Source organism: Theropithecus gelada, chromosome 5, assembly GCF_003255815.1.
Source record: "Theropithecus gelada isolate Dixy chromosome 5, Tgel_1.0, whole genome shotgun sequence".
Classification (NCBI taxonomy): Eukaryota; Metazoa; Chordata; class Mammalia; order Primates; family Cercopithecidae; genus Theropithecus; species Theropithecus gelada.
Window position 1 is genome coordinate 143,076,317 of NC_037672.1, and position 72,089 is coordinate 143,148,405.

General features: G+C 40.7%; 1 long non-coding RNA gene across 2 annotated transcripts; it reads right to left on the reverse strand.

The window, feature by feature from the left end:
* Positions 1-17,584: 17,584 nt before the first annotated feature.
* On the reverse strand, positions 17,585-30,805 carry LOC112625101. 2 transcript variants are annotated; one of them, XR_003119522.1, is made up of 6 exons: positions 30,638-30,805; positions 22,971-23,144; positions 22,340-22,454; positions 20,035-20,184; positions 19,746-19,907; positions 17,585-17,997 (listed from the first exon to the last, which is right to left on the reverse strand). It is a non-coding gene; the product is annotated as an uncharacterized LOC112625101 (long non-coding RNA). The 2 variants fall into 2 exon arrangements; XR_003119521.1 differs by having other exon boundaries at positions 22,340-23,144.
* Positions 30,806-72,089: the final 41,284 nt, after the last annotated feature.

Below are 72,089 nucleotides of genomic sequence, written 5' to 3' on the forward strand. Positions count from 1 at the left end.
GCAGATGGCTGCCAACAGAGGTCTAGCTCAATGGTAGTGTCCTGTCCCAAGTCTGTACTCAGATTTTCAGGTCTAGAATTGGTTCTGTTTGCACATCCAAATTTGACTGGGCTGAGAGATAACAGCAAATAACCAAACTTACTAAGCATTGATGTAAAAAACGGTATTCTAATTCCCTAGTTACAGTGGTAAATATTACTATATCATGAACAGACTACTTATACCCCCGGGGACTTCTCTTTTAAAGAATCTTGGTTTTTGGGAAGTTGAATTTCACAAAGATGCTTGCTCTATCAGCCATGGTGAAACAGCACTGTGACAGAGAAAACCCATATAGTAATTCAAACAGGGAATGTTTCTATAAAAAAGAGAAAAATCAATCAAAAGAGAAAAATCAATCAAAAAAGAGAGAAAAACCACACAGTAATTCAAACAGGGAATGTTTAATATAAAGAATTATTAACTATAATAGAGAATTCGGATAATAATGGATTGACTAGTAAGAAATATAAATTACTCTACAGAATACAAGGATAGCAGATACAAGGAATAGCCGTTACTCCTAGGGCTGAGATAAAAGCGCCTCAGGAAGAAACAGAGAGTGCAACTGTGGTTCAAGGATGGCTGACAAGTCACTGAAATGCCTCACCAGTAGAACTTGCTAGAAACACACCTTCTTGGGTGTCAAGGAAGCTATTCACAGGGTGGTGCCATATTTTGGAATTTACTCCAGTGTCAAGCAGGAGATGACGGAGGAAGCTGCTGGCCACTGGGTGCTGGTGACTGCCACTTGCTGCAGGAACCTGGCAGTGGAGAAGCCCCACACATAGAAGGAACCTAAAGAAGAAAACAGACCAGAATCAGAAAGAGAAACCCCTTCCTCCTCTTCTATCTTTCTTGCACGCTCCACTGACATACATAGCATCATGCCAGCTACCAACGGAGAAATATTTACAGGGTCCAGCTCCATCCTCACAGAGTAGGTAATAAAGGGTGGGTTTGAAGCTGAGAGGCAAGAAATTGGTAACTGGTACAGTTGCTAAGTCAGCAGGACATTCATTCAAAGAAAAGTAGACAGTGTTGAAAAACATGTCATTTGAGCCAAGGAAAATGTAATGAATCTCCTTGTCCGAAAACACAGCATACTTCTTTGTTTAAGGAAAATGTCTATAGGCTCCAGACCCATAACCCTTGGCTAGTTCTGGATAAACATAAATTCTTGGCCTGTTTTCAAAGTTCTGCTACAACCAACTTATTGCTGTTTGGGTATGGTATTATATAATCAACGTGATTTTAATTTTCTTAGATTTTTAAAATCACTTTCATAGCCTATCTCCCTCACATTATAAACCTTACTGCTTTGCTGAATCTTGAAAGTTTCCTTTTGTCTTCAGCCATGTAGTACAATTTTGAGTGACAGCTACAGGTGGCTAATTCTTCGAGGCTGGAGATGACCTTCATTCCAAGTTACAAAATATCTCTCATGATAGCCTCTATCATGGCTATAGAGAGCTCTAATTCTCTCCAACATGACCTCAGAGAGGCAAGATCCATTTAACTTTTTAAGCCAATAGTGTTTGATTTCACGAATTGCTAAAAAACTTAGTAACAACCTTTTTTTATTACCCAGAAATAAGATTTGCAAAAGGGAGTTAATAAAGTAAAAGGAATATTTATTCAGAGAGTATTTACTATCTGTGTAACTTGAGACATGCTTTGTCCCTTATTTTTGTACAAATGCAAAATGTGTGTACTAATAGCAACAATTTTGATAGGCCATTGTGAAAATCAATTCAGTTAATAGATGTTAAAGTGCTTAAGTCAGCACCTGGTACATACTTAATACTCGTAAGTGATACATATGATCTGACATGGAAAACTAAGAAATTTCTTAGATTTCTGGCAGAAATTTATCCAACTTGAGAGAAAAAGATCAGCAAGAATGAAGAATTTTAATACATTTTTGAAATAAGAAAAAGTATTGTACCCTTTGGTAGTAGACAAAATCTACTTCCATTGACTATAGTCAGATATACTCTATTTATTAAGCATAGTGGGAACTTGTGAAAATGTAGAAGATCTGTCCATTTAGGGCCCAAAAACCTTCAGGAAACAGTCTCCAATGGGTTTATGACGGATTGGGATGCAAATTTAGTGTCACTAGATGGCGCTGTAGAGCAATTAAGCTTGGTTGCTTGTAAAGGTGATTTTAAACACTATTCTAAAATTAGGTTATTTTCATATGAACATTTTGCACAAGCATAGGTAGTTACGTGAACCAAAAATAGTGTGCCTATGTTCACCAGGGTTTTTACCCTCAAACAGTTGGTGTGGCAAGTATGAGAGACCTTGAGAACAAGTGACCAGGAGGAATAGTAGACTTACGAGAAGATAACTGAACACAAACCAAGCTCAGATTCAGTAGCTGATTGGGATCACTAAATGGTGACAGAGAAACTGTGGTCCGAGGTCATTTTGTCAAAGCTGAGGCTAGCATCGGTAAAATGAAATTGTGAGCTAAATACTGCAAAAATAGAACATTAAAAGACTATAGTTTGAGATCCTTATTTATATCTGAGGTTGTGATAGCATACCTGATTTGTACTGTCTAGTTCACAAAAACAAGACTAAGTTGAAATTATATTTTTTCAAGTCTTAGTTTGGATTAGTATTTTCACTTTCTAAAGGGCATGTTTTAAGGGATCCACACTATCATATAAAAAAAATTGTATTTGGGATTTGGTAGAGAATTTTTTTGGAAATAGTGAGGAGAGAGGCATGGAGCAAAGAAAGAAGTTGGTTTTATATACACATGTTAAGGAAGGTTATAAAAAACGAAAAGAAGGTGCGGGCCACATTTAGACATTTGACTCACATTATAGTGCAGTAAAACTAGTCGATTCAGCTCATTGCCTTCAATCTCCTCAATCAGTACAGCCTTGCCAATTTTTAAACCAGCCAGCAGAGAGCAAGAATGACTGGACGGCTGTGCTGCGATCCATTTATTGTACTACACAGAGCTATAGCTAGATTCCTACCAAGCCATAACATCAAGAAGGAACAGATTGCACTTGACCTGTAGATGAATGGCTCTTGATGGGGACTTAGATGGAGATAAAGGCAGTCAGCTGCTATGGCTCTAGCATTAGAAATGGTGGGATATATAATACAATAGTGTAGAATGGTGGGAAAAGGAAACACTCTAACAACCTTGGAATAAAGAAGAAATGGAGATAAGAGATTTGCAGGGTTAAGAAATAAAGAGGAAATATAAAGGAACGTAAAAGGAAATTATTCCTTGGATTCAGGAAATTAACTACTGATTCTTTCCTTGTAAGTTGGAGCCTTACAGAGATGTCTGTGGTGTGTGGAGAGGAATGTCTGTCTTATTGTGTGGTAACTCACGACACTTGGCGTTCAAAGGTATAACATTTCAGAATCTGGACCTTGGAATCTCCATTGGTTTTAGTGTTGTAATCTTCAGTCTCTACAAAGTTGACCTCAACTGAGTCACTGATACTTCATTAATGATTTTTCATTATCTTTAGATTATTAGACTTTAAGTTTGAGTTATAAAATTCCTATTTCAGGCATCTTCTTAAAATTAACTAAGGGCAAATGTGTATAATTCTTAGGTATTGCCTCTACAGTCAAGGTTCAGGTGATAATTCAGTTAAAAAGTCAGTTCCTGAGTGTAATGATACAGAGAAAAATGTTATTTCTGTTGCAGCTGGTATGAGAATCCCATCTGAGGAAGGTTTTGCTAAGCCCATGAGACACTTACGAAAAATCAGGCTACACCCTGAGGAAGAAGTGGACCACAAATACCAGTGCCTCACCATGGTGACAAGGGATTGGGGGTGGGAGTTGGGGGTGCTTCGGGAAGCTGCTAGACGGAGAGAATGAAATGCTGGTGAGAGGGTAGAAAGGTACCCCTCCTGGGGCCGGTCAGATCTATACACATGATTCTCAACACATGATAGGCTTAGTGTGAGTAGATTCTTTGGGAAAACCCTGAAGGGGCTGAGTTTTGAGCCCAGCCAGCATGTTTGAATTTAGGGAGAAAGGCCACCATAAGAAATACGATGTTGGCCGGGCGCGGTGTCTCAAGCCTGTAATCCCAGCACTTTGGGAGGCCGAGACGGGCGGATCACAAGGTCAGGAGATCGAGATCATCCTGGCTAACCCGGTGAAACCCCGTCTCTACTAAAAAATACAAAAAACTAGCCGGGCGAGGTGGCGGGCGCCTGTAGTCCCAGCTACTCGGGAGGCTGAGGCAGGAGAATGGCGTAAACCCGGGAGGTGGAGCTTGCAGTGAGCTGAGATCCGGCCACTGCACTCCAGCCTGGGACAACAGCGCGAGACTCCGTCTCAAAAAAAAAAAAAAAAAATAGATGTTGGTAATTTTAACATTTATTTAGTGCAGTCATTTAAAGCTGACAACAGGTCACCTAGCTGGAGAGTGGCAGATTCGCCACCCCACACTCACCCCAGCAGAGTGGAAAAGTAACTCTTGAACAATGAAATGAGTGAATGTGGAGATGAGTGAGGCCTCCCCGCCTCCACAACTCACCTTCTGTGTCTATATGCCCCCCACGCCGATGGCCTCTTATAGCTGGGCTCTTCCTGCCTCCGAAGGGTTAGATGAACTAAGTAACTGATAAATTGCCCCCTCAGTTGCCTTCTCTGGGAGATGAGGAACTAATAGGATCTTTCCCGTGAGGTGGGGTGGTAATTCACATAAAGCCCTTAAACTATTACTGGTCATATATGGTGGAATATAGAATATATGTTAGTTCTTATCATTAAAAAATGACCTATTCTAATACTGTGTGCAGTAGTAACAGCTGAAGGAAACATGACTCTCAGTTTTTAAATTTTCCTCAGCCTGTGCTTCATGACTGTGCAAAAGCACCAAGTCTTGGTACCCTAATGTAGAGAGAGGCCCAGAGGTCCTACTGCTGTGCAGTCCACCCTCCAGCAACAGGAACTCTGGCCAAATGCCAGGGATTAAAATCTTCCAGGGAAGGCAAAGACTAGAGTCAAAGCAGAAAGAAATCAAGAGAAGAAAAATAATCCCTTGAGTGACACACAGTTATAATTAAATAACACGAACTAAAACCAAGCATTTTTTGTTACGCCCTCTATGAGTAATATTTGTGCTTTGAAACTTTTAAAATATTTAAGACAAGAAGAAATGAAATGCATGGCAACCAGTTAAGGTCATACATTTAGGACAAAAATAATAAAATATTAAAATGAAAGAAATAAATGTTCTAACTGAAATACTGAGATTCTGTGGAGATGAATTATTCAAAGTAGGAAACACACGTGACCTGCAATCTGTTCTCTAACAGTGGGGAAATGGTGGTGAAGTTCAAGTGCAGAGCACTGCCAAGAGATGAGAAAATGACGGCAGGTAATGCTTAACAATATTCTAACATTATGCTTAGATTTAAGGAAAGGGACTTCAAAGAAAGAAGAGGCAAGTTTGGCTAGTGTAAAATGGAGTCTGGGGGCTTGAAAATGGTATTTTTCAGTCAGAACACCTAAGTAGGACAGACTAAGTTATGCTGTAGTAACAAACAACTCTAAGCCTCAGTGGCTTCAAACAGCGCAGTTTGAATTCTTGCTCACAATAAATGTCTATTATGAGTTAGTAAAGATCTCTGTTCATCAGTCACTTAGGGGTAGGAGTTCTGATGGTACAGCCACATCTTGAACTTTGCCAGTCTCTGTTCTAGAGGGAAGTGTGAGCCCAGGGTTTCAGATCATATAAAACACTAATGTCCAGAAATGACTCACGTTACTTTTGCTCAAACTCCCTGTCCAGAACTTCTTCAAGGGGGCCAAAAAGTACAATTTTACCCTGCAGGCAGAAGTGGGGAAGGAACAAGAAGAAGAAAAATATTTGGAGAATAACTCCAGTGGTTCCCATGCGGCTCCACATGGCACTCCTTTGAAGGAAAACCTGTTTGTATGGCTGGGGGCTTTACGTACTTCGTTCATGAGAAAATCAGCTCCTGACCCCAGCACTTAACATGAACAGTATTTTTGTGGATAAGACGTTCATAAACTTAGGGTGACTTTGAGGAAAGGATTGTAGCTTTATTTTTAGTATTAATTGCCATGCATGTAACAGAAATCCAGTAGGCTATGGGAACAGGCAAGGACCTTTACAATTGTCCAGCCTCAGGGTCTTGAATCCAAATGCCTACAAGAGCCAAGGCAGGAAATGTGCATGAATGGGGGAGTCCAGGAGGTGTGCAAGAGGGAGTTGTCATGAGAGGATGCACTGAGGGTATGAGTCCTCCTGAATGGAGTGACTGCTTCTCAGCACCAGCAAAGGGCCAGCGTGAGGGATTATGAGATGAATGTGGCCAGATTTTCTGACTTTTTAAGAGAAGCCAGAGAGATGCAGTTGGTTGGTTTTTGGTTTCTTTTCTAATTTTAGATATGAAATCTGGTTTTTTTCAAATTATAAAAAATGTAAAACACCATTTTGAACCAGTGATACCTGGCCGTAGCCTACCAGTTTGTGACAATTATGCAGTGTTTTTTAATCCTCTTTTCTCCCTCTTTCTCCCACCCTTATTCCTCCAGCAGCAGAAGAACCCTTTATTTGGTCAAAGTCCAACTCAGAAACTTTATTTGGTCAAAGTCCAACTCAGAAACTTTATTTGGTCAAAGTCCAACTCAGAAACTCAATATGTAGAGTGGATATATGTGGGGAACTGCTCTGACTGAAGCAAAGTGAGGGCCTGGACCCTAAAATTCAGCTGTTTCCCCTCTTCTCCCAGAACTCAAGAAGCACAGTTCGAAAACCAAAGAACGAGTGGAATGCAGGCCTCTCCTTCTTCAGGTGAGGATTCAGACCAGGATACAGAACCAATCAGAGGCCTGACTGTCAGTCCAGAAGTCCTTCCAGAGCACCAGCAGTCCTGTGCTGGAGGTTTAGAAACCAAAAACCACTGTGCTGACCACAGCGCCTACTAGAGCTCCCCCTGTAGTCAGAGATTCACTGGAGCCTCTGTTAGACATCATCATGAAATGTACCCTGAAAAGACTCTTGCGCAGGACACCCTGCTGGCAACGTGTGGGGTGAAGGGCGCAGAGGTTGCCTTCTCCAAGGAATCATTTTCTAAGATGTACATTTCCGTCTTGGCAAGCTCAGAGACAAACACCCAGGTACTGTGTTCTGAAGCAGCTGAATTAGTGAACTAAGAGGAATAACATCTTGGGGAGCATTAGCGCAGGTGCTGTTTGTGCAGGGGGACATGGAAAGTGTGAGCAGCAGGACAGACCCTCAGCAGGGATGAGAAGGAGCTACCTGGACTTCTGGGTGTGTGGGAGTTTTAGCAACTTAATAGCTCAGCATTGCCTAGCAAATATTCTATGTATCTGCACCCAAACCTTTTAGGTCTAGAAATAGATATACAATATACAAAGTATATATGTATACTAGATAGATAGATAGATAAATGTATTATATGTAAAGTATATACACATATATGTAAGTTTTCCTGTGAGTTTTATTTTATTTTATAATTTCAACTTTTATTTTAGATTAAGGGGTATATGTGCAGGTTTTACCTGGGTATACTGCATGATGCTGAGGTTTGGGCTACAATTGATGCCATCACCCAGATACTGAGCATAGTGTCCAGTAGTTAGTTTTTCAACCCTGGCCCACCTCACTCCCCATTCTAGTAGTCCCCAGTGTCTATTGTTGCCATCTTTATGTCCATAAGTATCCAATATTTAGGTCCCACATATAAATGAGAACATGCAGTATTTAGTTTTCTGTTCCTGCATTAATTCACTTAGGATAATGGTCTATGGCTACGTCCATGTTGCTTCAAAGGACATGGCTTTTTTTCTTTTTTGTGGCTGTGTAGTATTTCATTGTGTACATGTACCACATTTCCTTTATCCAATCCACCACCGATGAACATCTAGACTGATTTCATCTGTTTGTTGTTATGAATAGTGTTGCAATGAACACATGAGTGCGTGTGTCCTTTTGGTAGAATGATTTATTCTCTTTTGGATATATACCCAGTAATGGGATTCCCAAGTTGAATGGCAGTTCTGTTTTAAGTTCTTTGAGAAATCTCCAAACTGCTTTCCACAGTGGCTGAACTAATTTACATTCCCACCAACAGTGCATAAGCGGTCCCCTTCCTCTGCAGTCTCACCAGGATCTGTTGTTTTTTGACTTCTTAGTAGTAGCCATTCTGACTGGTGTGAGATGGTATAACCTTGTGGTTTTGATTTGCATTTCCCTGATGATTGGTGATATTGAGCATTTTTAAGATATGTTTGTATGCCTTCTTTTGAGAAGTGTGTGTATGTTTTTTGCCCATTTTTTAATGGAGTTATTTGCTTTTTGCTTGTTGAATTAAGTTCCTTGTAGATTCTGGATGTTAGACCCTTGTCAGATGCACAATTTGTGAATATTTTCTCCCATTCTGTATCTGCTTACTCTGTTGATTGTTTTTGTTGCTGAGCAGAAGCTCTTTAGTTTAATTAGGTCCCATTTGACAATTTTTACGTTGGTTGCAATTGCTTTTGAGGACTTAGTCAGAAATTTCTTCCCTCAGGCCCATGTCCAGAGTGGTGTTTCCTAGGTTTTCTTCTAGGATTCTTGTAATTTGAGGTCTTACGTTTAAATCTTTAATCCATCTTGAGTTCACTTTTGTATATGGTGAAAGGTAAGAGTCCAGTTCCATTCTTCTTCTTATGGTTAGCCTGTTACTCCATCACCATTTATCGAACAGAAAGTCCTTTCTCCATTGCTAATTTTTCTCTACTTTGTCAAAGATCAGATGGTTGTATACGTGCAGCTTTATCTTTGGGTTCTCCGTTCTGTTCCATTGTTCTGTTTGTCTGTTTTTGTACCAGTATCATGCTGTTTTGGTTACTATAGACTTACAGTATAGTTTGAAGTTTGGGAATGTGATGCCTCCAACTTTGTCCTTTTTGCTTAGGATTGCTTTGGTGATTTTGGTTTTTTGGTTCCATATGAATTTTAAAATATTTTTTCTAGTTCTGTGAAAAATGACATTGGTAGATTGATAGGAATAGCATTGAATCTGTAGAGTGCTTTGATCTGTATGACTATTTTAACAATATTGATTCTTCCAATCCATAAACATGGAATGTTTTTCCATTTGTTTGTGTTATCTGTGATTTCTTTCAGCAGTATTTTGTAGTTCTGCTTATAGAGACCTTTCACCTCCTTGGTTGGATGTATTCCTAGGTATTTAATTTTTTTGCAGCTATTGTAAATAGGTTTGCATTTTTAATTTGGCTCTCAGCTTGAATGTCATTGGTGTTTAGAAAGGCTGAGTTTTATTTTAAAATAAAGGATACACATTACTTAGTTTTAAAATTTAAATATGAGTAAGTACACAGAAAAAAACAAAACAAACAAACAAAAAAACACCTTACTCTTAATTATCTAATCTGGAAGGTCAGCAAATTATGGCCTGTTGGCCAAATTCAGCCCACAACCTGTCTTTGTCTTTAAAGTTTTATTGGAATGCAATCGTGCCCATTCACTTATGTGATGCCCATGGCTACTTTCTTGCTAAAATGGTAGATGGAGTAGCTGTGAGACAGACTGCAAGGCTCACAAAGTCTAAAATGCTTATGAGATGGGTGCTGTGGCTCATGCCTGTAATCCCAGCACTTAGGGAGGCCAAAATGGGAGGATCTTTTGAGCCCAGGAGTTAGAAACCATCCTGGGCAACACAGTGAGACCCTTGTTTCTACAAAAAAATAAAAATAAAAATAAACTAGCTGGGTGTAGTGGTATATGCCTGTGTTTCCAGCCACTCAGGAGGCTGAGGGAGGGGGATTGCTTAAGCCTGGGAGGTCAAGGCTGAAGTGAGCTGTGATTATGCTACTGTATTCCAGCTTGGGTGACAGAGCAAGACTTTGTCTCAAAACAAATAAATAAAATAAAATAAAACAAAATACTATTAGTCATTTTATAGAAAAGGTGCCTACCTCTCATCCAATCCCACCAATTAAAGATCATCATTATTATTTGGCATATTTTCTTCTAATGTTTTTTCTATGTGTATACATATATTGGAAAAAAATGAAATCATATTCTATTTAGTGACCACAATTCTGCAAATGATGGAAATATTATACATCTGCACTGTCCAATATAACTATTGAGTACTTGAAATGTGCCTTGTGTCACTGAGAAACTAAATATTTAATTTTATTTAATTATAATCAATTAAAATTTAAATAACCACATGTGAGTAGTGAATGCCGTTATGAACAGAACTTTCTTGAAATAATTGCTTAATATTTCAGGATCATTTCTTCAAATCATTAAATATTCCTTATGAAACCCTTTTTATAACTGTATAATATTATAATGTATGGATGAGTCATCATTTACTGAGCCAAGCGCCTATCACTGACACTTCGGTCTCAGTTTTTCACTATTATAATCCAATTCCATGATGAACATTTCTGTGCATGCAAATATTTGCACATGCCTACGATTATTGACTTAGGATAAATTTCTAGATGCAGTTCCATTTGATCAGAGAACATAAATATTGCTCAGAGTTTTAAAATATATCATCACATTGCTAGAGAGAGCCTTCCATTCTGCCTACTTGACAGCAATACAAGAGAGTGCCTATTCCCCGTACTATTCTGCGTATATTTTTAAGAATTGTCTTGAAAAGAGTCTCTCCCTTATCTGTTCCATCTGGACTGTCAAAGGGATGATTGAGTAGGATACTTTATGAAGATTCATCAGTGAGTTGAGAAAGATAGGGACTGAGATCAGAACGGAGCATTTTCTGCTGACATTGTCTACACAATCAAGGCTTTGGGCCACTTGATTATTTGCATGATCACTTCTAAATGTGGTGCTGTGGGCAAAGTCCTTATGCTGTGGCAGGTTTTGACATTGAAATATTCTCGCTTGGGGGCAACGAAGACTTAAATGGACATGTGTGCAAAAATGAAATAGAAATGTAAATGGCGGTTGGGAGGTAGAGGTGAGGGGGGTGGGAGTGGGGATGGCAGTAGCTGCTTTTCACTCTCTCTACCTCCCATCCCCCGGGATGGAAGATTTAAGAAACAGGCAACAGGCCGGGCACAGTGGCTCACACCTGTAATCCCAGCACTTTGGGAGGCCGAGGAGGGTGGATCACGAGGTCAGGAGATCGAGACCATCCTGGCTAACACGGGGAAACCCTGTCTCTACTAAAAAATACAAAAAGTTAGCCAGCCGTGGTGGTAGGCACCTGTAGTCCCAGCTACTCAGGAGGCTGAGGCAGGAGAATGGAGCTTGCAGTGAGCCAAGATCACACCACTGCACTCCAGCCTGGGCTACAGAGTGAGACTCCATCTCAAAAAAAAAAAGTGAACAGGCAACCTACAGAATGGGAGAAAATTTTTGCAATCTACTCATCTGACAAAGGGCTAATATCCAGAACCTACAAAGAACTCAAACAAATTTACAAGAAAAAAACAAACAACCCCATCAAACAGTGGGCAAAGGATATGAATAGACATTTCTCAAAAGAAGATGTTCATACAGCCAACAGACACATGGAAAAATGCTCATCATCACTGGCCATCAGAGAAATGCAAATCAAGACCACAGTGAGATACCAACTCACACCAGTTAGAATGGCGATCATTAAAAAGTCAGGAAACAACAGGTGCTGGAGAGGATGTGGAGAAATAGGAACACTTTTACACTGTTGGTGGGATTGTAAACTAGTTCAACCATTGTGGAAAACAGTATGGCGATTCCTCAAGGATCTAGAACTAGAAATACCATATGACCCAGCCATCACATTACTGGGTATATACCCAAAGGATTATAAATCATGCTGCTATAAAGACACATGCACACGTATGTTTATTGCAGCACTATTCACAATAGCAAAGACTTGGAATCAACCTAAATGTCCATCAGTGACAGACTGGATTAAGAATCTGTGGCACATATACACCATGGAATACTATACAGCCATAAAAAAGGATGAGTCCGTGTCCTTTGTAGGGACATGGATGCAGCTGCAAACCATCATTCTCAGCAAACTATCACAAGAACAGAAAACCAAACACTGCATGTTCTCACTCATAGGTGGGAATTGAACAATGAGATCACTTGGACATGGGAAGGGGAACATCACACACGGAGGGATGGCATTGGGAGTTATACCTGATGTAAATGACGAGTTGATGGGTGCTGACGAGTTGATGGGTGCAGCACACCAGCATGGCACATGTATACGTACGTAACAAACCTGCACGTTGTGCACATGTACCCTAGAACTTAAAGTATAATTTTAAAAACTGAAAAAAAAAAAAAAGAAAAGAAAAGAAAGAAAGAAACAGAGAACAGAGAAATAAAGGAATGGAGGAAAAAGGCCACGGGAAGTGAATAAGCTCAGGTACTAACGACGAGTGGTGTTAAAAACCATAAAATGTGGGGAATAAAAGCAGGGTCTTATGGTGAGAAAAACATGGAATTGAATTTTACTCTGCTGACTCATCATGTACCCTGAGTAAGTGGCTTTATCTCTCTGGGCCTCAGTTTTCTGAGTAATAGTTCCTTATGTCTAAGGATTATTAAAAATAATCAATATGAAAAATTCAGCACAGGGCTTGGCTCATATAGCACTACAAGTGAGGGCCACTGATGGGGTTGGGACTATCATTCTCTCAGGCTGAAAACCAGAGGGCTGCCTCCTCCTGGGTGCTGGTCCACGCACCCTCCTCATGGAAAGCATCCCCACCACCAACAGGTAGGTCCGCTTGGCCTGGCACACAGCCCAGCTATAGCGTATGTATTGCTCAAAGAGGACGGCACTTCTTGTAATGTGCTTTACCCAGGCGTTCTTGAAAGTCAGTGACCTACCATTCAGGATGGCCTGGGCTACATGGCGCCTTCAGGATTTGGGGGTAAAGGTGACTATCTTCTCCCCTGCCTTAATAATTACTCTCTTCCCAATAACTGTTAGAATGGGTCAGATCAGACCTGCCCAAGGCTGCCTATGCCTGCAGACATTTTCCCACCCATGCTTGTTCTTTGTCTCTAAAATGTACCAGTTTTGACTTTTTTTTTTTTTTTTTTTTTTTGGTAATTTAGAAACTCTGATCTCTACCATTCAATGCAGGGGCAGCGCTGTTGTATATCTGTTGTATAACAGAGAGAGAGAGAGAGAACACATCAGTCAATTTACAGGCAACTATATTCCTCTCCTCCTCTTGTGGCTGTTTCTCTGCTTACTTTAAAATAAACAAAGGCCAAAAGTGACTTTGGAAAATTCCCAAAGGGAAGAATAAAGCCAACATGAACGACCGTCAAAGGCAGGTTTACCTGATTTATAAAAGCAGGGAACCCTCCTACCCTGTCTTTATCCGCACCCACCCCCTACTCCATACACACACTTCTTTTTTAGCCAATGCCTCAGTTAGCACAATACTAACATTTCACGGAAGGCTTGGGTGATTTTTCTTTAGGAAACAATGGTCAACACTATTCAAAAACCAGACAAGCTAAAGCTGTTTCTTGAATTGGTGATATATTTGCAAAGATGAAATCACACAATCCAGACGTGCTAGTTATGAACACAGAAAATCTTCTACTACTCTGTTCAAGGGTCAGAAAATGAAGAGGTCATTTAGATATTTACCAACTTCACAGTGGTTGCTGAAAGCACCAGCCACATTTTTGAAACAAAAAAAGAGATGGCCATGCAGCTCACAGGAAAAGCAACTGCAACCCAATTGAAGTATTTCAACAGCTGGTTTCATTACCAACAGGAGAAAGCTGACTCTTCTGTGGAGTTCAGAAAGTGATTGGAAAGGTTACATTTTCATAAAGATGTGCATGGGCAGAGCATGCAAAACCAGTCCTTGCTTGCTTCAGAAGAGACAGAAGTCTTGAGCATGGACATACTTTCAAGTTCCAGCACGTAGATCCATGGTCATGATCAGGTGGCCCCAAACTGCCTGCCTTAATGAAGACGCTCCCAGGCCTACACGTGGAACAACCATGAACCTTCAAGGGGGTTATTTTGTTGTCCTTATCCACCACATTTGCATTCAATTTACCTAATAAATTTCCTAACAAAACAATTAATACATTCACATATGAAACTAATTATGACAGAACTACAGCTTTGCCTGCTTTTTCTACAATTGAATTACTGAGACTCAGCCTGAATTCTAAAACTCTCTTCTTGAGTCACTAGGGGAGGAAAATGAACCACATGTGTTGTGAAGCTTGCACATCATGGGCTTCCTGTGTTGTCACCAGTGCAGGGAGTGACACACTCCTGGAGCAGTGGGTGGACTTTCGAGTTGGAACCTTAACTAAACCTTTAAAATAGCCCCTATGGGCCAGGCACGGTGGCTCATGTCTGCAATCCCAGCACTTTGGAGGCCGAGGTGGGTGGATCACAAGGCCAGGAGTTTGAGACCAACCTGGCCAGCATGGTAAAACCCCGTCTCTACTAAAAATACAAAAATTAGCTTGGCGTGGTAGTGGGCGCCTGGAGTCCCAGCTACTCGGGAGGCTGAGGCAGAAGAATCACTTGAACCCAAAAGGCAGAGGTTGCAGTGAGCCGAGATCTCGCCACTGCACTCCAGCCTGGGTGACAGAGCAAAACTCTGTCTCGAAAAAAAAAAAAAAAAAAAAAGCTCCTATGAAACACAGAACTCAAGATACTGACACCATTGGTCTTGTAGCTAAGATGCCTGGAAAGTCTGTCTATGTTGAGTGTTTACCTTTTTCAGGTATGACTTTTCTGCGAAACTGTAATGTATGTCATGTCTTGGACATTCTGGGCCCTCCAAATCATAAAATAGGATGTCCAGATTATTCTGAATGGCTGTATTTACATCATCCATTTCAACTGGTATGTCAACATACATGTTGCTGAAGAGGTAGCTTTGGGAACTACTGCTCTGAACATAAATTAATGATAGAAGGTACTGACTCAAAGCATCATGTGGTAGAAAACCCCAAATGCTTTTTTCAAGAACTATATATGAACTGTGTTTGTGCACGCACAGTTGTGTTTGTATGCTCGGAAACGTTAATAAATTGGTATTGGGCAACGCAGTTAACCTTCATTTCATTGGAGGCCCACATTATGCTAGGATAATGATGTTTCAGAGCAGGATGTTTTGGTCCAAAATGCATCGAACCATGCAACAATGAAATTCTATTTCTTTCCAGTAGTATGTTAAAGGCACCATGGGGGACACAAAGTCATTAACCCCAAACCCCACCCTCAGGTTATTTACAGCCTATTAAGAAAAGCCATGTTTTTTCCCAATAACAGAGAATTCAAATACAGCTAGCCCCTGTGTTTGTTGTCGAAAGGAGAAAGAAAACCATACTGTGCCGGAACACATCATTATTAGTGTAAAAATATATAAACAGATGTCAACATAATACACTTAATTTAAAGTATCATGGCATTAGAGATCCCTTGTTTGAAGAATAAACTCAGTCAAAGAAAGTCTGAATGACTTGCCCAGGGTCACATGGTACTGATGATATCAGAACCCAGCTTTTTGACTTCCAGGTGGAGAATTACAGGTAAACTGAGAGTCCCTGACTGGGTTTGGTCAGGTCGTTCGTGACTCTATAATGCTATGACTCTCTGAGAACTCTGTGACCATGCTGCCACTCCCCTGACATTCTTTTAATTAATAAAATCACTCAGCTGCACAAAAATAATGGTTTCATTAAGATGCAGAAAATGCCACATTTAATCACTAAAAATGGCATAGTGTATCATTCACCTTAGAGAAATTCTTATATTTAAATATGCAATATAGAGATATTTTAGATAATTAGCAACAAGGAAAGGCAACTAACCTATTATTGCATAATATTTGATTACCTATTAACTTCAACCATGTAATTGAACACACAGCCAACGACTATCACTTCCTGGCACTAAAGCCCAGGTAGATACTGCTCTGTTTTCATTCTGTCATTCTAGTCATTTCTAGGACGAATTTCCTTTGGAAGGTGGTTTTAAACCAAGCATTCGATGTCACATTGTTACCCACTGAAAAGTGCTCTCTGTAAGTGCTTCCTGAAGAAGGCAAGGTTGAAGTGAACCCTTTCAAACCAATGTATGGCACTTTGTTAGCGTTTGCTGAGTGTCCAGTCCTAAGCTAGACTTGTGAGGTAAGAAAAGAAAGTTTGTGCCTGTTTTTATTACATGGGGCCAATTACCTTTGCCTGCCTTCCAGGCCCAGGTTGCTAAACCCTGGGAAGTCTGTAATTATATTAGAAGATGGGATTATTAGTGATAAATGTGGTGTTTTTATAGATAGTGCTCTGAAACTTGGTTTCAATGGCCTTTCCCACACAGTGTCTCAATAACCCTAAGGTAGGCAGGAAAAAAAAAAATGTTGCTGAGGCTCAGAAAATTTAAATGGACTTCCTGAAATGTGACAGAAGGCAGACCCAGGACTAAAACGGAGGTCCGTGGAAGCCTGGCCCAGGGCTGTTCCTTCCTTACAAGGAAGGACTTGTAAAGAGCTTGCTCAATTCAAGGTTCCTTTGGCCTGGGAAATCCTTTTGCTTCTGCTCACTTGATGCCTCCAAGACTGGATCTCTGGGTATCCCTTTTTACCTGACATGCATCCTGGCCACATCTTAGCCTGTAGTGCTCATGTACCTTCTTAGTCTCTAATCTGTCTATTGGTGCTTTGATATGTTAACCATGGGCTATCTTACTCCCTCAATTTTATTTTTGGATAAATTGGAGAAAACAGTTTTAAAACGATGAACTATAAGACTTTGATGCTGATTCTTCATTCTCAGTACCAAGCTTTGCCTATACTTCAAAACAGATCTCAATGGACAAGGAAAAATAATATCAGTATTTCACTGGGCATCTAAAGTGCTAGGCATTATGCTAAAAACATTGCATGTTTTTAACATTGTATCAAGATGGGGACTGAAGGGCTTTAAACCTGGGCAGTCTGACTCCAGAACCCAAATGTCAGCTGTGACACTGTGGTTGTCTCCCGCAATGCCATACTTGCAAGTTTTGTGTAACATAGCATTTAGACATCTCTTTACAATTACGAAATTCTGGGTTTTCTTCCCCTGCTGTGGCCCAAACACAAACTAAGAACATACCTAATGAACAGCTGCAATTGATATTTTCATCTTAATTAGGGATTAAATATAAAATAAATCATTCTATTTAACATGAATTATGATGTCCTAACTTTTCCAGTAGTTCATTTCAAATAGATTGTTTAATAGTAGGAGAAAACAGTAGCTTTTAAAAGTATATGTGGGAAATTAACTAAAATATTAAAAAGATCACTCACCCACTGTTAGCCTTTATTTTTTACCCCAAAACAACATGAGAAAATAAGTTTTTTCTTTTACCTTTGCTGTACTTTCCTCCTTGAAAATAAGCCCATTAATAAGGAGATGTAAAAGGAAAATGTAAGTATCTCAAGACAAATTATACTAAAACTTTTTTAAAAGAAACAGTTCTATCAAAACAAGTTTGCAAATAAAAATAATTACCAAATGAAGATATTAGGGGAGTATCGCCATTAGGCATGTTTTTATTATGCAATAATTTATCCATGAACAGTTTATATTTCATATCCATATTACAGTGTTTTTTTTTCCCAGTCACTGGGAGTACTCAAGCAGAGCTGATGAAAATTCATCATTCTGGAAAGTTCCAGAAGGGATTTTGCAGTGAGTAGAAAGGTGAAATCTTGGACGATAAGGTCTCTTCCAATTTGAAGATTCTATAATTTTCAACTTAGGCAACTGGCATAAGGTGAGTATCCTCATGGACTCTGTAGTGATGGTGGAAAGCAGTGGTGGGCTATCGTGAGCTCTGGAGCCAGCCTGCCTGGTTTTGCTGTTGGACTTGACCACTTAATTGCTGTGTGAACTTGAGCAAGTTATGTCTCCCATCTGTACCTCAGTTTTCTCATCTGTAAAATGTTGATACTAATAGTATTAACCTCATAAAGTTGTTGTGAAGATTAAATGAGTTAATGTAAGTAAAGTGCTTGAAATGGTCCTTGTCACATGGTAAATATTCTATATCGTAGCTATGCTAGTATTTTCCAATAATAATATTGGGAAAATATTAGACAATATTGGAATAATATTCCTACCTTATTGGAATAATATTGGAAATTATAGTCCAAAAGTATTCAACTATTATCTGATCCATCTTATGGTCTCCAATACGAAACAAACGGTAGCCCATTGTGAGGTTAATTATGGTGAGGTAAGGGCTCATATTTTGTCTGAAGCAAAGGAAATAAAAGAAGAAGAGAGGTAAAATGAGGAATTTTATTTAAAGGGAGCAGAGAGATGTCTAATGTTCAGGGAGGAAAATGAACACTCCATAGGCCTAGTGATATCAGGAGTGAAAGTATGCTAGGAGAGAAAAAGCCAGTGGTATACAGTCTCTTCACACACACACACACACACACACTCCTCAGCGAACACATTTGGGAATTACTGGTCTATCTGCATCCTGAAGTTTTCTTTTTTTTTTTTTTTTTTGAGACGGAGTTTTGCTCTGTAGCCCGGGCTGGAGTGCAGTGGCCGGATCTCAGCTCACTGCAAGCTCCGCCTCCCGGGTTTACGCCATTCTCCTGCCTCAGCCTCCCGAGTAGCTGGGACTACAGGCACCCGCCACCTCGCCCGGCTAGTTTTTTGTATTTTTAGTAGAGACGGGGTTTCACCGTGTTAGCCAGGATGGTCTCGATCTCCTGACCTCGTGATCCACCCGTCTCAGCCTCCCAAAGTGCTGGGATTACAGGCTTGAGCCACCGCGCCCGGCCTGAAGTTTTCACTTTAGCACTGGGGTTTAGTTATAATATTGACCTATGGCTTCCATTTGGCAGTTCAAGTCCACACATTTGCCCTGAGCCCCTGCTAAGCAGCAAGTGTTGTGGAAGCAAAGAATGCTGCCTGAGGCTGCAGTCTAGGAGGAAGGGGCCGACAGGACTGTGCCCACAGTCTTCACTGTGGGGTAAGTCCGTGATCAGCTTCTGTGCTGGATGCTATGGGTGCTGGATGCTATGGGGGCTGGGAGAAGGCCACCTGACTTAGCCTACAGGGATGGGGAAGACTTCCAGGCAGAGGTGAAAGCTTCACTTAGATGTGAAGCAGGTATTAGGCTGATGAAGAAAGTAAGCCAAACAAAACAAAACAAAGCAAAACAAAACCCCAAGAAAATTAGACTAAGAAATGTTTTAATTCCTTCCATAAACTTTGAAAATAGGCAGGCCTAGGCTTGAATCCTGGTTCTGCTCTTCACTAGCGATGTGACTTTGGGCAAGTTACTTAAACTCTCTGAACTTCAATGTAGTCATCTCTGGGACAGGGTCCCTATCTTATTGTGTTGTTCTGAGAATTAAAGAAACAATGTATGATCACCTCATAATCCAGTGTCTCCCAGATGCTTATTTTGAATATCTGTGGTATTAAATCACTCATACTAAAACATAATAAAAGAGGAAGTAATGATTTGTTGAATTTAGAGGAAGAAATAATGACAAGGAAAGCCAAAAGTATCACAACAAGCTCTGTATTTAGGCTCATATGTCCATTCTTGCCAGAGCCACTAATTCAGAGCTAGGGTAGAGAACAACTGGCCAAAGTCCATTACATTCCATCTAATGACATGTCTGTTGTGGGTGTGGGGAGGCTATTGGCAACTCACCTTTTCCAATACCCTCTTGTTATTATACAAAGCTCCAGCCCAAACTGAAAATTTAAAGAACAATCAGCCAGATCACCTTCTCAATGACTATGATGTTTAAAGCATTCACAAAAGTGAATTCAAATTATTGGTATGTTTTATTAGCACCATCTGTAATTTCACCTTAACACAAAGATGAAGCAAAACAGGAGCAGGAAAGGCAGTCTATAATAAAAACTCCCATTTATCACAGGCCTCCTATGGGTTCGGTACTCTTTATTCGCTATTTCTAATGCATATTGCAACTTACAAGGCAGTTCTGTTCTCCTTCACAAATGAAGCATCCACAGCACAATTGGTGACTTCACAAAGGTCCCATGGCTCCTAGGTGGGAAGCCACCGGAAGGCAGATCTGATTCGAAAGCTGCTGTCTGCATGCCAGGCTAGTACAACTCTCAATCTGGGATCAGGGAAGAGAGGTACCACATGTGGTCAAGGAGCTCCCACATCCCCAGGAGTCCAAGGGTTGCCGTTCTTCCTCCTTCTGTCTCCATGATGTCGCCACTACAATGTTGTCATATTGTGAACTGTTCTGGTAAGTTACAAATTTTTCCACAGAAAAGAAGAGAAAGGGCTACCAAAAAAATGGGAGAGGAAAAAACTAATCATAAGTCTTCAGAGGTAAGTGAAGTTAAGAACCTGACCTTGGATGGGAGTGTCCTAACCCAATGGTGGCCTTAGTCATGTTATACTTCTGCTTTGCAACTGATCCCAGACACAGACACAGTCTAATTGTAAAGAGAAGGAGTTATCTGGTGTATTAACTTGTTAGGTGAAGTAGAATGCTTTAAAAAAAAGGTGAATTTTAAAAATCACATACCTTATGCCGTGCGCGGTGGCTCAAGCCTGTAATCCCAGCACTTTGGGAGGCCGAGACGGGCGGATCACAAGGTCAGGAGATCGAGACCATCTTGGCGAACCCGGTGAAACCCCGTCTCTACTAAAAAATACAAAAAACTAGCCGGGCGAGGTGGCGGGCGCCTGTAGTCCCAGCTACTCGGGAGGCTGAGGCAGGAGAATGGCGTGAACCCGGGAGGCGGAGCTTGCAGTGAGCCGAGATCCGGTCACTGCACTCCAGCCTGGGTGACAGAGCGAGACCCCGTCTCAAAAAAAAAAAAAAAAAAAAAAAAATCACATACCTTGATTCAAATGTAGTCTTGGCCACTTAATAACTGTGTGATTAAGCCTCATCTACTTATCTTCTAAATGAAATTAATAGTATTTACTTCACTTTTCTCATCTGTAAAATGGTGATAATACCACCTATCCTCGTAGGATGATGGTAAAGATGAAACAAGAATAAAAGCTAGCATCTAGAAAATAATAACCGAAGTTACCTATTGATATTTTTCTGTGATTATTTTAATTAGCTACAGTATAGCATTCTTACATGAAGTACCTGGATGTGGTAAATAATCAATAAACAGCAGCTATTATTATTAGCAGGGCACAGTTTTGTATTGGTGCAGGTCTACTGGTGGAAATAAATGAAAGGAGGAGAAATCCTGTATGTGACAGTAAACAAATTCAAACATAAAACCAAAAACAACAATAAGAAAGCAGAAGTGGAAGAAAAAGAATCCTAGCTTGAGTCAACCAACTTGTTACCAGAATTTACTTATTAAAAATCTCTACAGTGTAAATTTAGCCTTTAGAGATTTAATTTTTTTTTAACTTTTTCTTTTGTTTTTACCAAAGTCCACTTTGAAGAGTCCAGTCTTCACTGGACCAAGGAAGAAAGGAAAATAAATTTAAATGTTTATGTATTTAGTTAGTTTTGCTTTGTAAAAGAGAAGAATCCAGGTCAGGTTCTTAACTCCACTCACCTCTGAAGAATTCCGAGTCATATTTCCCTCTCCCTTTTTGGGTGATGCTTTGTCTATGTCTATGGTAGAGGTGAAATGGGGAAGAGACACTGCAGGGGTGGTGATCCTTCTCCTTGGAATGGTTTGTGAAGTGTTCCTTCTCCTTGGAATGGTTTGTCCCTAAAAGCTACTCTGTCTGCTTCTTTCCTGTCAGGGATGTTAGCAGAGCTCAAATCCTTATGAACCCAAACTCCCAAGCCACTGGATCCGGTGAGATGGCTGGAGCCCAGCAGGGTCAGCATGAGGAACACCATGAGGACTCCTGAAACACCACATTCCCATGGCTGCAGCAGGGCAGCGGGGTAGCTGGAAGGCACAGTGTCCCTGAAACTGTCGTCCTCGGCAAGGAGTGTGGCTGCATGGTGGGTCGCCTGACCTGTAAGCAGATCTTGGAGGCAGATGTGGGAAGTAGGAGTGCTGTGGCAACACAATGTGGAAATCGGGAGTTCTCTTCAGGTGTGATGCTCACAATTCATGTAAATCTATTGATCTATGTATTTACCTACCTACCTCTATGTGTGTGTTTGTCTGGGAGTGGAGTGGAGCAGTGTAAGGTGGGTTCAGGAACTGTGTTCGTCAGGGCTGTCTGGGGACACAGAACCAATAGGAGCTATATCTATACTGATATCGGTATCTCTACAGATACAGATAGATGAGAGGGGATGTATTAGGGGAATTGGCTCACATGACCTTGGTGGCTGAGAAGTCCCACCACAGTCCATCTGCAAGCTGGAGACCCTGGGATGCGGGCAGTGTGGCTTCAGGGCAAGTTCAAGGACCTCAGAATCAAGGGAGCATATCTGCCCTGAGGATGAGATTGGGAAAAAGCCTGCAGGCATGTGTTTGAAAGGAGGTGAGAGAGGAAGATCAAGAAGGGTTTTCTCAAATTGCGGTTGCAATGCAAGAAAGGGAAAGGTGAGAAAAGGGACCTGAGCCCAGGCCTTGGGAGGAAGAGGAGGAGGAAGAAGGGCAGACCAGGGCTGAGGTCAGAGCTGGTCGCCAGAGGAGGACGCCTGGGCCCCTGGCCCCTGCCTGAGCAGAGGTGGCCGAGGTCCAGGAGCCAGAGGAGAAGAAACGGACGCTTGCACCGCTGCTCCTGGATTGCCCAGAGGGAGAAGGGTGATGGGGCTGTTCCCGTGCACCCAGGACCATGGCTCTTGAACTTTATGTGTCGGGAAGGAGGCAAGGGCTGAACTGGAGAGCCGGGCCCTTCATTTAGTGCCAGCATCTCAGGAAATGCTCTTTTCCCTGCGGGAGCCTCCGCCTATGGCTGTAATGATCTTGGACTGGAAGGTCAAATTCCAAAGACTTAAAACCGCACCTGCAGCAGGACTGGCCACATACATTGTAGAGTATCTTTAAAATAAAATGCTGCACTGTCCTGCAACTGTCAGTCTGAGACAGAAGTCCTGAGTGCCCAGGGGCGGCTGGTGTAAGTCCTGGAGTTTGAAGGTCATAGAGCCTGGAGTCCGAGGGTGGGAGGAGAAGAGTGTCCCTGCTCCAGGAGAGAGAGAGAGAGAATCTTTTTGTGTTTGTGCTGTTGTTGCCTTTTTTGTTCTTACCTGTGCCCCCAGCCATTTGGATGATGCCCCCACATTGAGGACAGGTCTTCCCCAGTCAGTTTACTGACACACCTGCCAGTCTCCTCTGGAAACCATCTCACACACACACCCAGAAAGAATGCTTTACTAGTTCTCTAAGTATTCCTTAATACAGTCAAGTTGGCACCTAAAATTAACCACCCTAGGGACACTGGTATTTTTAAATCTACCTAGAATTTGCACCTCTGACTCTAGCGATTGAGACAGAATTCATTTTCAGGGAGACTATCCTTTCGATTGGAAAAACACTGATATAAGCTCTTTAGTTAAACAATGATAGGGCCATGCTTCTATTCTGGAAGAAACAGATTAAGATGGAGCAAAGCTAAGCTGCTCATTAGAGATTTTTTTTTTCTCTAATAGATTTTATGGCTTCCTCAGAAAAGAAGCAGGCCAGGGAAGAGTGGAGATGGGCAGAGTGGTGATAAAACAGGGGGCTCATGGAGAGGAGGAGAAAAGGACTTTAGCACCATAGTGGCAGGCAGGAGGTTAAGAGCAGAGTTTAATTGCAAGGGATTCCTTTGATGGGGTTATGACCAATCTGCTTTAGGAGCAATGATACAGAATTTTGTATTTCCCTTTTGGTGGTGCTGTGGTTTGGATGTTTGTACCCCAAAAAACCTCATGTTGAAATTCGGGCCCAGTGTTAGAGGTGGGACTTCATGAGAGGTGTTTGGGTCATGGGGGAAGATCCCATATGAACTGATTAATACTCTCCCTCAGGGGTAAGCGAGTTCTCATCTCATTGGTTCCCGATCCAGCTGGTTGTTACAAAGAGCCCAGCACCCTCATCTCTCTCTTCCTTCCTCCCCATATGATCTCTGCATGCACCAGCTTCCTTCCTGTGGTGCTGTGAGTGGAAGGAGCCCAGGGTCCTAATGGCAGATGCCTAATCTTGAACCTTCCAGCCCATCAGAATAGTAACCCAAATAAATCTTTTTTCTCTATAAGTTACCCAGTCTCAGGCATTTCTTGATAACAATGCAAAATGGACTAAGGCACGTGGTATGACTCCTCATGTTATTCTCAAACTCTCAGTAAAGTTTTGTCACTCTCGCATAAACCCGGGAGGTGGAGCTTGCAGTGAGCTGAGATCCGGCCACTGCACTCCAGCCTGGGCGACAGAGCCAGACTCCGTCTCAAAAAAAAAAAAAAAAAAAGTTTTGTCACTCTCTATGGCTGGTCTCAAAAAAAAAAAAAAGTTTTGTCACTCTCTATGGCTGGTGTCAGCAATGTTGTTGGAATAAAGAGAGCACTTGGTGTCCACATGGGGCAACCGATTAACAAAGAGGTAAGGTCAGGAGATGACAAGAGGAAGCACGGAGCTGGTATAAGCATTCCCTGACAAATCCTCGAAAATTCTTGCGAAAGAAGACTACGTGTTTCTTGGTCACACAGGATGGGATTCACATTATTTGAGGCAGGGATATTGTCATAGACATTGGGGATACCTGGCAGCACATGAATCCACTTTTTATGTTTAGGGGTGTCCTCACTGTATGAGTCTCCATGAGGGTTAGAGACCTCCACTATGTTGGTCAAATAGGCCAGAGACTTGTATTTCCAGCCTCCTGCCCTGGAGAGGGGGCATGTGACGTAGGGTTGGCCAATTAGGCACCTCCCCAGGACTTTGCATTGGAAGTTAGTGAATCGATGAAGAGGAGTGGTGGAGAGTCTATTCTGAGGAGTGGGGTGTTGGGGTGGAAGGCAGCTAAATCCTCCAGTTTCCTGGGGCAGGAGAGAGAGTAGGGTTGGTAGCATTATTTAGTTGAGAACATCCAAGAAGCAGATGCCAAGATGGGATTCGAGGTTTATTAGGGAAAGAAATTCATTAGGGAAAATGGCTCTGGAGGATAAAGAGGAAGGGAGTGGGAATTGGTGGAGAGAGACATTAGATTGGGAGACAGGTCTAACAACTGTAAAAGGAGAAAGAGAAGCAAAGAATGGTGGGAAGAGCCTCAGACTGCAGCAGAATTCTGAGACAATCTTGGCTTGGCCAATGGAGAATCTCCAGGCAAAAGCTGCTGTGTTCATTTTTCTATCGCTGCTGTAACAGATTACCCAACACTTTGAAGCTGAAAACAACACAATGACCATATTGTACTATATATCTGTAATTTGCTAAGAGGGTAGATCCCAAGGGTCTTCACCATACCAAAAAAATAAAAATAAGAAATAAAAAAGAATGGTAACTATGTGAGGTGATGGAAATGTTCATTAGCTTGATTGTGGTGAGGAACACAAATCTATTATCTTACAATTCTGGAGGTCAGAAGTCTGACATGAATCTTAGTGCTAAAATCAAGGAAGTGACAGGATTGGTTCCTCTAAGAGCTTCAGGAGAGCTGGGGCCTGCCCTTTTCAGCTTCTAGTGACTGCCGGCATTCCTTGGCCTGTGGCTGCATCACTTCAATTTCTGCTTCTGTCATCACCTCTCCTACTTCCCCCTCTGATCGCCTGCATACCTCTTATAAGGACCTTTGTGGTTACACTGGGCCCTAAGTAATCCGGGATACTCTTCCAAGATTACATGTGCAAAGTCCCCTTTGCCCTATAAAGTAACATTCACCTGTTTCCTATGCTGGTGGCAAGTATAAGCTCTGATGTCCAGTGTCTAGTGCTATCAGCAGCAGTGCCCATTGCTCACGTTCTTGTGGCATGATTTGTACTTGGGTTCTAGATTCCTAGAGTCTCTCTTCTTCTACCTGTTTTCTGAACCTTCTCAAAACTTCCTGGCGTCTCTGTGAGCCGCTTGGCCATCTTTTAATAAACTTATTTTCTACTTAACTCAGTCAGAGTCAGTGTGGCTGATCATTGTTAGGTTTGGTGAAAGCAGGAGGCTCTGTTACTAAAAGGAAAAGAGGAAATAATTGCTGTAATTTTAGAGACTAAATTTTCCAACCTTCCTTGTGGCCAGGCATGGCCATGTGACTAAATTCTCATCAGGGAAATGTGAGCAGAAGTGATGTGTCTAATCTCCAAATCACTTATTCAAAAGGAACTCCCTTGCACACTCCTTCCTCTTTTCTCCCCTCTTCTGGGCTCAGTATGTATATGGTACTGGGGAGTCAGCTTGCTTCAGTGAATAAGAGCAACATTTGAGGAGATTACAGGCACCTAGAAAGATGGAACAAGGCTCTCTGGATGGTTTTATGGAGCAGAACCACCTTTCTATGTTTGCAAGTCTGTGTTCTTGTGGGTTGTTATGTGAGAGAGAAATAAGCCTATATTGGTTGAACCACTGTATTTGGGGGTCTCTTTTGAAAGCCACACGCCTATTCTAGGTTTAGTATAACCTAATGAAAACAATCAATTTATGTCTAATATTCCTGACTAGTTCAGAAATAAGAACCAGGAAAGATTCCAACATCTCAGGGAAGGGGGAGAAGGAGGGATTCTGGGAGTAATTGTTGGGAAATTTGGGGATGAGGGCAGTAAAATTTCAGTAGTAGTATTTAAGAATGAGAATTTGTTAGTCTATGACATACAGGGGTAAGACAATGGCGTTTTCGGGTTCTGAGTAGCCACTGCCACTGAATAGCATAGGTGGAAAGAGTTACACAAGAAGGCTATGGGGTGAAGTAATTAATACTCACAGTCAGGAGTAGCTTAAATAAAGAAAATAACAAACTCAAATCACTAAATTCTCAGCCCAAGGCACAGTTAGAAAAAAAGGGAATCATATATAACTATGCTAAAATAATCTCTTGCAGCAGGGCCAAAATAGCTGCAAACCAAATGCAATGGTTAATTCTGAATTTTGCTTTGATCTGTTGAATTCTCAGGCTTGTCAGTAGAACATTGAACATAAAAATGTGGAACCCTGATCACTGAAATGGGGATATATGGAAGGATTCAGCGGCCTTGTAAGGTTTTGATCCTCCAATTGCTGCTGCCCCTCTGAGGGTCACAGAGGAACATATGTCCATAGGTCACAGTTCATGAATCCCTACAAAGAAGCTAGTCTTTGCAAATTCTGGTGAATTTTAACAGCGTAAAGTGGAAAAAGTCTGTCTATGTCCTGATGAGCATCAACTGTGAAGAGGCTGTTCTTGTCTTATTTGAAAACCCTGTAAGAACCTCTCTGAGGACTTACTCTACAAGGACATGTCAATTCTTTACTTCCACATTCCCAACATCCTTCATTTTCCACAGTGCCATAATTAAAATGCCAACATGCCTGTGTGTATGGTGGTGGTGGGGCAGTTACAAAGTCAAATATCAAAGGAAAAGACTTTCTTAAAAAAAAGAATAATTTTTTCCTACTTTATGTTAGCAAAAATATCTGTGGAATATGATTGGGTAATGGATTATGGGGTGCTAGTCAAGGAGGGTGAGAACATATATTTAAATGGAGAAGAATTTATCTTGATCTTGGGAAGGGGCAGTGGTATACCAGGGCTTTCACTAGGTTCTTCCCAAAGAATTAGTCAAGCCAATCTAAAAAATTCATGAGGAAACTGCAAAGATTAGTGATAAATTAAGTGTTGGAAGCATATAGTAGCTTTGTATCCCAATATAGCTTTCTGATTTGACTAGGGCAGGACCTGGATGGATCTTAGCAGAGTGGATTATTGTAAACTTAATCAGCTGATGACTGTAGCTGCAGCTTCTACTCCTGATGAAGTCTCCTTACTAAAGAAAATCATTAGAGCCTATATGTGCAGTCACTACTTTTGTTTATTTTTTTTTTCTATCCCAAGGATTGGCAGACTCTTTTTCCTTTGGTATGAAGCCAGATAGTGTAATGAAAGGTTCTGCAGACCACAAGGCATCTGTCGTATCTACCCAACTCTGCCATTGCAATATGGAAGAAGCCATAGATCATGCATAAACAAATGGGTGTGGCTGTGTTCTAATTAAATTTTATTCACAAAATGGGCAGCAAGTGCCCCAGTAGCAACAAGCACATCCAGTGCTCAGATCCTGGTTTCTAATATCATTCTCCAATCAAAGGAACTAGGGATCCTTGGAGAAATGACTGATTCTAGGACTAGGGTGAGAAATATACCACATGAGCCCAGAGCATCTTATTAAACCAAAAAGTAAGGATGTTCTCACAAATAACAAAAAGCAAAACAAAACAAAAAACTAAGAAAAGCCCACCACCACCGAACACACACACACACACGTCGATGGGGGTATTTCAAAGAGGCACAGGAGCCAACCAAAAGAGCTCTTCATGGCCAAAGCTGAGACAATTTGAGCAATAAAATAAAGTAGCATTGGATTATAGCTCAAAGTGTAAAGATCCATGATTCCATACTGATACAAATACAAGATTTAATAAACTAACAAGTGAGAAGAAGAGACAATCTCTCACGCAGAAGAATTCCAAATATAACACATAGATACTCTGTCTTAAATGAGGGAGAGCATAACTCCCCACTCAAGTGTGGGCTGTGCGTAGTGACTTCTCTCCTAAGAATACAGTAAGGAGAGGCAGAAATAAGTAACTTTACAGTGGAGAAACCTGACATGCACTATTTCAGCCAGGTGTTTGAAGTCAATATCAATAGTCATACATCATGTTGTTAATATATACCCTTGATATGATGTGGTGAAAAGGGCCCTTTAAATTTGTGATATTTTCCCAAAAATCCATAACACTGTTCAAATTGTGAGAAAATCATCAGAAAAACTCCAATAGAGGAAGATTGTGCAACATACCTGACCACTACTCAAAACTGCCAAGGTGAACTTGGTGCAGTGGTGAGCTCCTGTATTCCCAGCTACTTGGGGATCTGAGGCAAGGGGAAGACTTGATCCCAGGAGTTCAAGATCAGACTAGGCAACACGGTAAAACCGTGTCTCAAAAACAAAAGCAAAAAGACAACTGCCAAGGTCATCAAAAACAAGGAAAATCTGAGAAAATTTCACAGTCAAAGTAGCCTAAGGAAATATGACAAATAAATGTAATGTGGTATCCTCGATGCCATCCTGGAACAGAAAAAGGACATCTGGTCAAAATTAAGGAAGTCTGAACAGAACGGATGGAAAGGGTCACACAAGGACTGCGGGGTGGTATGGTTAATACGAACAATCAGGAGAGGCTTAAATAGAGAAAATAACAAACTCAAATCACTAAATTCTCAGCCCAAGGCACAGTTATGAAAAAAAAGGAATCATATATAACTATTCTAAAATAATCTCTTGCAGCAGGGCCAAAATAGCTGCAAACCAAATGCAATGGTTAATTCTGAATTTTGCTTTGATCTGTTGAATTCTCAGCCTTGCCAGTAGAACGTTGAATATAAAAAGGATTATTTAGTAATAGTCTATCAATACATGTTAATTGTAACAAATGTGCCATGCTAATATAAGATGTTAATAACAGGAGAAATTGTGGGTATATTGGAAACCCACCATGCTGTCTGCTCAATTTTTCTGTAAAACTACTTTAAAAATGCAAGTCTATTAATAAAAATTATAAAAGGCAGCAAGGCAGATTTCACCTTCAGACTCTACTTTGCTGACCCCTGCTATATATCCCTTTAACCAGAGAAAACAGTCAAGTTTGCTTTCACCTGGTAGGAACAGTAGAATACCTTTATTATTTTGTCTCAGAGTTATATCAAATCTCAGACTTTATACCACAACACAGGCGATAAGTGCCTTGAACATCCCATCATCACCTAAAACATCATTGGATCATAGGTACACTAAATTGATGATATCATGCTGACAAGAGTTGAAGAGCAGAAACTAAGAGCTACTCTCGATGCCATGGTAAGATACATGTCTGTAAGAGGAAAAGAGATATATCCTATAAAAGCATAAGAAGGAGCCTACCCCTTTAATAAAGTTTCCAGGAATCTGATGGTCCCAGGATATTGGAATATCTTCTTTAAAGGGAATGCTGGATTGGTATGTGTTGTAGCCCTTACCTATTAAAATGGTACTCTCTGGGGATCTTTGGATTTTGTAGATAGTATTTTACATTCAAATGTGTTGCTCTGACCCATTTACAAGGTGACCTGAGAAGTTGCTTAGGCTCTCACAGGATGCAAAGAATAAAGAATAATCCATTATCTCAGTTAACAGGGCTTATTGTAAGATTACACAGGAAAGTAAGAAAACTCACAAAAAGCGAAAATAACTCAAGCTAAGCCAACAGAGAATTAAATATTATGGCTATTTGGGACACAATGAAAGGTCTTATAATAACATCTACTGACTCTAACAGCTGACCGTGCTCCTGATTCCAGTCTTCCATTCTGCTTATCTCCACTCAGTTTTTCTTTGCTGGGACCAATTCTCTACCCTCTCTTGGCTTCTGTTTCTGTTCCTGTTACTACTACAATGGAATAACTATTTTTAATCTCTTCTATTTATCTCCAGGTTTCTGTTTACTCATAGCTTCTCCTACCACCCAGTTTTTGCTTACCGCCTTCTTCATGTGTGCGTCTTGGCCTCTCCAGCCTGCTGACTCTCTGAATGCTTTGCATTCAATCTCTCAAAAAGAGTTTCTGATTGGACTCTCCGCTCTTGTCCAATGTCCTTTTATGGCAGAGCTCTTGTGCTGTCCTCCCTCAGGGACCCCTGGACAACTTCTAGAAAGCTAACAAACACCCATCACTGGTCCCATCAGCACTGACTGTGCTTGTGACATCACATGATGCTGACACGCTGACCTTTGCAAAGGATGTTTTAGAAGAGGCTGTGGTTGTGGTAGACACGCTAAAGCTTCACCATATGGAGACATTATAGCCAGGAAGCAGCTTTGCTGGCCTGTCCAGACAACTGAATTGGTCATTTTGACTAAGGAGGATGACAACCTTTAATAGCTTAAAGCGTTAAAGGGAGAAAACGAAACTCCTGATGATTTCAGCTTGGAAGATGGACTATTAGGTTGGTGCAAAAGTAATTGTGATTTTGCCATTATTTTAAATGGCAAAAAGCATAATTACTTTTGCACCAACCTAATAGAAAGCTTTGACCTAGAGGAAGGTACTTTAGGAGACTGCCAATCATCAGCATACTTTCTGTTCCCTTTTCTCTGCTTATCTATGTAACATTTTATTCAAAGTGGGTGCTCCTGGTTTATGGTGGGAATATGAGTAGGATTGTGGAGAAAAAGAATACAGAGACTCCTAATCCCATAAGTAAGCCTGCTGCCAGTGGTAGCCATACAGTGAGAATACTATAGAACTAGAGTCCAGTAGAGCACTTTGTTAGTCCCTGCCTTGGCTGGGTCATGTGTACGATGATCAACTTCTTGCTGCTTTTTTCTTTAAAAAAGTTAATCTGAACTTGGCAACTATGTTTTTGTTCATGGAAACCTGGTCATCCAGCCCCTTGGCACACTTGGTTTGGATTTTGATTCCCAGAACTCAGTGTACAGGCCTTTCCAGCCTCTCTCTCTGGCATATAGATTGCAGCGCTCTGCAAGGTGCAAGTCCTGAAAACACATCGTTTGGATTTCCTCCCTGTCACAGTCAACTGCTCTCAATCCCTGGATTCATTTCCTCTTGGATTCTGTGAAATGCTCTCCTTAATCATTCAATGTAAAAAGAAGAAAAACTTTTTCCTGGTCTTTTTTATTTTTATTTTTTTAAATGGGAGAGGCTTTACTGATTTTCTTTTCAATTTGACCAATAATTTCCTTATGTCCACAGATACTCCTTAACAGTTGTTCTCTTGCTGTTGTCATTTTATATCAATGTTCAGAGAATACTTAATGGAATCTTCCTTCAATAACTACTCACATTGGCTCTTATTTTGTTTGCAATTTTGAAACCAAAGATCTATGGAATTTAAAGCATATACTCCTCAGGCAAGAGGTTATTAAACAATCATTGGTGACTGTACTTAGTGTTAAACTTATAACTCAGAAAGAGGTAGTCTGGGTGAATTGAAAAATACCTCAAGCACTCAGAAATTAGGTCTCCATAAAGCAATCATCTGCACCTTTTTTTCAAATGAAAATAGCATCATATCAGGATTAATTCAAGTTAATAGCTAAGAAAATGTCAGTCTAGGTACTGTACATAGCTTCAATGCCCAGTTTCATTTTGCTACAAGAAGCTATATATTTTATTGGACACGCACACAAAAAGCTTGTCATATTATTCATCACCCCTAGAAGCAGGTCATAGAGCAGCAAAGTAATGTCACTAACAAGAAGCAGTTTTCTGTAGTAGACAGCAATTCTTACCCTGTCATGGATTTATCTTATTATTGACAGCAAATTTGGCTGGCATTGACCAGAATTGATGCTTTACCCAGCCCCATACCAAAGCTGGAACATGAAATGGGCTTATACCACGCTTAATGTCCCTCACATATTTCCTCTGTTCAAAGTCACATACCTTTTTTGATCTGAATGATGAAGGAGGATGTTTAAAACATAGACATTTCTATGCTTTATTATAGAGTAGTTTGTAAGTACCGTTTTACAGTGCTGACACTTATATGAGGAGGCAGCAGCAACTACTTTAATATGATTAAAGGTAGCAGTATTCACTACAACAAATGAGTTCTAACATTGGCTACCAGAGTTGTGTGTGTGTGTGTGTGTGTGTGTGTGTGTGTTTCTTCTTAGTGTCTGGCTTACTTTCTACTTAATTTGTTCAGGAAAACACCAGGTAAATTTGTATTGTAAGAATTTGCTAAGCTCACAAATGATCCCATAAGGAGTGGGCATTCTATTTTTTCTAGTTCTGTCGTTTCTGTCATCTTTTTAAGACATGTTGTATCATTAGGCTTAATGTGCATCTTATTTCTTTAAAGTCGCCTGAGGAATGAGCTATCAATGAGAATCTGGAGATGTATATAGAAGCAGTAATCATTAAAGGTTGTGTGAGTAACTGGGCTCAGGGTATGCAAATAAGCAAGGAGTGGGATGTTGCCCTCAGTGAGCAAGTGCGTGGTTGTCTGAAGCTACTGTGACGGGGAGCCTCTTGCGGTCAGTGGAGGGGCTGATGAAGCAGAGACAACTCCAGAAGAAATGATGCTGCCACTGAGGCCATCAGGATGATGGTGGGAGGAGGAACAGAGTCCACCTCAGAAAAGAGGAGGAAGAAATAGGGCCTCTTGAAAGGCAAAGGCTTTCTAGCTGGCCATTGACTATGCCTTGGAAAAAGGCACAGGACCAAGAAAAATGAGTCAATGCTCTTCTCTCTGCCTGGAATATATCACCATCCCTGTACCTAGTTAACTCCTACTCCCCCTGCAGTTCCCACTTTAAATGCCACTTCCTCTATTGCTGTTAATGTTGTCCTTTTTTTTAGTACTTTTCTTTCATAGCACTGTTCACAGTTTATAGCGGTGTCTTATTTGAGTGTTGATTTGAGGGATGGTGTTGATTTAAATGATTTATTAATCATTCAATAAATGGTTATTATACACTTACTTTGTGTTGAGTATGTAAGATGTTAGAGATATTTGGTGAATGAATGACAACATAAATGAGTGAATGATGCAAGAATTAGATTTCCAGGGACCCAGGGCTATTGAAATCTCCAGAAGAAAAATGAAGAAACCAGTTTTGCAAGACAGTTTGGGGAGGAATTTCGTGTATCAAATAAAGGAAGGCTGGGTGCAGTGGCCTCATGCCTGTAATCTCAGTACTTTGGAAGGCCAAGGTGAAAGGATCACATGAGCCCAGGAGTTCAAGTCCAGACTGAGCAACATAGGGGGACCCTGTCTACACAAAAATAAAAAATAAAAAATTAGTCAGGCTTGTTGGTGCGTGCTTGTGGTCCCAGCTACTTGTGAGACTGAGAAAGGATCACTTGAGCCTGGAAGATCAAGGCTACAGTGAGCTGCACTCCAGCCCAGGCAACAGAGCAAGATCTTATCTCAAAAATTAAATTAAATTAAATTAATAAAAATAAATAAAGGAAGACCTTCTTCAAGAAGGGTCAGAGGCAGAACCTAGGAAAATTGTTGAAATCTTAGAAACTGTGAATGGAAAAGGCTGGACTGGCACATGCCCTCGGAGGTTGTATTGGGGAGCGGCTTTTGGGGAAGACTTTGACATTCCTCCAGGCCCAAGGCATAGGAAGACAACGTAAGTTCTTACTAGACAAGAAATCAAAGTATTTTTATTTTAAAAATAGTTTTCTCTGTAAATTGGGCTAGACAACTCCATTTTTGTCTTCTGTTATTATCCAGATGTATGAAGGCCTTGAGATTTTACCCTACTTGCAAGGTAACCCATTGGCTTGTCACAGCATGATTGCTGGCAGAAGACATGAGACTCCTAGATCAGAGACACAGGACTTTATTACTCATAGAAAGCAAGAAGCATGAACATCAGCATATTTGTGTCAGTTATCCTTGCTCCCAAGTCCTATGAGAGAGATTCAGATAGGCCCAGATAGATGCCTGTATATGCAGTAGGTTGCATTGCAGGAGAGAAACCCTGAGCTTAGGGAACTTCAATCTTTTATATTCAGCAATAAGCATGTGTGATCTTTTCTTCAGAAGGTGACATACATTACCTTTATCATCCAAGGCTATAAGAAAATCTACGTTTTTCTCTGAAGGGAGACATGTTTAAGTTCCAAGGCTGTTTGTTGTACAAATATCCTTGAAAAGATAGTCTGAAAGAAAGGGCAGTCAATATCTGTTTTAAAGATAGTCAGAAATGCAACAGGTCAATAGAGGGTTTTTCCCCAAGAATATCCACCTTTTCTTCTATACTGTATTGACTTCTGGAGAATTTTCCCCACCAGTATGCCACTTCATTGGTTAATCTGAGTAATCTGACTGATAGAGGCTGGAAGCAAATTCATTCAATATAACCTCATACAGCATTTATGAGGCCACTGTGAGGCTACCACAGTTAAGGCTACTACAACCAGTACTGACCTCAACCATGATCCCCAGAGTTATAGGCCAAATAGCTAAACACATCTCATAAACTATCCACATCTACCTTCGAAGCCAGGTGGCTTTCTCCTTGTTTCCACAGTGATGGCTAGAGGCCTTACTCCAGGTACAGTGGGATGCATTACATTACTGACGGTGTTTCCTTAAACACTTGAAGATCTCTTATCCCTCCAATCCCTAGGTGCAAATTACCATATTTTGGGGAGGGATGCAAGTTAATGCCTGGCTTCCAACTAAAAGTTGGTACTGGGGGTGCACCTGGTACCACGGAAAGAATTTTTTTTTACAATTGTCAGGGACCCCCAAGTGGGACCCATATCAGTTGGGAGCCACAGGTTGATAATGTCTCAAGTATGGTTCCTAGCCAATTGGTAAATCTTAGAGTTCACAGTCCAGTTCAAATTGAGTCTAGTTCTTGTTTTTTGAGAAAAGATTATCTATCTATCTATCTATCTATCTATCTATCTATCTATCTATCATCTATCTATCTATCTACTGTTGCATAAATATAGCCATGTGCTGTAAAATATTTCTGTCAACAACTGACTGTATGTTCTAATAAGCATATATAATAAATAAATCTTATGGTGCACAACGGTAGCCCCATACTGTATTATGATACTGTATTTTTACTATGTTTAGATATGTTCAGATACACAAATCCTTACCACTGTGTTACAACCGACTATAGTATTCAGTACAGTAACATGCTGTATAGGCTTACAGCCTAGGAGAAATAGGCTATATCCTATTACATAGGTGTATAGAAGGCTATACCATCTTGGTTTGTGTAAGTACACTCTATGATGTTCGCATAACGATGAAATCACTTAATGACGCACTTCTCAGAATGTTTCCCTGTTGTTAAGTGACGCATGACTATATATAGATTAAAAAATCATGTTGAAGAAATATCCTTCTAGCCTTGTTTTGTTAAGAATTTGGTCTAGAATATCTTTGAATTTTACCAAATGCTTTTGAGCATCTGTGAAGATAATCATACGGTTTTTCTCCTTATATGTAGCAATTTGGAAAATCACATGAATGATTTCTAAATATTGAAATGTTCTTACATTCTTAAACCCTAGTCATGGTGTATTATTATTTCAAGATGCTGTTGAATTCTGTTTACTAATAATCTATTTATGATATTTTTATGGATAGTCATCAGTGAATTTAGTGTATAGTTTTCTTTTAGGTGCAATTTGTTAGCTTGTGCTGTGTTGTACTCATTTCAGTTAAAGAAAATGGACGCTTCCCTTCTTCTATACTTTGTGAACAGTCTCAAGTGCATTGGAATCGTCTTTCTTTAGAAATTCACATAAATTGCCATGTGAAACTGTCTAGAAACATTTTTAAGGGGTCTTGAGTTAGATTTTTCACAACTTTGTCTATTTTTAAAATAATAAATTAATCTGGTAGATACCTTTTCTGAAATCAGTTTCAGAAAATACAGTTTTCTATGTAATTATCTATGAATATGTATCTTTGTAATGAATTACACCCTTTAGCATTATAAGCTGCCTTTCTTTGTTTTGTTTAATCCTTTCTGATCCAAGTTCACTTTTTCTGATAGTAAAATCATGACCCCTGACTTGTTTCTGTTTATATTTTCATGGTATAACTTTACCCATCTTTTAACTTTCAACCTTTGGTAAATGTCTGTCTTTTAAGCATTCTTCATATATACAAACAGAGTTTAATTTTCTTTGTGATCCAACTTTATAAACTTTTTCTTTCATAGGTGGATTTAACTTATTTACATTTCTGTCATTTTTTAAATAGTATGCTTTCTATTTTTATGGCTTTAAAAATGTTTCTCCACTATTTGGACCCTTTTTTGTTTTGTATGTGGTTCTGCTAATAATTTGGAGGATTTGTATTTTTTATCTAGAGGTTGCTTTTTATAAACAATAGATTATAAAATGTCCTTTATCTTATATTTTTTAGGTAGAAGAAAAATTCAAACAGTATAAAAAAGAATGTGGTCTGTATATAGTATTTCAAATTTATTAATGTTTTTCATGGCCTGGTACATAATAAACTTTAAAAATATCCAATAGGGATTTGGAAAGAATGTGTAGTTTGTATATTGGGTAGCTTGTTAATTGTATATGACTTAAGTTCTCTATAGTGTTCCTCTCCCTACCTCTGACCTTTATCCTCTCTCTTAAGATAGCCAATGTCAACAGTTTTCTTACACATTCTTCCAGGACAGTTATTTATGTATTTAATTTTATATGTGAAAAACCTTTTAAACATATAAAAACTAGATTATTTTATAAACTGTTTTATCATCTGCTGGTTTTAATTTAATATAATTTGGAGATACAATCATAGCCACACATGTAGATGTACCTCATTCTGAATAGTTCTTTTTTAAAAAAGAATTATTAAAATAATCTTTTCTACCATGTAGTTAGATTTACTTTTGACATATTTTGTTCTTAACATCTAGTTTTCTTGCATAATGATCAGAGAATGTGGCTATATATAATATTTGGAGTTTACTGAAATTTTTTTCATGGTCTGATACATAATAAAATTTATAAATGTTCTGTGGGGATTTGGAAAGCATGTGTAGTTTCTGTGTCTTGGCTAGCTTGTTAATTATTTGTGATTCAAATTCATTGTAATGTTATAGATTTTTGGTTACTTGTCCTGTGAGGTCTGAGCAGTATGAGACTCCCATTATGATTGTGGTTTTGACAGTTCTCCTTGCATTTCCAACTTTTTGGTTTTTATGTATATTTTGATCACTATTGTTTAGTTACAAAATAGTTTTTGGCTATTTTATCTTCTTTATGTATTGTATTTTGAAATCAGTATAAAAGATCTCCTATTGCACTATCTAATGATTTATCCATTAAAATTATATTTAAGACAATTTTTTACAAGTTGTTCAATTTACTTTTGGCTGATATATCTTTGCCTACTTTTTATGTTCAACCAGTGACAGTTTGCTTTAAGTATGTTTCATGGAAATAGCACATCGCTGGATCTAACGGCAATAAGAAGTCTGCAGGGTGTATAATGGGATTTTTTTGAGTCTTCCAGATTTAAATCTAAATCTTGGCTCCACTACTTACTGGCCACGTGACCTCATGCAAAGAAATGATTACTTCTCCAAGACTCAGTTTCCTTACTTGTGAAATGGGAAAATAATAGCATCATATTAATTGGAACTCTGAATTGTAATAAAAATGAGATTACAAAACAAAGGAAAATTTCTGTGCATAGGAAGCAATAAAAACTAAACCATGAAAAAAGGATGGGCTAATGCTGTCTTTTATTTACCCTTGCTACAGCCCAGCTGTTTCTTGCCTCTTACCTCGAATTGTCTGTCTCCAGAAAGGACCTGCCTCATGCTCCTTGTTAAATTCTAAAATCTCAGGAAAGAATTATTCATCTCCCTGGGGCTTATTTGAACCCCATCATTCAAGTTGGGGAAGAAGCACTTCCTAAGTAAGGGGGAGAGAATGCTGGGAGACAAAGCAGTCGACCCTGCAGGATGAAGTAAGGCCCACAGGTGATAGACGTAAAAGCCTCTCCACAAGGTAGGTGCCCAATAAATGCTAGACCTCACTGCTAGAGATCTCTGCTCTTCATAATCATCATTTCATTTAAAAACGGAGTCTGCTTCAGTGAAGAGGGCTGTTTTCCCCCAACCTAGTCATGAAGAGGGAAACACTTTATAGCATTTGCTTTCATGCTGAATGGCTATCATTTATCTATGAGATGATTCCTTCAAGAAACAAACCTCTCAGCTTTACTGATCTTTAAAAACTGGACTCTTAAATTAGTACTGAGCATCCAGTTGGATGAAACCCCACCCTCCATCCCTGGGCCAGCTTCTAAGATATAGGTTATACCAGAGATAACATATTATAAAACCTTTCCATCCTTCTCAGCCTCTCTTCCCATACACATAGGGCAGGCCTGACCCTAAGAGGCAGCGAGCCCATGCAGCGGAAGTCCCACATCATACAGCCAAACAGGCTGTTCGTGAAGCTCCCTCTCAGCCCTGCTTAGGTCTATGGTACAAGTCTTAATCAATTTCCTAAAAGGGCGTGACACCTGACCTCTGCCGAGCATCACACAAATTCGTCCAGTATAAGTCAGACCTTACCATCTCATTATCTTTTCCAATGAATATGGCTGTCAGCCTGGGTCCTGTGACAAAGAACAATTCATCAGAGTTTTGGGGTGATAAACATGATTGGAGACTTTAGCTAAAACGGTGAGCAGGAGCACAGAGGAAGCTGAAGCTAAATGTAGTGAGGGCTGGGGGTAGTTAAGCCTAAATATAAAAACTAGTTCTCAAAAGTCCTGTGTCCCTTAAAGGTGGGACATAGACCCAAGGTGCAGGCAAAGCCCAGACTTCACACTTTCAGATGGCAGCTGCTGGGACCTCGCCAACCAGGGCCCTCATGGTATGGCTTCTGGCTGGTGACCAGGGAATTCCTGGTGGGTCCCTGTAAGTGAGTGGCAGGTGGCAGAATGGCAGGCCAGCAGGTAGGAGCTCCACACAAGTCAGTCCAGCAGAGGCCTAGAGGGCTGAATGGGGAAACCAGGCGATTCCCTCCCACACAAAACATCCTCCAGTCTCACTGTGATCACGCTCCCATCCCATTGGCAGGCCCTGTAAGTTATCTTCCAAAAAAATCTGAGTCAGTTTTCTCTTATTCCTTCTCACTGCTGCCCCCAGCCTCACCTAAGTCACCTGGACTGGCCTTCAGCTGACCGATACTGAAATCATTCTAATAGTCCCTCTGGCTTCACTGCTGGCCTGCTCTGATCCATTCTCCATACAAGATGGAATGGTGTCGTGAAAAACCGTATATTAGATCATGTCTGCCTAATCTCATTGTACCCAAAGTCACATCCTCAGAACTTCCAACAGCCTGGAAGGCCCTGCTGGGCCTGCCACTGGCTCTGTCTCCAGCCACATCTGTGCCGTGCCCCCATGGCTGAATTTACACAGCATCCAGGACACGCTGCATTCTTTCCTACCTCCCAGTGCTCTCACTGCCCATTTCCTTTGCCTGGAACACTGTTCTGCCTCTTCACCCCACGGCAGCCTCACCCTCCCTTTGCATTTTATCACCGTGTTGGTGAGCCCTTCCTTGACCTCCCTTCTAAAGCAGCCTCTGCTCATGCCTCCACGCTTCCTCACTGGAGCCCCTGTTTAGTTACTTCATAGAATTTATCCCATACTACATTGTATTGATTTGTTTATTGTCTTCCTTTGCTATGACAAGGCACGCTTTGTGAGGGAAAGGACCACATTTTTCTTCACTGCTCTGCCTCTTGTGCCTCACCAGCCTGTGGCACATTGTAGGTGCTCAACTAAACATGTTTGTGGAATGAAGACAGATGAAGTGGGCCAGCATAGTGGTGGGTCGAGAGGGAGTACTTTGGATGAATTGTGTGTGCCCCAAAAAGATAATGTTGAAGTTCTAACCTCCAGTATCTCAGAATGTGAAATATTTGGTAACAGGTAGATGTAGCTAAGTTAAAATGAGGTTACTGGAATGACCCCTAACCCAGTATAACCGGTGTCCCTATAAAAAGGGAAAATTTGAACACAAACACAGATATGTTGGGAGGGAGGATCATGAGCGAAAACACAGGGAGCAGTCCACATGAAGATTAGAGTGATGCGGCCACAAACCAAGCAATGCCTGGGGCTACCAGAGCTGGAAGGGGCAAAGGATTCTTCCCCTGAAGGTTTCAGAGGGAGCATGGTCTTGCCATCACCTTACCTTTGCACTTCTGGCTCACAGGACGGTGAAGCAATAAATTTCTGTTGTTCTAAGCCACCCAGTTTGTGATTGTGGTACTTTGTTACAGCAGCTCTGGGAAATGAGTACAGGGAGGGGACCACTTAGGAGGTCTCAGTTCCCAAGGCCTCAACTCCAATATTCTAGATTGTATATGGTCACAAGGGTAACTACAAACTGCACCTGCTGCTGGCCTGGGCTGCTCTTCCACTGAGTCAAGACAGGGTGAGGACACGCGTGAGTGAAACTGTGGGTAACAGACACTGGGGAATCCCATGGGGCTTGCCTGACGAACACTGGGCTGGCCACTGAGAACTCTGAGTGCAGCGTGGTGGCGAATGGTGCCTTTGGAGAGAAATCATTTCTTACCCTGCAAAGAATTGGCTGTTGAGTGTATGAGAAGTCAGAATTGTGAAGGAAAACACTCAAAATGGAAAGAGTCATCCATCATACACCACCCGGTTTCAGAAGCCAAAATCATAAAGGGAAACGCTGGGCAGTACATTATTTCTGAGCAGCTTGGGGGATGTCAGAAGGAATTGTGGAATTCAAGTTTTAAAGGTTATTAGGCAGGGCAAGTTAACCAATGACACAAGGAAACCTGAGGAGGAAAATGACCTGCTTCCATCCTCTGACCTTAATTAGCCATGAGGAGAAAATACTTGAAAAATTTCCACGTGACTCCCACCAACCTGGAACTCCTTGAAGCTCCTTGTGAATAGGGCTGTTGGTGTGGAGAATGATAGTCAGTTTAGAAAGTTGATGGACTCATCAAAATTTATGTGATTCGAATCCAAGATAAGAAAATGTCCACAGGCATGAGTCATTCCAATGAGCACAACTGGGAATTATGGACACACGTTTCTATGTAAGAAGCTTAGAATACATCCCAAATTATGAGACATTAGAGGTAGAACCATTAAACCCAAATGATTTCGCTTACCTTTCACTGAGTGTAATCCAATCAATGTACTTCTTCCTGTTCTTTCAGTACCATCTCCAAGTATAACACAAAAGGTTTTCTTGCGGCTTTTGTTCTTGAATTCAATGCTTTCCATTGGTTTCAAGTGAATAATTGAGGCCTTATGGTAAAAACAAAATAGACTTATTTCCAATGTTTTAAATTTAGCTAAAACTGAGAGGCTTTTTGTTTGGCTTCCACTATCGCTCCTTGATTCTATTCCTTTTAGGTTGACTTTTTTAAAATACCACACACACATACACACACACACACAATTGTAAGTAAGGAGAAACTAAAAGTGAGTTAAACATGATCACATTTACTTTGGCCACTGTGTATATAGTTCTTCATCTTGACTTCATGACTTAAATACTAGAAAAACTATGAAGCACTTTTACAATCAGGAAGGGAGAAATTGTGTAAAATTGGGGTCAGAGCAATGGCTTCTTCTAATCCTACTCTGTGCAGAATTCAATTGTTAATAAAATGCATCTGGTTCAAAAGCTGAGGGAGGCTAAACAGACCAGTCCATATTCCACCATATTGTCAATCGATTCAAATAATGATGGGACAATTCAAAGAGTGAGTTTTTCAAGTCTTCAAACAGGCACTTTCTTGAAGTTCAGCCAAAGCTTTTTGTATTTTAGCCTTGTATGCTATGCTGTAACATATGGCTATATTAAGGTACAGATTTCATCTCCACCAGCATCAGTGTAGTTGTCATTTTCCTCGTTCTGTCTCTCGATGACCCTGTTATAGTCTCTGTTATTAGGTATTGGAGTCCTTCAATATCATTTTCTCCTGGGCTGTTTATCATTAGGTGGTTTGAAAAAGGTGACTGCCAGTCATAGAGGGAAACATGGGGTAGTCCGTGTTAACATGCATTCAGAACTCTCTTTGACATGTTCCTCATTTTAACACTGAAAAATTTCTTTTCTGTACCAACTTGGATTGTTACCCAGCTGTTCTTCCAATGGAGGGACAATTGTGTTCCAAAAAATGGAATTGACAAAAGGACACGGGTTGATGGTTGTGCTTCTCGGGGAGGGGCTGGACTGCTGGATGCACTTGATGAGCAGGTTGATCTCATGGGGTAGCTGAGGCATCACGGACAAGCCAGGAGGATGTTACCCAGGTTGGGAGTAGCCATTTGCATCCGTCCTCGGCAGTCCCTGTTGTGACTTACCTGGGAAGCGCCATCAGGATGTGGCTCTGATTTCTGTATCTGCCCGAAAGTTACTGTAATCATGGTACAGCTTGGATGAAAAACCTTCTTGTACCCCAGTTGGCAGACACTAGCTATTTCTTTTGAAAGTCAATAACTTTGCCCCTTCCTGCTCCTTCTCAGGCCCATACCTTCCTTGTTCTTTCAGCTATTTGGGGCATTTAAAAATAAATCCAGCTCTGAGCTGCAGCAGAGCATTGATACCATCTTCTTCTAGGCCCTGGCACACAAACTCAGCACAATTGACTGTTTTGATATTTCTGGGCTGAAACTCTTCTCCTACCCAGATCTAATGTGCATCCTGGTTCTCTAGCATGTCTGCACTCATACCCATCAATTAGTATGGCAGTCTGCCCACTTAAACAAGGTGCGGAGCCAATTTCAACAAGGCAATGTGCCAGTCCAATCCCGGCTCAGATAGGGACTGAAGCAAGTGACACAGCATGTCCACGAAGAGCCTTCCTGGTGGATGGTGCTGCCAAAGTAGGGCCTCGTGTTTCCCTCCAGGGAGCTGTCGCCGTGGAAATCTTTAATCACCATGCATTGTTTTCACTCTATTCTTTCTCCTCTTAGAAAAGAAATTAGTATTACAGGATTTTCTGGATTCAGGATGCTTCTTTTAAAATGAAAACTTCTTTTGTATAAGCAAAAGATACAAATGGGGCATTGCAAAGCACAGAAAGGCACAATAAGAAGCATAGGCCGTCTTTCTTCCCTAGAACCATGCACTGCCTTGACAGCCAGAAAAGCGTCACTGCAGACAGACAGCAAATTGCTCTTTGTGTACTGGTGAGGACCTGGAAAAGGTGGCTCTGCTAGTTGTAGAGAGGCAAGAAGCAATATTGCAAAACTACCAGAGTTGCCCTTTTCCAAGAAGTTTCCCCCTCTAGCTCCAGGATAAAGACCGCAAATCAGTTAAGAGGCTAAAGAAGGAATAGGAAGGTTATAGGAATGGGATAGGGATAGGGAAAGCTAACCTCCTATGAGTTTAAATAATTTATTAATGAAAAGAAGCTGTGAACCTTTGCTCTGACGCCCTCTGCCCCCCCCCCCAAAGAAAGTAATAAAAAAGCCTACCCTTCTAAGAACTACCCTCGAGGTAGAACGAACTTTTTCAATAGTAAGGCAAGTTTAGGTAAGCACCATGGAGCCAGGAATAGTCAGACAAGGGCAATCATAGTATTAACAATAGTGGTTTTTTTACATGGTTTGTTTTATATCATTTTTATTTAACTATGTTTTCCCAGTTTTCTTCCTGAAACAAGGTATGATTGCTTTTTTCATAAGAAAAAAAATACAAAGAAAGAAAAACTTCATTTTGGAAAAATAAGATAGCAAGTTATGAAAATGAAGCCAACTACAGCCAAAGGAATTTGGGAGTCTTGAACAAAGTTCGCTGGGCATTTTGGGGCAAGGAAAGGCATTAAAATAAAAAGAAAGACTGGCGAGAAGGAAGAATCACTGATGAAATGCAAGAAGACTTCCTAGAGCCTGCTCATTCTGTCGTGAACTAGAGATGATGAAGCTTTCATTCACAGAAATGAATGAACATTGCAGACTTGTTGCAGCTGACCTTGCTAAGTTAAACTCAATTTGGTTTTCAGTTACATTCAGTAAGCATTAGCAAATTTTGTGCATTAAGACTTGTCCCAGTCACGGCTGTAGGTGCTGTGGAAGGACCAGGCCCCTAATGCCCCAGGTGTGCTATGCTCTGAAGTCCAGAATCAGTGGTGCACTGGAGCCTGTGTGGACAGGCTGACCACAGCCAACTGTTACATGTTTAGGAATTTGGCCTGTGATTGTTAAACACAGGCATTATTAAACATTAAATTATATAAACTGGCAGCGAAATAAATTATATCAAAAACAAAAGCAATATATCCTCAAAACTCATCACTTCCAAATTATTTTACTATAATCTATGTTCCTAAAGTGATTTACATCTATTGCATTTGTACAGTGAAAGTATTACAGAAAGATGTGCTACTGCCTTCTCTGGAAAACTTGCTGATTTTCGTGGTGTGAGTTTTCCCACCGTGGTTAATTTCAAGCTGCCAACGTCATGTGATTAAACTCAGGACAGATTACAGCTTCTACCTATTTATTTTTTCCAGAGAGCTGGTTGTTAAACATTTCGCAGCACACCACTGTCTGAAATCCACAAAAGCCAAGCTTTTACGTTCTTTAATAAAGTGGACAGAATCCTTCACACCCCCTTCAATATTACTTTGCTGCATTTTCCCAAGGCTGAGCACTGCCTTGAAATTCCAGAGTCTCAGAAAGATTGTGAAGACTGTGGGAAAGGCCCTTTCTGTCCTCCTGTGTCTCCCGAGGACTCAGGCACAAGCTGAAGCTGGAGTGGGCTGTAGCGTGGGGGGATGACGCCAACGCTGTGCTAGGAACGCCCTTCCTCTGAGCCGAGCCACAGCACATGTCTGTTTCTTCTCTTAGAACCAGTTCTTCCCAGGAGGTTCCTCAATCCCTCTTGTTCATGTTCTGCCACCACCAACCCTGAAGTCCTGCTTAGCCTCAAAGCTCCTGAGAGTAGAGGGAAATGAAGGTCTGGGCTACAGTGATACGAAGGAACAGGACAGGACAGGTGCAGGGCTCATGCCTGTAATCCCCACACTTTGGGAAGCCAAGGTGGGAGGATTGCTTGAGCCCAGGAGTTGGAGACCAACCTGCTTAACAGAGTGAGAACCCTGTCTCTAGCCAAAAAATTAAAATTAGCCAGGCGTGGTGGCGCACACCTGCAGTCCCAGCTACTCAGGAAGCTGAGGCAGGAGGATTGCTTGAGCCTAGGGGATCAAGGGACCCCGTCTCAACAACAACAACAACAAATAGGACAGATTTGAGCAAGAAAGAGGAAGTGATTACACTTTGTATCTCATTAATTACAGGTGATGAAAGAGAAGATAATTCAGATGAACATTCTTTGATCCCACTGGGTTCAGTACTAGGAACTGTCAGGATTACAAAAGAAGAATAAATTCTGGCAGGAACTCATAACTGAGGAGAGTTTAACATTTCAGCTTGCAACCCTATAAAAAAAAGGGGTGACAGTGATCAAACTAGGAAGGTGGTTACATTGATTTGAAATGCTTCTCAAAAACGGAAGCCAAGCATGGTGGGGCATGGCTGTAGTCCCAGCTACTCAGGAGTCTGAGGTGAGAGGATCAAGGCATCGAGGCTGCAGTGCACCATGATCGTGCCTGTGAATGGCCAGTGTACTCCAGCCTAGACAACATAGCAAGAATCCATCTCTAAAAAAAAAAAAAAAAAAAAGAATTAAAATAGTCAAAAAAAGTTAGTACTATAGGGAGGCTTTAAAACTCCATTAGATTTGATGATGTTTCTTTTATTCATCTTATTTGACCCTATAAGGCATTGCACAGCGCTGAGCATTGTCTTCTCTTTGAAATACTCTCCTCATTCAGCTTCTGTATCCAGTCAGGCAGAGAGAGAGACGGGGAGGGAGTTATTTTAAGGAATGGGCTTCACAGGATTGTGGGGGCTGGCGAATCTGAAATCTGTAAGACAGGCCAGCAGGCTGGAAACTCAGGCAGGGTTTCTATGTTGCTGTCTTGAGACAGAATTCCTTCTACTTCTGGAAATCTTGGTTTTCACTCTGAGGGCCTTCAACTAATCGAATGAAACCCACCTCCCTTATCAAGGGTAATCTCACTTACAGTCAACTAATTGTAACTTAATCACGTCTACAAAATACCTTTGTAGCAACATCTAGACTAGTTGTTTTAGGCACCAGAACCTGGCCAAGTTGACACACAATTATCCACCACATTTTCTAAGCAGGGCCTCCTTCCTGGCTGTTCCAATCCTTCCCCTTTGCCCCTTTCCAGCCTCTTCTATTGCACACCTCCTAAATGTTGGTATTCGCCAGCACACGTCTGAGTTTGGAGGTTTTTTCAGAGTTAAAAGAAGTTTTATAAATATGTGAATGGAGATGGAATTGTCAAAATCACCTAATACACCTAAGTAAATTGAGAAGACATAATTTTATTTGTTCTGGGGCAGCATAAGAATAGTAACATTTTCATCAGGATAGAAAATTAAGGTAAGGGGGAATCAAAGCCACTGTCTGGGCCTTCAACTCTTTAGGCATGACATATTCAGATTCTCCAAATTTTCATCGTCAGCACTTTCTCTTCCCACTCAAAATTATTTCTTTAGGAATCTCATCTGTGCCAGGCCTCTGATGACACCAACACACCAATGCCTACAAAATGATGTCCCAAAGAGCACTAGGTTCCATGTTCAAATAAGTTAGAGAAGTGCCAGTGATACACCTCTCGTTCTTAGGGGTTTGCAGGATACACTACCAAACTAAAGGCTTTGCGAAGTCCTGCAGTAACAGTAGTCTGCAGAATATCTTTTGGGAATCATTGTCCTAAATCTATATTCTGAGCCCACGCACCTCTCTTAAATTTCAGAATGGTGTTTCCAACTGTGTACTGTATATTACATTTAGATGTCCCATGGCAATTAAAATTTAACATTATCAAAACTGGCATCATTTTGCCCGACTCCAAGCTTCTCCTTGTACGTTCCTTTTCTCCTGTAATCCTTATCTTTTTCCCTAGTTGGTACTTTAGTTGTCCAAGAAAAAGACCTGGGTGATTTTTGAAACATCCTTTAAAAATCGTGGCAATGGATTAGACTTTGTCCAAGATGACCTCAGTTGACATAGACTCTTTCTCTCCCCTCATGACTCCACATTTACCACTTTACTTGCCTAGATTCAATGAATCTACCTTTTTTTTTTTTTTTTAGGCGGAGTCTCGCTCTTTCACCCAGGCTGCAGTGTAGTGGCGCGATCTTGGCTCACTGCAAGCTAATGAATCTACCTTTTCAGAATATGTCTGATCTGCTCCCCGTCCCTGTTCACGCTGCCTGCCTCAGTCCTGCCCCACCATTTGTCCCTTATCTGCAACAAGAACCTCCCCACTGCTTGTATTGCCTCCAGTGACCTCCTTGCCTCCAGATGGATAGTCCTGAAACACTAAATGATATTATTCTCATGCTTAACACCAGTAAGTTGTTTACAGACAAAATCACCACTCTTATTTTGGAGGGTATTCTATGTTTAATTTACGATTAGGAGCTAAAGTTTTCTCAGTTCCTCCTGAGTGGTTTAAAGAAAAACTCCTCTACCTCCCTTTGGAGATACAAATGGCTCCCTTTTGGAGTTGAAAATGCATTGAAACAATTAAAGTGAGGTTTGGGGAACATAAATGTAGGGGGCATTTGTCGATGTTTAATTTTTTATTGGTCATTTATTTCTGATCACAAAAGATATTGAGAAGTGACTGTTGTGAGTCTCACTAGAACAAATAGTCTGAATCAGGCTTTTAATTAAATTAAGAAAATGGAATATTTAACACAATAACTATAGTGAATTTCCCTATGTATCAGGAAATTGGGAACAATTCTGGCAGCTCTTTAAAAAAATAGATGTTTTTAAAATTTCTAGTAATATACGATGTTGTGATCTGCGGGAAAAAAACAGGTTTCAGAACAATATTTAAAATAGTCTATCAACTTAAAACTTTCACCTTTACACCCTCAAGTGGTGGAACTAATATATTTTTCTGAACAAGGAAACAAAAATCCTGGAAGACTATATCCTAAACTACTAGTGGGGTTTATCACTAAGGAAGGTGAATTATCATTTTCATATTATTCTACCTGCTTAATTGTGTTTTCTAACGTGTCTAAAATGAGTATGAATTATTTCTGTAATAAGGAAAAAATTTTAAATTGTTTTAAAAATCCTTTAAAAATCTTAACAGCCCATTAGACTAACCACTCTTAGTCTACTTTTTCCAAGATGACCTCAATTTACCTCTTTTCCATCTCCCTCGGTTTTGTTTTTCTTCCAGAAAGACAGCATGTCAATTTGACATAGTCAACAGTGTACTTTCAGTACCACCCATGTGGTCTGGCATTTAACATGTTTTCCAGGAGAAGGTAGTATTGATGATAGCCCTTCGAAGAAAACCCTGGCTTCTCTGTTTCAGAGTTTAATAGTAAACATTGAGAACTGGTTTGATTTCAAAATATATAAAGGATGCATACTGAGATACATACAAAAGTAAGTTCAAAACCTTGCATTTAAGCTCAGCTTATTGTTTCTTTGTTTGTATACTGAGCCATTAGAATATCATAGGTGTTTTATCAACTTGGTATGAATTTTTTCTCTTTTTTAAAATAAGTGATTTTGTTATGGTTGGAATGCTTAATAACTAACTTTCCCATTGTTTTCAAATAGAGTTCAAGTTGAAGTACCTAACAATTTTCTTCATCTTACTTGGGGCCGTTGGGTGACATATGTTTACTTATTGGCTTTCATGCTTTTATTTAAAAAGCATTCCCTTTCAATATGTAGGAAAAAAATAATATTGAATATATTATACATGGCTTTTAAAATTCTATCTTCACTTCAATAATTACTTTCAAAACCAATTAAGTTCCTGTAATACTGATTCTAATATCTGAGAAAAAAGTACACATATTTAATTCAATTAGGTTGAATATCTTCTTGTTTTATTATTGTTTAATAACTAACAAATTTTAAAATGAATACTTTAAAAGGTTTTGAAATCAGTCATAACATCTTTTCTAAAGAATCACAATGCTGAACTCTTTTACTTGTCCACATGATATAACACATTCCCATTTCATATAGCTCTCTGGTATCTGATAACTTAGCATCCTAAAATTTCAATAAATACGTCGGTTAAAAAAAAACACACACAACATAGAGAAATGGGGATGAACTTTCTTTCATAGGAGCAGTGCTGTCCCACAGAATGTTCTGTGGTGATGGAAATGTTCTACATCTTTGCTGCCCAGTACTGCAGCCACTAGCCACATACGGCTATGGGGCATTTATGATGTGGCTAGCGTGACTGAGCAGCTGAATTTTTAGTTTTATTTGACTTTAATTCAAATTTAAATAGTTACACGTGGTTGGTAGCTACCCTATTGGAAGGCCCAGCTCCAGAGTTAAGATGGTTGAATTATATTCAGATAAAACTGTTCATGGATACTTGCCACTTAGTAATGTTCCTTTTGCCTTAATAAAATCAATGTTGGGACTTGCCTAATTTCCCAAAAAGAATAAATCAACTATTTTCATTATCTCTTTACTTTCAGTTCTTCCCTGGCATATCGTAGGAAATGAGAGCTCCAGCTATTTCCCCTGAGAATATTGTTGGCATTTCATGCTATCCCTGAAATTGTCTCGTTTGAGCCCTAGGGGCTCTCCTTATGAGTCCCAAACAGATTAAAAAATGAAGTCCTTTACTTTCTCTTTATATGAGAACAAGGAGCAATAATATACCTTTTATTTTTACATGGCTAAAGAGAGTTTACTAGTAATCTATTAACAATTATTAGGGCTTACTTTGGGGGATCTGAGGGTGACAATTATATTCTTGTCCCCACCTGTATTAGTCAGGGTCCCAACAGAAAACAGAAGGCACTCTTAAACTTGTAATTAAGGAGAGTTTTTAAATGACTCTTCACAAAGTGTAGGCTGTGTTAATGGAAACCTGCAAGGGGCGATGCAGTACCCCAGGGTTTGCAACACAGGTGAGCCATCTCACTACTCCTAGAACTGACAGGACAAGCCAAAGAGGTGGTTTCTGTAGGCCATTAGAGAGTTGGTGGCTCACGCCTGTAATCCCAACACTTTGGGAGGCTGAGGCGGGCGGATCACCTGGGTCAGGAGTTTGAGACCAGCCTGGCCAACATGGTGAAACCCTGTCTCTACTAAAAATAGAAAAATTAGCTGGGCATGAGGGCAGGCGCCTGTAATCCCAGCTACTCGGGAGGTTGAGGCAGGAGAATTGCTTGAACCCGGGAGGCAGAGGTTGCAGTGAGCCGAGATCACGCCATTTCACTTCAGCCTGGGAGACAAGCATGAGACTTCATCTCAAAAAAAAAAAACAAAAACAAAAAAAGAGAGAGAGAGTTGCTGTGGAAGATTGCTTGATAGGAGCCATGGTCTTTGTTAAATAGACACAGCCAACTCTGACAACCATCCTCCAATCTCCTTTTAGTGCATCCCATTGGCTAACTCAACTGGAAGCCAGAAAACAGGGGAGCCTATAGGTACAGTCTGTTAAGGCAGCCTTCTAGATCACAGGCAGGGTAGATAAACATGAGTGTGACACCTCATGAGGCAACAGAAATTATCTAATCACCCCCTCCCAAGTTTGGAACCAATTGAGAAAGGCACAGCTTATTCTAAATCAACCAAGAAAGACCTGAAATGAGTTTTTAAAATATCCACTTTATTACTCATAAAAGATAGGTTGAATGACAAGATTCAGATGTGTGTATTGGATCCAACTTATTCATCTTTCCAGATTCACTTGGCCACACCTGCTCTCAGTAGACAGCACCATTGTCTCCCCAAGGCTACTGTCACCTAAGTTAATCAACACCCATTGTTAACACCATTACACATCTTAACCTCCCCCAGGGTAAGGGCTGGCTCTAGCTTGACTCAACATGCCTACCACTGCAAGAGCTACAGGAGCTTTGCCACCAGGCATGGAGGCTCTGGATCCTCCCACCTACTTCTGAACTCAGAGGAAGGGCCATGAAGTGGATCATGGAATGTGGCTTCCCAGCAGCTTCGTGGGAGGAAGGGGAGCTAAGTGACAGCCCAGAAGTGTAGGAGAATTACCACCTCATATAAAAATTGTCTTTCCCTCATACAGGGAAAGACAAGAGATAACATAGGGGTGAAAAACTATCAGATAAACTCTTCTTTCCTCTTCCTCCAAGTAGAATCTCCTGAGATGATTTTTCCAAACATTCTATTTGGAGACTGTAATGTTTAAATCACTGGGTATGTTTTCTTGTGAAACTCTGGCCAGGTCAATAATTCACCACCTTGAATTTACTATCCCTCTTTCTCTGCCTGTGGACTGTATGTAGTAGATTAAAGATGGCTGCAGATTCTTTGCTATTTCTTCCACTGATAAGTAGAGTCTAATTCCCTCTCTCCTTAAATCTACATCATCAACCTTAGAGACTTGCTTGACTTTTAGAATGCAGCAGAAGTAATATTCTTGGATTTAAGAGGCTAAGTCAAAAGAAGCTTTGCAACTTCTGCCTGATTCCCTTTGGAATACTCTTTTTTTTTCAGACCTATCTCTGGGTACTGAATCACCATGCTAACAGAAGCCCAAGCCACATGGAATATTCACATGTCAAATAGCCCCAGCTGAATTCCCAGCCATAAGCGAGCATCAACTACCAGCCTTCCTAGACCAGGAGCCACAGGTGAGTGAAGAAGCCACCTTGATAGTGATCCTCTAACTCGGCCACCATAACTGATGGCAAATGGAACAGAGAGATTAACCACCCAGCCAAGCCCTTCCTGGATTCCTGACTCATAAAATCAAGGCCAAGAGAAAATGGTTGTGTTAAACGTAGTTTGTTACATAGCAATAGAAAACTGGAACTCTCCTCAATGAGCTGTTCTTAGTGTTTCATAACAGTCTGTAGAGATTCTTCTCATAAGATCAAACAACTGGCTGCATTTTCCTATGAAGCTATGGCCGGCTCACTAATGGACCACCCTGTATTTGCTGTCCCTCCTTCCCTGCCTCACTTCCCCTTTTCCTTGACTCAGGCTAGCCTAGGATTATACTACCAAAAAATAAAGCATTAGCCACCAAGCTTAGCAAACTTTCTTGTTTACTAAGAAATTTAATACAAGAGGTATCCTAGAAACGAGGACCTTGGAGTGGGACTTTGAATTTGATGCCAATCTCTTTGAAAACAATCAGATAACTGGGACAGCAATAGCCTCTAGAAGTAGATGCAGAGTTGCTAATTCTTTCACCTGTGGTTAACTGGGATGAAGTACAGGTGGAGAGCAAGCCTGGAAAATCATGGCGCTACCGCCTTTGGTCAGTAAAGGGTTGCAATTGCAGTGTAGATGAGGCTGCTTTTGGGGCATTTGAGGCTTTGCTAAAAGAAAATGATACACTCAGGGCATCTTATTATCAACTTAAGTCATGCTCTGAAAGCCAGAGGCTCTGTTTAAATGAGGCACTCATCTCCTGCAGCTGCACTTAAAATTGGTTTAGGATGTGATTACAAGGGTGGCAGAGTTTTATATATATATGTATACACACACACATATATACACACACACATATACACACACACACATACACACACACACACACACAAACTAAATGTGCAGTCTCAATAGGGACTTGATATTAAAGTCAGGGTCTTGATAGGGAAGAGTAGAAAATTGAGACCTGGAATGGGGATATTTGTAGACAAGCCTGGATCTTTCTGACTGGCAAAAGAGACTGTTTCCCCTTGGTAGTGGTCAAGAATCACCCCTTGCCTAGAAAGCATGCAATGATCATGCTTATGAAGCAGGTGCCCCCAAAATCACGCTGATTCTCAAGTTTTCCTCAACACCCACACTAACCTCCTCTCACTGCCTCCAGGCAAATTTTCTTCCTGCTGGGGAATACATAGCCTCCATGCCAAAGGAAATCTTGACCTTGATGAAATGTGCTGGCAGAAACTGTGGGAACACCCATGGCAGTAGATTTTGAGGGCATTAAACTGTAGGAGGCACATGGGCTGGATCGGTGAGAATGGATTGACATGAGCCACTCCACTGTGACGAGGATTTGGTATTCTGATGAAGACACCTGGAGCTGGTCCTTACATGCTGCTGCAATGATGCCCTCAGGTCTAATCACCACAATGGCCTAAAGTGAATGAATTAGAGATATGAGAACTTCCTTGACATAGTTTTCAGAAAGGAGGCAGAAGTCTCAAGGAGGTAGGCGTGTGAGAACAGATTCGCTTTGTAAGACCTACCACCTGACTATGTTTCCCATAAGGCTGCCTTCATGAGGCGATAAACAATGCCATGGGGAAATGGGGATCGAGTAAGTGATGGGACAGCAGCATCTTTGAGAAACCCAGTGGTGGCTGTTGTCTGTAAGCCAGGTTCACAGTAGGAGATGCTGCTTTGGAATTGGGCACCCTTTTATTCATGGTGGTAAAAGGAATGTGGATGATCAAAGACCAGGTGGCAGCCACTAACCATCAAGGAAAAGATAGATCTAATAAGCCTTGTGAGCAGTAAGGCCCCAGTTGAGCGAGGGTGCCTACTTTCAAGGATGCATTGCAATGGAAAACTGACTGGGGAGGGGTGGGGATGCTTGATTTGGATAACTTAACATCAAGAGCTGTTGAGTAGAAAGCTATCATTGCCTTCCACAATAGAAAACTGCACTCCATCATTGAGTTTCCAGATCTAAGTCAGTTAACAGACTCAGAGTCCATTGATTGAAGGAGATTCTGGATCCCCTAGAGGAAAGACCCTGTAATGCCACTGCAAGTGTATACAGTAAATAGTCCTCTGATCCTTCCCTAGAGAGAACCAAAGCAATTTGCCAGGGTAACTGGACACTAGGGAAAGAGTAAAACTTAGACTTTTCAAGGACTATTAGCTACAGTGTATAAGATGATACTGATATAAGGAGACCTGAAACACCATCATATTAGAACAGAGCCTTGGCCGGGCGCGGTGGCTCACGCCTGTAATCCCAGCACTTTGGGAGGCCGAGGCGGGCGGATCACAAGGTCAGGAGATCGAGACCACGGTGAAACCTCGTCTCTACTAAAAATACAAAAAAATTAGCCGGGCGCGGTTGTGGGCGCCTGTAGTCCCAGCTACTCGGGAGGCTGAGGCAGGAGAATGGCGGGAACCCGGGAGGCGGAGCTTGCAGTGAGCTGAGATCCGGCCACTGCACTCCAGCCTGGGCGACAGAGCGAGACTCCGTCTCACAAAAAAAAAAAAAAAAAAAAAAAAAAAAAAAAAAAAAAAAAAAAAAGAACAGAGCCTTGATTAGAAGAGAGGATTATGGAGACCAAGTCTGTCTACTAAAGGGTTAAGTTGTTTTGGACACCCACTTTGCAATTATTTCTCTAGTTCCCAAAAGTATGGTGGAGAAGATATACTTAGCTTCTGGCTGCACCCTCAAATCAATTGCCTGTCCTGTGGAGTAAGAGTCATTGTGGTAGGAAGGGCTAAGTGTAGGGTCTCTCAACCTCAGCCCTATTGACATTTTGAACCAGACAGTTATCTGCTGTGGGGTCATTCTGGGCATTGTAGGATGTTCAATAGTATCCCTGGCTACCCACTATATGCCAATAACAACTTTTGTTATGATAACTAAAAATGTTTCTAGACATTGCCCAATGTCCCTAAGAGGGCAAAGTCACCCCTGATTAAAAACCACGGGTCATATGTAAGCCCCTGAAATGGGCTCATTTCTTGTCAATTACAGGAGTAATACCACAATCCTTAAAGAATTACAGAGATTAACACCATCACCAAAGACAAAGGGATTCATTCCCCTAATATTCTCTTGATTCAATTCTCTGGCCTCTGTAAAAATCAGATGGACCCTGGAGGATGATGCTGATATAACCTGAAAATAGACCTAATCAAAGCTGCAGTGCCAGATGAGAGATCTTTACTACGGCTACCAACCCTCTAACACTGGAGATATAGCTGTCAATATGGCAAGGAGTTTCTTTTCAAGAGCTATTAGGAAAAGAAGCAGCTTGCGTTTATGTGGCTGTCAAGAACTATATAAGGTCTGAGGTTTCACCCTATTTATAAGCTAACAAGTAGCCCTCCCACAGTTTCATGGATGTTTGCAGAAGACATAATAAGATCTTCGGTTAGACAAAAAGAGCTTTATCAATCACAGAAAAAGCAGTAACCAGAGCTTCATGTTCATTTGTATTTGTTCCTTGTATCCCCTAAATCCCACAGAGGGGAGAGAGGGTGATTACTTAGGTGGGCCAATAGGATGCCTACTCACCTAGTGTGTGGCATTACAACAGAGGGATTCTGGTTAGGGAATTTACTGCTTTTACTATAACACTTTTCATTGCCTGGGAGTTTAAGCAACTCATTTTTCACGGTTGCTCAATGCAGACACAATCCTGAGAAATCACCTGGGTAAAGAGTGTTCAGAACCTTGCATTCTTGGCACATCCAGCAACAATGCACAGGAACACTCAGGGCTCATGAAGGGCTCCCACTTTTAGCAGTGGTGCTATGGACTGAATATTTGTGTTTCCCCCAAAATTCATGTGTTGAAGTTGAAATCTTCAATGTGATCGTATTTGGGAGTGGGGTCTTTAGGAGGTAATTAGGTCATGGGGGTGGAGCCCCTATGAATGTGATTAATGCTATTAAAAGAAGAGACACTAGAGCTAACCTCTCTGTCCACTATGTGAGGAGACAGCAAGAAGGTGTCCATCTGCAAACTGGGAAGAAGGCCCTCACCAATAACTGAATCTGTGGTCTTGGACTTCCCAGCCTCACCTTCACCGTCTTGCCTTGGTGCTATGTCAGCTCTTGTCTCTGTCATCATATACTTCACAGGAACCATGGCAACTTTGACATTACATAGAACTTCATGCTGGCCCACAGCATCGAGAAGATCATGCTAATTGGATGTGATTGATAGGAGATTTCAAGAACCCTATATCTGGCAAGTCACATGCATGGGAGATTAATTTCACAGAAGTTCAGGATCTTCTACGTTGGGGAAGATTTTAGGAGTCAAGTCACCTGCCAACTTGCCTAAAGCACATCAAACCACCCTTTATAAAATAAAGCAAAAATGGTTACCCTTTGCATTTCTTATCACCAAGAAAGAGGCATGGTACATTTTGGCCTTCTTTGGATTTTAGAGGCAGCTGATATTTCACTTGAGAAAATTTCTGTATGGTGAGCTCAATGTGATCAGATTTATAAGTCATAAAGTTAGGCAGAAACATTATTTGATGGAAATGGTATATTCAGGACTTGGCTCAAGTTAATCCAGAAGATACCACAATTTATTTATACAGGTGACTCAAATCTCATGTCACCTACCTCTTTTGCATCAATGGCTCTACCTAAATTCACATTTATGGCCTCATGGGGCGGGGACTACAACCAGTTGATGGAAGAAGAAAGGATTTGGGCTTTGTTCAGAGTCTGGCCCTTGTGGTCTGGTTGTTCACTGTTCTCAAGTGTGATTTCATGGGGCCCTGCATAGAGTGTGGTGTCCTTCCCCAGGCGGTGAGTATAGATATATGTGACTAATGAAATGCTGTCAGTTTTATCTGTCCAGCGTTGGGTGTTGTATTTGGCCACTCCATACACCTAAAGGGGGAATTCCTCTCTCTTCAACAGGGTAAAAAAAAAGTCAATTAAAACAGTAGGATCAGCTTCTTACACTCTTCAAACCTAGGTTTTCCTGGGTAGGTTCTTGGTTCCAGGAAACGGAGGTCTTGATTCAGACAAAACAGTGAAAGTTCCACTAACCTGGAAGCTTCAACTACCTCTTGGCCACTTTGAGTTTCTCATACTAGTAGAGCAGCAGAAAAACAAACAAACAAACAAAAAAAAAAAAGGTAGGGGGAAGAGGGCATGCAGAGGGAGGGAGGGTATCTGTATGGGCTGGTAAAACCCATTCTGATTACTATGACAAGCTACTGCTACTATTAGACCCTGGAAGCATCCTTTGAATTTGTCTGGAATGGGCCCATAACTACCTGTCTTGGGGACAACTTTGGGCATCCTTCATTTAATATACCCAGGAGCTGGGTTTTCCTAGGGCTAGGCTCGGACACTACTGCCATCATGTGTGCCATGATGGAAGCCACAGCAGCTTTGGTGTCTAGGCCAAACTGATAGGACCCACTGAGGACCCAGCTCTTCCCACCCAGAAGATGTGGAATCTGACTTCCCGCATCAGTTGCCTGGAAGGGCAGGTCATGCAACCCACAAGTGTAAGGGAGTAAATATCCTATGGGGCAAATTTTGACCCATGAGAGACAGTATACAGAAATAAGGGGGAGGTGAGCTAGTAACTAATTGTTCTCCCCTCCACACACCAAAGGACTTTTCTGAGATAGGGGTTCCACATAGTTGTATGGATATATCACATGTGACAAGGTAACTTGCTGTGGTTTTCTCTTCCTTTATCTTTTGCAAAGCTGTGGCCAGCCTCATAATATATCACTTTATATTTATTCTCTTTCCTTTCCCTCCTCATTTATGTTTTCCCGCTCTCTATTGTCCTAAGATTGCACTCCTTCTCAATAAAGTTTAGCATGTAAACTTCATCTTCAGGTTCTGTTTATTGTCTTAACTTACGCTAAATCAATGTGCAGCAACAATGAGTTTCTGAATATTTCTGACAGAATAAAATGTACCCCCACAATAAAAGGCAGAAGTGGAAAAATATAGTATTTCCAACTGAGACAGGGCACTTTTTGCATGGTGGGTGAGAACAGTAAAACAGAGAAAAACATGGTACTCTCAAGATACTTAAATTATTCTTCCAAACTCTCCAATAAAATAAGTTATTTCTCTTATGACTGGGAATAGTGAGTGAGGGGCAAGGATAGCCCACGGGCTATTCCATTAGCTGTCACCCCAAGGATACATGAACTCAGGGAATTAGTTCTCCTTTCAAGGTGACCAGTGTTTGGCATTTATTCCTTTCATAATTGTTCCACAGTTTGGGGGCATTCTGCTCCATCTTTTCAATTATTTTTTCTCTTTGTATTTCAGATTTGGAAGTTTCTTTTGGCATATCTTCAAGTTTATTGATTCTTTCCTTGACTGTGTCCAATCTATTGCTAAGCCTTCCAAAGGCATTCTTCATTACTGTTATGGTGATTTTGATTTGTAGCATTTCCTTTTCATTCTTTCTTAGAATTTCTATCTCTCTACTTACATTTCTATCTTTCTGTTTGTTCTTGCATGTTGTCCACTTTTTCTGTTATGCCCCTTAACATATTAATCATAATTGGTTTAAATGCCTGGTCTGATAATTTTACAATCTCTGCCATATCTAAGTATGGTTCTGATTCTGCTTTATCTCTTCAAACTGTTTTTTGTCTTTCAGTATGCCTTGTAATTTTCTTTTGTTGAAAGCAGTATGTGATGTAGTGAGTAACAGAAAATGAAGAGAATAAACTTTTAGTGCAATGTTTTATGTTTACATGGCCAGGGTTAGACTTTGTTTACTGTTTGCTGTAGCTGTAGGTATCAGAGGCTATTTTTTTTCTGGTGGCCTTGTTTTAGTCTCTCCTGTTATCTTTGGGTTTCTTTAGAGGCTTCTTTTTTTTTTTTCTGAGACAGAATCTCATTCTGTCACCCAGGCTAGAGTACAGTGGTGCTATCTTGGCTTACTGCAACCACCACCTACCAGGTTTAAGCAATTCTCATGTCTCAGCCTCCCAAGTAGCTAAGATTACAGGCATGCACCATTATGCCTGGCTAATTTTTGTATTTTTAGTAGAGACAGGGTTTCACCACATTGGTCAGGCTGGTCTTGAACTCCTGACATCAAGTGATCCACCCACCTGGACCTCCCAAAGTGCTGGGATTACAGGCATGAGCCACCACGCCTGGCCTAGAGACCTCTAAAATAAAGTCTGGGAGGTGCAGTTATTTCAGTTGTAATCTCCTGTAATTGTATAGGAGGCTTATTGATGTGTTGATACGATGTGGGGAAAAGAGAAGCATTCTATGGTCCTATGATTAGGTCACAGAATTTCAGTGAGCCTATGCCCCTGAACTATGGCCTTCACACATGCTTTTCAGTTTTTTTCTCTCTCTTAGATGAGACAGGAAGGCTACAGAGGGCTAGAGTTGGGTATTTCTCTCCCCCCAGGTAAGTTAGGCTCTGGTAGACCCTACTTTGGTTAGGCTCTTGTAAACTGCTTTTCCTTGAAGGTAGGTCTCGTTAGGAGGAATAGAACTCTAGTATATTTCAAAATGACTCTAGACTTCCCAGACTTACAATGGTTTGACTTACAATTTTTCAGCTTTACAATGGTACAAAATGTATACACATTCAGTAGAAACCATACTTCAAGTATCCATACAAACATTCTATTTTTCATTTTCAGTAAAGTATTCAATAAGTTACACGAGATATTCAACATTAAAAAATAGGCTTTATGTTAGATAATTTTTCCCAACTCTTGGTTAATGTAATTGTTCTGAGTATGTTTACGGTAGGCTAGGCTAAGTTACGATGTTTGGTAGGTTAGGTGTATTAAATGCATTGACGATATTTTCAACTTATGATGGGTTTATCAAGACGTAATCCCATTATAAGTTAAGGAGCATCGGTACATGTCCCCTCCTGCTGATGGAAGCACAAGGGAATTTTTTGTAACCTTCACTGTAAGAACCTAGTAAGGCTCCTGGAGGTATAACTCTTGAAAGTGTGGAGGCCCCCTAAGACTGGGCTCCCCCTGGCATTTTTAACTCTCAAGCTGTCCACACAGGGCCTCTAGCAATTCATCAGTTACAGTTTAGGTTGTCTGGCCCTGGTACTGGTTCCTGTGGAGGTTTCCCCTCCAGTAAAGTATGTTTCTCTGAATCCACCTGTCTCTCCAACTTTTAGGGCAGCAGTTTGCCTTGTGACTTCAATTCTCAGATGCATCTAAAAACTGTTGTTGATTTTTAGTATGTTCAGCTTTTTTCTTATACAGATGGGAGAAATGACTTCCAAGCCCCTTAAATGTCAAACTGGAAACTGGAGGGTGAGACTTTTCTTTTGCTTGCCATTTATAAACTAAAATTTTAGGGAAGGTGATTCAGTATTACACTAATAAAGCTGTCGACTATGACCTACAATATTGTACAATTCTTGCTCTACATGTATAAACATATGCAATTGATGAAAAACAAACAAAAACAAAAGCCTGAAAGATAAGAACTGGTATGATATGTGGGCCATGAGGTCTTGTGCTCAGCCGAAGTGGGCCATGGCCAAAGTTGGAGAGCCACTACAGCATATTGTAACCTTGCCACCTAGCCACCTATGTCCAAAGGATATTATTTCTTCCCTTACCTCCACTGAATCTGAAATCTCTCCTACTACCTATCGACACTCTTACTGAACCCAAGAGACAACTATCAAACATGCCCTAGCCATGTGTGCAGTCTAGAATATTGTGCCAAGTTTCTAGCCAAGTCCTTGTCTCTTCTCCTACTCCAGTAAAATGTTAAGAAATCCTCCATCTCTTTCCTTTAGAACCCATGAAACAGATGACCTAAGAAATCTGCCTTGTTCTTTTCTCTTGGTACTAATGTGACCCACTTCAATATTCCAGATCTGAGAGTACTTCTTAACCAGAAAGCAATCCAAGTCCTACCAAGAAAGAGAAAGGAACCAATATATCCTTCCAAAGGTGCATCCTGTCATCCTTGACACGTAGAAGGCAGGCATTGTTAGGGTTCTGGTGGGCCACTACGGTCGATATGTATCATGTGCATCAGAATCAACTGAGACATCTATTAAAATTATAGATGCCTGGGCGCCTGTCCAAATTCACCAAATCAGAAGCTCTGAAGTTATCATAAGTTCCTCTGATTTTCTTATGTGCATCAAAATTTGAGAGCCACTGAGTTAAAGTAGCAAGGAGGGTGGGAAGGCAGGCATGAGGAGGAGTAGTTATCATTAAGATTTGAATACATTCTTAAATCAAAATCATCAGGCAAGGCTGACTAGCTTATGGTGCTGGGGCCACATGCTTCTTAGAACTTGAAATATGATCCTCTGAGTAACCATGAAATGAAAATAATTTCTATTACAAACAGTATATCTATTGTGAATAAGGTAATTTTATATATTCTGAAGTACTGCAAATGAAATTATAATGTAGGACACATGATGTGGGTAATTATCTGTTTTTGATAATAATACTAGGAGTAATATGGCATTTATCGCATGCTTAACCATGCTTTAGACTGGGTGGTAAGAGGTTTTTTTGTTTGCTTGTTTGTTTGTTTTTTGAGACGGAGTCTCGCTCTGTCCCCTAGGCTGGAGTCCAGTGGCGAGATCTCGCTTACTGCAAGCTCCGCCTCCTGGGTTCACGCCATTCTCCTGCCTCAGCCTCCCGAGTAGCTGGGACTACAGGCGCCCGCCACCGCGCCCGCCTGATTTTTTGTATTTTTAATAGAGATGGGGTTTCACCGTGGTCTCGATCTCCTGACCTTGTGATCCGCCTGCCTTGGCCTCCCAAAGTGCTGGGATTACAGGTGTGAGCCACCGCACCCGGTCAAGTGGTTTTTATTTACTAGTTCAATTAATTCTTACAGAAATCATGTCAGGTAGGTAAAGTGATTGTTCCCATTTTATGTGTAATGAAACTGAGTCCTAAAGAAATTACATAACTATTCTAAGTCATATAATTAGCAAGTGGCAGGGATAGACCATAACCCAGAACTTCCTGCCCAAGCTTATAACCACTGTCTCACTGCATTAAAATTAATTGCATAATAACATATTAAAAAATTATAGTCCTTTGTGATATTGGGCAATTCTGACCCTTGCCTTGGCTGTTTGGCTCCCTTACACAATAAATCTGAGACTTAATTTTGAGAGTGTGGATGGCTGAATGTGCCTACATTTAATTAAAGAGAAGTGCATTTAATTGTGCTGGCAAATTTTAAGTGCTTGGCTATCCTGAGTTGGCAAAACCTTCTAAGTTCTTAAGTTAACCCTCTACTTCCAGAAGTTTTGCTAAACAAGTGAAAGTTTATTTGCATACTGAGAACCTACCCAGATTTTGAGTATGAGGGTTTTCCTTGAGAGCCATGCACTAGCTGCATTCTCTGATGTAGTGGAAAATGCTCCTGGGACTTCCTGGGAAATGGCCTTCAGAAGGCTCTTTCCAGCCTTTCCCAGGTACATGGGATTTAGCTGCATAGCAGTTCTCAGATTACTTGATAGAAATCCTTTTCTGCTCAGTCAGAAGCGAGTAGCAGTTTTAATTAGGGGCTTAGGACAAGGACGTTTGAATACCAGCCTCTGAGAATGTAAAGCTCTTTTCAAAACCAGAACCAATATTTTCTACACAAAATGCTAAATGTTCAAGTCCTCATTTGCAAATAAAAGATGGCAAGTTTCCAGCATTTGCTTACTGTCATTTCTCCTGACACGATAATCAAGCACCCTGCTAATGACGGTGTGACTGTCAATATCACTTTCAAGTTATGAGACCTACTCAGGATAGGATAAAGGGGAGAAAGAAGATGGTCAACAGGCAGTCGGCTTTCATTTTAACACTCCCTGGAGGATTTCCATTACCCTTTCAGTGTCATGCCTTACCTTTTTTCCTTCTCAAGGTCAGCTCTGTCTAGACAGTTCCTAGCTTCAACTTCCTGAGGCTAATGCATATCCACAATAGGCTTGTGACCACAACCTCACACTGTGCCCTTCCACCTGAATCAGGAGAGTCCCTTCTTTTCTGTATTATTGGTGACCTTTCTCTAGGTTAAAAGGTCTCTTCTGCAGCAGGCAGGTCTGACTTGTTATGGTGATTGCACTGCAGAAAGCTGCTTCCACCTTGTTAGAAGTGACATCACTGTACATTAAAGACATCATATCTCCTTTCATATTAAAATGCCTGTCAGTTCTCCTGCTCAAAGGTTGTAAATCTGCCAGAGTAGCCTGAGCTTGGGGAGTTTTCATTATGAAAATATGAAGATAAGCACTCTGTTTTACTGTCAAAGGGAAAGAGGTAGATTTCTAGTAATGACATTACTTTAGGAAATAAATATACATTTTCTTAACCGAGTGTTATATAAGCAAATTTTGAAAAGATAGCTCTCTCCATTTTTAAAAAAAGTTTTTAAAATTCAGCCTTAGAAAGCTGGCTGCCATAACTCAGATAGGAAATATAGCTGGAGTATGATTTATTAATGCATGTATTTCACACTTGCTCTTATAGTAAATCATTAGACATTTTCAGTGATTTTAGCCCTTCATTTTTAGTTGTCCAGTCTAAGAAGTGGCAAAGGAATACTTAACCCGCAATTCACCTTTAGTTCACAAATGAAGCAGTCTTTGTGTTTGAATTTAAGCTTTTTCTTAAGAGTTTTTAAGACTATCACCAAATCATCAATTTATGGAAGAACTTGTTTGACCTGCCTGTCTCATACATGTGTAAATGTAAGGTGAGCATAATGAGTCTTATTCAATGGAAGATTCAATGGAAGGTGGGAGTCAATTTCTACCTGACCACATAAAAACACAGAAAAAATTATTAAGGGACCTATAATTGTCCCCATATCCAACGGACTTTGTGCGTTTTCAGGCTTTCAGATTAACCCTTCACAGGCATAGAGACATTTAGAGTTTCTGGAAGATCTTACAATGAAAGACCTAAATTAAATTAAATCCTCAAACACCAGTGGATTCAGGAAGTGTGAGTGAACATCCGTCTGTGAAGCAAACGGGTGATTCTCAATTCAGTATTTGGGCTCATCCAGAAGTTTAATCTTACTTCATAGTTTGTGAAGGGGAACTAAGACTTCACGTACTATTATTTCTCTTTGCAGAAGTGACTACCAAAATCAATGTGGGGTCACGCAGGTCATCTCATTAAGAGAAAAAAGTAGCACAGCTGTGTTTAGCAGTCAATGTACTCTATAGATTCATAACAACTCAGATAATTCAGCTTCTCAAAGCTGAGGAGATCAAGAACTTTCCATAGAATGGAATTAACTTCTTTTTCATTTAAAAAAAAAGGCTAAAATATGCATATTTCTCTGTTTCTGTCACACATTGCTTCCTGTCTTGCTCTGACACAATGCTGTGTAGACTGTACGTGATAACCTTCCATTGTAAACTGTGCAATAATTTTATGTACCGTGTTTATCTGTAATTCAGCAAGTCCAGTTCCATATGATTTGTAGCTAGAAAGCCACAATGGATTAATGGATTAATTCAAATGAGAATAGCCATAACCACATAAGCTCTGAAAGGCTTAGATATTTGAGGAAATATCCAATTTCCATGAGCAAAAAAAAAAAAAAAAAGACAAACCTCTTAGGAGGAAACTGAAGCTCACACATCTCTCTGTAATGCTAGGTGCTCTGTGCTATGTCATGACTCCAACCTTACTCTCTGGAACCTGTCTTCTGGCTGTCTCAGTAGAGGAGGAAGTCCAGGTGAGGTTAGCCAATGTCTGGAAGTACAGATGACTTGTGAACAACATGGGTTTGAAGTGTGCAGGTCCACTTATACACATACATACATTTTTTCCAACAAATATATTAGAAATTTTTTGGAGATCTGTAACAATTTGAAATAACCCACAGAAAAATCATGTGGACTAGAAATATAGAAAAAAATTAAGAAAAAGATACATCATGAGTGCATAAAATATACATAGATACTAGTCTATTTTATAATTTACTGACATGAAATATATACAAGTTTATTACAAAAAGTATAAATTTATCAAAACTTGCACACACACTTAACACCATACGTGGTGCCATTTGCAATCAAGAGAAACCTAGAAGATGTAAAGATGCAGTTTTAAATGATAATTGCATAAAATTAACTGTAGTGCATACTGTACTACTGTAATAATTTCCTAGCTACCTCCTATTGCTATTTAAGTGAGCTCCAGTTTTGCCGGTATCTGCTTAAAATGCTATGTGACACTAATCATCTCTACATGAGCAGTTCATCTCTCCAGTAAACCTCGTGTCATAAAAAGTGATCTCTCACAGTTCTTGTGTATTTTTTTTTGGGCGGGGGGACAGAGTCCTGCTCTGTTGCCCAGGCTGGAGTGCAGTGGTGTGATCTTGGCTCACTGCAACCTCCACCTCCTGGGTTCAAGCAATTCTCCTGCCTCAGCCTCCCAAGTAGCTGGGATTACAAGCACATGCCACCACATCCAGCTAATTTTTGTATTTTTAGTAGAGATGGGGTTTCACCATGTTGGCCAAGCTGGTCTCGAATTCCTGATCTCATGATCCACCCACCTCAGGCTCCCAAAGTGCTGTGATTACAGGCATGAGCCACCGCGCCTGGCCTCTTGTGTATTTTGTGTCATGCTTAGTGCAATACCATAAACCTTGAATAGTATCATGGGACCCATACAAAGTACCACCAGTGATACTGGGCATGCTGGTCATGACATTAAAAGAGAAAGTTGAATTGCTTCAGATGTAATGTAGATTGAGATCTGAAGCTATGGTAGTCCATTTCAAGATAAATGAATCCAGTGTAAGGACCATTGTAAAAAAAGAAAAGGAATTTCAAGAAGCTATCGCTGCAGCTACACAAGCAGGAGCAAAAATCTTCCACTTTTTAAAAAACACCTTTTTATCTTGTATTGAAAATGCAGCTTTTATGTGGGTGCATGATTGCTGTAGGAAAGGATGACTTATAGACTCTAATATGGTTTGAGGAAAAGAGAAATTAGACAACAACTTAAAGCAAAAGGAAAGTGAAGGATCTAAAGCTGAAGAATTTAATGCCAGCAAAGGATGGTTTGATAATTTTAGAAAGTTTGACTTAAAAAATATCAATATTTCAGGAGAAGCAGCTTCTGCCAGCCAAGAGGCAGCAGATGAGTTTCTAGATGCCATTTAAGAAAATTATTTGAGGAGAAATAATACCTTCCTGAACAGATTTTAAATGCAAACAAAAGTGCTCTATCCTGGAAAAAAAAAAAAAAATGCCACAAAGGGCATTTATTAGCAAGGAACAGAAGCAAGCACTAGGATTTAATGAAAAAAGAGATAGTCTAACTCTATTGTTTTGTGCAAATTCATTCAGGTTTATGATCAAAATTGCCCTTATTTATAAAACTGTTAACCCCCCAGCTTGAAGGGAAAAGATAAACACCAGCTACCAGCCTTTCAGTTGTACAACAAGAAGGCGTGGCCAACAAAAACCCCTTCCTGGGTTGATTCCATTGATGCTTTGTCCTTGACGTCAGGAAGTAGCTTGCCAGTAAGGGACCGTTTTCTTAAAACATTATTTTTATTTTATATATTTATTTATTTATTAGAGATTGGGGTCTTTCTGTGTTGCCTAGGCTGGTCTTGAATTCCTGGCTTCAACCAATCCTCCTCCTTCAGCCTCCCAGTTTCTAGGATTACAAGTGTGAGCCACCACCAGTGGGACAGACTTTTAAAGTTGTTTTGATATTGGACAATGCCCTGGGACACTCAAAACCTCATGAGCTCAACACCAAATGTGTCAAAGTGGTCTAGTTGCCCCCAAATACAATGTCTCTAATTCAGCCTCTAGATAAGGGGATCATAAGGACCATTAAGGCTCATTTCAGGGTACTCTATGGAAAGGATTGTCAACACTATGGAAGAGAATCCCAACAGAGATAACATCATGAAAGTCTGGAAGGATTACACCATTGTTGTTACAGAAAATGTTGTGAAAGCCATCAAGCCCAAAACAATGATGCCATTGTTGTTACAGAAAAAGTTGTGAAAGCCATCAAGCCCAAAACAATAAATTCCTGCTGGAGAAAACTCTGACCAGATGTTGTGTGTAACTTCACAGGATTTACAACAGAACCAATTAAGAAAATGATGAAGGAGACTGTGGATACCACAAAAAAGAAAATTTTTTAAAGTGAGGGGTGAAGGATTCAAGAAAGGGATCTTGGAAAAATTCAAGAGCTAATAGACACCACACCAGAGGAATTAACAGAGGACAATTTGATGGAGATGAGTGCTTTTGAGCCAATGCCGAACAGTAAGGAAGAAGTCATAGAAGAAGCTGTTCCAGGAAACAAATTGACATTAGATAATCTGGCAGAAGGGTTCTGGTTATTCAAGACTACTTTTGACCTCTTTTATGGCATGGACCCTTCTATGATACAGGCACTAAAACTAAAGCAAACAGTGGGAGAAGAATTGGTACCATATAGAAACATTTTATAGAGAAATAAACAAGCAAAAAGATAGAAATTACAATGTAATTCCATAAAGTTACACTGAATTTGCCTACCTCTCTTGCCTCCCCTTCCACCTCTTCCACCTCTGCCACCCCAAGCAAGACCAACCCCTCCTCTTCCTTTTCTTCATCAGCATACTCAACGTGAAGACTATGAGGATGAAGATCTTTATGATGATCCATTGCCACTTAATTGATATATTTTTTAAACATTTTCTTTTCTCTTTACTTCATTAATTCTTTTGGTGTGGTCTAAATTAACTCTTGAATTTTCCCAAGATCCTTATCTTGAAATTTGCCTTAAATATATTTTTTCTTCCTATGATTAAATAACATTTTCTTTTCTCTAGCTTGCTTTATTGTAAGAATGCAGTATATAATTCATATAATATACAAAACGTGTTAATTGACTATTTATGTTATTGGTAAAGCTTCTGGTCCACAGTAGGCTACTAGTAGTTAAGTTTTGGATGTCAAAAGTTATACACAGATTTTCAACTGCTCAGGGTGTTGGTACCCCTAATCCCTGCATTGTTTGAGGGTCAACTGTACCTAGAAATAAAATTAAAACAGAGAACAAAGTTCTGTTGTCTCTTATGGCAAAGAATCCTCTTTGGCAATGTTTCAGAATAGGAATTTGGGACACTCAGCTATCTACTGAGGCAATGCCATGTTATAAGTTATCAACAGAAAATTCTCAAGGGGTAGTTTAGTTCCCCTCTTCTCCCCTTAGAAAATTTAGACCATGTTGGCCAGGCACAGTGGATCACGCCTGTAATCCCGGCACTGTGGGAGGCCGAGACGGGCGGATCACGAGGTCAGGAGATGGAGACCATCCTGGCTAACACGGTGAAACCCCGTCTCTACTAAAAATACAAAAAATTAGCCGGGCGTGGTGGCAGGCGCCTGTAGTCCCAGCTACTTGAGAGGCTGAGGCAGGAGAATGGTGTGAACCCGGGAGGAGGAGCTTGAAGTGAGCCGAGATCGTGCCAGTACACTCCAGCCTAGGAGACAGCAAGACTTCATCTCAAAAAAAGAAAAAGAAAAAAAAAAGAATATTTAGACCTTGTTACAAAAGTTAACATCTTAAAACAAATGACAATATATAGAAGCTGATGGCATGTGTGCTCAAGAACAGAATGGTAGTTCAGACTCTATCACCTGGAAAATTACCTAAGGGGAGTCTAGACCTGGGAAATCACAATTCAAAATGAAACCAAATCTTCATACTAAGCATCAAATCCAACCAGCATTTAAGGAAATCCTTGATTTAATGATCCTTCTGTTGAGGGAGGGGAGAAAAATCTGTCTTTTTGGGGTTTCACAGAGTTTGGCCTAGGGCTATCTAGCTTTTCTTTCTAGCCATGCTGTGAGCATTCTGGATTGAGCAGGAGTTGTTATTGTTGGTTGCAGTTTCCTTTTGAATGAACAATCACGCTTTCACATAAAATGGGCCAGAGCTCGAGCCATTCCATGACACTGAACATAATAAGTCAGACACTGGGGTTGTTGCTGACTCCTCCAGGCCACATGGGACCATTTAGCACAGAGAGGCGCTGGTGACTTGTCAACCAGAGTGCTAACCTACCCAGAAATGCAGTGTCCTCAGACTCCACTAGTTTGAAATCAATGACAAGCTTTATGAAGCAAACAAACAGTAAGAAACCCAGCATCCCCACAGCAATGAAGGAGTGACTTCATCACTCCAAGCTGGTTTCCCTTCTGGGGAGCTTTACCTTTTTTTACCTACAGCTAAGAAGTAAATAGGATTGAAGCCTCCAGCAGTCACTATTTTCTCCTGCAAACACCTTCCTAAATCGGTCTTGTTTAGTACACGGAATCACAGCTGAAAGGGGACAGGCCACTGCAGTGGGCATCACTGCATGGGGAGGAGGTCAGTTTGCCTTTGCCCTTCTGCTCCCAGCCCTTTATTGCTGGCCTACTGCCAGAGGCAAACACTTGACCGGATATCAGTGACCCCACAGAGAATCCGCAGTCAGCAATGTTGAATCTAATTCATGTATGCAATAAAAAGCAGTTTTGCAATAAGGATAATTTCTTAGAAGCAGAAAAAGTGTTGAAATGCTGCAGACAATTAGAAAACTTCAAACACTGGAGCCAGGGTCCTAGGCTCAATTTACATACAGGCCAGTTAGTTTATTTTGTTTCAGAGCCATAAACTGTACCATTATCCTGCAAATATACACTGCCAATGGGCCATTTTATAAGCATATTCTATCACTCAGAAGAGTGGTGTGATGGTTAATACTGAGAGTCAACTTGATTGGATTTAGGGATACAAAGTATTAATCCTGGGTGTGCCTGTGTGCGTGTTGCCAAAATCGATTAACATTTGTGTCAGTGGGCTGGGGAAGGCAGATTCACCCTTAATCTGGTGGGCACAATCTAATCAGAGTCCAGTGAATACAAAGCAGGCAGAAAAACGTGAAAAGGAGAGATGGGCCTAGCCTCCCAGCCTACATCTTTCTCTCATGCTGGATGCTTCCTGCTCTCAAACTTCGGACTCCAAGTTCTTCAGTTTTGGGACTTGGACTGGCTCTCCTTGCTCCTCAGCTCGCAGACAGCCTATTGTGGGACCTTGTGATTGTGTAAGTTAATACTTAATAAACTCCCCTGTGTGTGTGTGTGTGTGTGTATCTCCTACTAGTTCTGTCCTTTTAAGAGAACCTTGACTAATACAAGGGGGTTGCTGACAAACAAGCAATGAAGATTATCAGCTGTGTGATGTACAGCTTTTAAAGCATGTTTTATGGGCTGAAGAAATTTTAGTTATGTGACAGATTTTATTTTTCAAAGAGGGCATCAAGAAGATCTTCCAATCCACATGTTATATTACAATGTGACTTTGATGCTTCTCCTATTTAGAGGTGGGGTCAATGGCTTCCTTGAAACTGGAGGTGTTTTGTGACTGTTTTGATTAATAGAATTTGGCAGAAGTGACTTCTATGTGACTTCTGAGGCTGGATTATAAAGGTTTCTGCCTCATTTGTTCACTTAAAAAGTCTTCAACCACCATGTAAATGGTCTGACTGCTGAGGTGGCCATGTTGTGAGGAAGCACAACTAGCCCATAAAGAGAGATCATATTGAGGGACCTTATGACCACACAAACAGGAAGAGATGCTCAGCTTGTCCCCATCTACATAAGCCTACTATAGTACTAGCTCTAGCTACCATCTTCCTGTCTCAAATTCTGACTTGCAGACACTGAAAGATAGTAAAATGATTATTATTTTACTTAACTGTAAAATCACTAAGTTGTGTGATAATTTTTTTGTTGTTGTTTTTTGTTTTTTGAGACGGAGTCTCGCTGTGTCGCCCAGGCTGGAGTGCAGTGGCCGGATCTCAGCTCACTGCAAGTTCTGCCTCCCGGGTTTACGCCATTCTCCTGCCTCAGCCTCCCGAGTAGCTGAGACTATAGGCGCTCGCCACCTCGTCCGGCTAGTTTTTTATAATTTTTAGTATAGACAGGGTTTCACTGTGTTAGCCAAGATGGTCTCGATCTCCTGACCTCGTATCCACCCATCTCGGCCACCCAAAGTGCTGGGATTACAGGCTTGAGCCACCGCGCCTGGCTGTGATAATTTTTTATACATGCAAAGAAGTTAGCTATTTGACCTATGACTGCTGCAATCCACTAGATTGGCATCTGTGTGATTTAAAATAAATCAAAGTGGTTAAAGATCATGGATTCTGGAGGTCAGCTGCCTGGGTTCAAATTCCAGATTCACAACGTATTAGCCATGTGATCTTCAGCAAATTACTTTTCTGAGCCTCAATCAACTTATATCCTCACTTACAGTTTGAGGATGAGAACTATAGTAACTTCATAGGGTTTGTGTGAGGATTAAATTAATTAGTACTTAAAAATTCACAGAACAGCACCTTGCTTCTAAGGTTTGAATGTCCCCTTCCAAACTTTTGTTGAAATTTAATTGCCATTGTAATAGTGTTGAGAAGTAGAACTTGTAAGAGGTGATCTGGTCATGAGAGTTCTGCTATCATGAATGGATTAATGCCATTATCATGAGAGTGGGTTGGTTATCACAGGAATGGGCTGCTAATAAAAACATAAAGTTCAGTCCCCATCCCTCTCTGTCTCCTGGCTCACTTATCTTTTGCTTTCTGTCATAGGATGATGCAGCACGAAGGTCCTTGCCAGATGTTAGTGCCATG